The sequence below is a fragment of the Pleurodeles waltl genome, chromosome 11 (assembly GCF_031143425.1).
Source record: "Pleurodeles waltl isolate 20211129_DDA chromosome 11, aPleWal1.hap1.20221129, whole genome shotgun sequence".
Lineage (NCBI taxonomy): Eukaryota > Metazoa > Chordata > Amphibia > Caudata > Salamandridae > Pleurodeles > Pleurodeles waltl.
In genome coordinates, this window is record NC_090450.1 from 578,374,519 (window position 1) to 578,446,607 (window position 72,089).

Genomic DNA, 72,089 nt, shown 5'->3' on the forward strand with positions numbered 1-72,089 from the left:
CTCAGACACTTCTGGACCTGAACCTACAACCTGTCAAGAGGAACTGCCTGGCTGCCCAAAGAACTCACTTGAACTGCTTTGCTGTGAAGGACTGCTGCCTTGCTGGCCTCTGACTTTGTTGAGAAGTGCTCTCGAAGGGCTTGGATTGAGCTTTCCTCCTGTTTTCTGAAGTCTTAGGGCCAAAAAGACTTAGGCGGTCATTACAACATTGGTGGTAAAAGCCGCTTACCGCCGTGCAGAAGACTGCCAACACACCGCCGCGGCCGCGGAAAACCGCCACAGCTATTATGACCCACAGCACGGAATCCGCTAAAATTCAGACACCCACACAAGTCCGCCACACCAAAAGTCAGTAATAAACTGGCGAAAACAAAACCTCCACCATCACGCCAACAGAAATATGCTCACACTATCACGACACACAAATCCACGCAGCGGTTTTTCAACCGCGGTATTCCATTGGCGGTACACACCGCTGCGCTCAAAATACACACACATTTACAAAGCACAGCCACATTGGACAATTCAAAATACACACACCTGATACACATACACTAACCACTCCCACACACCCAATACAATATATAACACACACCCACAAACCCCTACGACCAAAATTCACAAACGAAGGCCAGAGAGAGACACCACCATCAACAATACTAGCATCCACAGGCACACAACCCCACACATCACCGACACCACCCCATGGCACGGCAAAGACACCCCAGGTTCTTGGAGGAGGAGCTCAGGGTCATAGTGGAGGAAATCGTCCTGGTAGAGCCACAGCTATTCGGATCACAGGTGCAGCACACCTCAATTGCAAGGAAGATGGTGCTATGGCGAAGAATACTGGACAGGGTCAACGCAGTGGGACAGCACCCAAGAAATCGGGAGGACATCAGGAAGAGGTGGAACAACCTACGGGGGAGGGGCTTTCCATGGTCTCAAGACTCCACCTGGCGGTTCAGCGGACTGGCGGCGGACCCCTACCTCCTCCCCCACAACTAGCAACATGGGAGGAGCAGGTCTTGGCGATTCTGCATCCTGAGGGCCTCGCAGGAGTAGGTGGAGGAATGGACTCTGGCAAGTCAAATCTTAACTATTACATCCCCCACCCTACCTGCATGCCAGCACATACCCCCACCCTCACCCTCGCCACCATCACTCCTACTCCTCACAAATGTCCCACTATCACAACCCACCCATCCCAACACCAAGCCCTGCATACAACAACAACGCATGGACACACATCACTAAAGCATGGGCACTGCACATACCCATACACCCCCCTAAACCATCATCACACAAGGTCCCACACAGGAATGCAAGCACTGGGGTACACGGTCACCCACCCATTGCACATCATGCCACATACAGATGTAATAAGCATCCTATTATACCCCTGCAGGACCCCTACCTAACGTCACCGGACAGGAGGGTCCACACATGTCCACACCACCAACAGAAGAGGCCCACAGTGATGACAGCACCTCTGTCCAACTGGATCTAGATGACCAGCCCGGACCATCGGGGACCTCGGGACACTCGGTTCACCACACCCAGTCACAGGCCACCACAGAGCTTCCCCCCTCTGGAAACACCAGCACAGCACCCACCCAGCGGGCCCATACCTCCGTCCCCAGGACACGTCAAGCAGCAGTGTGTCCACCACTACAGGGAATCCAGGCTAACCCACCACCCCAACAACAGGGACCTGGGGCAGTGGTAGTGGGCACACGGTCCAGGGGACGGAGGCCCAGGAACATAGGGGAACTGGGAGGGCTGCTGTGCGACAGGGGGCGGACAGGCCCAGGGAACCCACTCTCCACGAGGCCCTCTCCTCCATCATGGGAGCCTACCACCACTCCCAGGAGACGATGGCAACGGTACTGGCCAAGTTTCAGGAGACCCAGCGCCTGCAGGAGGAACAGTATATGGGCTTCAGGGAGGAATTCAGAACCATCAATTCCACCCTGGGCACCATCGTAGGGGTGCTGAAGGAAGTACTCAACACCAGGAGGGACACTGTGGCACTACAAGGGGCCCCTGACACTAGCTTGGACAATGAACTGCCCACCACCTCCGCCGGCGCTAGGGGACAGGAGGCACCGCCACAGGACCACCACACCAGCACCCCACCCCCTGCAGAGGGAGAACCACCTCGCAAACTGTCCCTGATATCCAGGAACAAGACAGAAAATGATGCCAAGAACCCCACCAAGAAATGAGACCACCCTGATTGTCATCCTACTGTCCCACTTTGTCACGCTGTCCATCCTTAAACTGCTCCAGCTCCACTTCCTATGCCCATTTGGGCAATGCACCTGTGAGACTAATGGACTGGGCTCTGCCATGGACATTCCTCCGCCATAACCCCTCACCATTTTGCTAACCCCTCCAATTTTGAGCACTAAAATAAACACCCTTAAAGCACAAAACAATCTGGAGTCAGTCTGTGATTTCGGAATACTGTATTAGCAATTACTGTGGCAAAAAGCTCTTTCACTTGTAATGTCAACATACCTACGTCACACAGCTCTAGTCCATGAGGAATCAGAGCAGATGTCACACTGTGGGACCCAGATCTGTGAAATTGTAAAGGAAAGTGACAACTCAGTGACCATGCACTGGGTGAAAACGACAGACAGTAGAGAGGTAGTAGTGTTTAAGTACATGTAGTAGGCAGGTTTGGATTCTTACCTGTGTTTCACTGGAAATATTGCTGGATCACTGAGTCCCTGTTGTCCATGTCTTCTTCCTCTGCTTCCTCGTCTTCACTGTCCACAGGCTCCACAGCTGCAACACCGCCGCCATCTGGACCATCTTCCTGCAGAAAAGGCACCTGTTGTCGCAAAGCCAAGTTGTGAAGCATACAGCAGGCCACGATGATCTGGCACACCTTCTTTAGTGAGTAGAATAGGGATCCACCTGTCATATGGAGGCACCTGAACCTGGCCTTCAGGAGGCCAAAGGTCCGCTCGATCACCCTCCTAGTTCGCCCATTGGCCTCATTGTAGCATTCCTCTGCCCTTGTCCTGGGATTCCTCACTGGGGTCAGTAGCCATGACAGGTTGGGGGTAACCAGAGTCACCTGCAAATGGCGAGGGACAACTGTTAGACACACACTAACCTGGAGGGATATCCCCAGATCCAGGCAACCATTCCCACTGACAAGCTTCCAGGTGCTCACCTAATAGTCACACACGGTGCCTCTGGAGTTGACCCATCACATAAGGGTTGCTGCTATTCCGCAGGATGTAGGCGTCATGCACTGAGCCAGGGAACTTGGCATTCACATGGGAGATGTACTGGTCTCCCAAACATACCATCTGTACATTCATCGAATGATAACTCTTCCAGTTTCTGTACACCTGTTCACTCCTGTGGGGGGGTACCAAAGCCACATGTGTCCCATTAATGGCACCTATGATGTTGGGGATATGTCTCAGGGCATAGAAATCACCTTTCACTGTAGGCAAATCCTCCACATGAGGGAAAACGATGTAGCTCCGCATGTGTTTCAGCAGGGCAGACAACACTCTGGACAGCACGTTGGAAAACATGGGCTGGGACATCCCTGATGCTATGGCCACTGTTGTTTGAAATGATCCACTTGCAAGGGAATGGAGTACTGACAGCACCTGCACATGAGGGGGGATTCCTGTGGGATGGCGGATAGCTGACATCAGGTCTAGCTCCAACTGGGTACACAGTTCCTGGATTGTGGCACAGTCAAGCCTGTATGTGATTATCACAAGTCTTTCCTTCATTGTCGACAGGTCCACCAACGGTCGGTACACCGGAGGATGCCACCATCTCCTCACATGTCCCAGCGGACGGTGCCTATGAAGGACAACAGCGAGCACAGAGTCAAACAACTCAGAGGTACGTACCCACAGCTTACACAGAACACCATTCATAATCAAAAAGTGGCCTGTATGTGTGTTGAGTCTAGGCCTAGGTATGTGTGACGCAGTTGAAAATAAAGCCATGTGGGCCCCTGAAATGGCGGCTGTCTGACCTGTAAAGTGGGACAATGGAATGTGAGGTAACTGCGCTGGCATTGTACATCGTCGCGGTTGGCGGTCGAAGACTGCGGCGCAATGCTGCATTGGTTTACATTGGACCCTATGGGTCCCAGGAGCCAATGACGATGTACGCCGGCGGTGACGGTACCCATTTTCTATCTGTTCAATCACTCGATACCTGATCTTCGACAGGAGAGGACCTACACTGCAAGTGCTGCTGTGACCTCGGTCTGGAAGAGACAATGGCTCGAGTGTCTGGGGAAAGGGCCCTTGCCTTCACATCGGAGGAGTTGGAGAAACTCGTGGATGGGGTCCTCCCCCAGTACACGCTACTCTACGGTCCTTCAGACAAACAGGTAAGTACACTGGCAGCATGCTGTATGGGCTATGCCTGTGTGGAGAGGGGTGGATGTAAGAAGGAAGGGGAGAGAGTGCGGCGTGCATGAAACAACGGTGAGTGCATGTGCCAAATGGCAAGGGTAGGGATGGGGGCCAATCACTTTGACAGTGCAGTTTGTAATAAGTTTCTCTTCACCCTGTACAACTTATGTAGGTCAGCACCCACCAGAAAAAATATATTTGGCGTGCCATCGCCAAGGACGTCCGGACCCTGGGGGCCTACCACAGACAGAGCACCGACTGCTGGAAAAGATGGGAGGACATTCGCCGCTGGAGCAAGAAGACAGCGGAGGCTCAGCTGGGGAGGGCCTCCCAACGTGGCCCCCCTGATGTTCAGGATCCTGGCGGTGGCGTACCCGGAGTTGGATGGGCGCTTGAGGGCATCACAACAGCCACAAGGGGGAGAGTACACTCTCATTCTGCTGATTTTGAGCGCAGTGGAGGGGTCTGGGTGGGGGAGGTGGGCTGTGGGTTTCCCTAGGCCAGAGCGAGTTCCGTAGGCAAGGTCCCTTCGTAAGGCAGGCCATGTGGCAACCCACCGCACCTCTGTAGAGTGACTACACCTAGTCATGCCCCTGTGTCATCCATGTGTGCAGATGTCGTCCATAGCCTAGTAGGCCATTTCCCAGGAATTGAACAGTGGAGCCCAAGAGCGTGGCGTAGTGCAGGGGGCTTCTGTGTCTGTCGTGTCCACCAACGGTAGCGGTAATGCATGCACTCAACATGTCTTTCTTCTGTCGTTCCCCCCCTTTTTGTGGTCTCCCTGTTCTTGTGTGCATTAGCATTATCAGGCGGAGGAGCAGTGGCACCGGAGCACGAGGGAGCTGCATCCCACATGGCCATGGAGGGCCACACTACAGATTCAGACTTCACCAGTGGGACGTAGGGCGAGGGGAGCTCCACGGCGGGGACAGGAGCTGAGACCAGTGACACAGACTCGTCCTCTGATGGGAGCTCCCTTGTGGTGGCAGCAACATCTGTACCCCCCCATCTACAGGTACAGCCGCCACCCCCCCTTCCAGCACCACCCTCCCAGCAGCCCCTCAGCCTTTGCCCCGTTCCTGCTGACCCGGGTGGGTGGGCATCACCTCAGACCTGCCCCAATCACCCCTGCTGCCCTCAGTGAGGAGGCCATTGACCACCTCAGGTCCCTCACTGTTGGGCAGTCTACCATTTTGAATGCCATCCAGGGTGTAGAAAGGCAGTTGCAACAAACCAGTGCATTCCTGGAGGGCATTCATTCTGGTCAGGCGGCCCTTCAGCGAGCTTTTCAGACTCTGTCCTCAGCACTGATGGCAGCCATTGTCCCTGTGTCTAGCCTCCCCCCTCCAACTTCCTCCATCCAGTCCCAATCCCCTGTACCCCAGCCTATCCCAAGCACACCTCTAAACCAGCATGTACACACGTCAACACAAGGGAAGCTCAGGCAAACATAAGCACCACACATCCCACAGGCACTCACGCAAGCATCAGACACATGCCGACACACCAACATCCACTGCCTCCACTGTGTCCCCCTCCTCCTCGTCTCCCTCCTCCCTCCCAGTCTCGTCTACACTCACACCTGCATGCACTACCTCTACAGCCACTACGTCCATCACCAGCACACCCACCACCACACCCCGCTCAGGTGCAGTCACCACCCCCACTACCATTCACTACGTCCCGTGTGTCCTCTCCCAATGTGTCTGTGATGCCCCCTCCCAAGATACACAAATGCAGGCACACACCCTCCCAAATAGCCATCCACCTCACGACAGCCTTCAGCGAATGCACCTTCACCCAAAGTCAGCAAACGAACACCTCCTACAACCACAACCTCTTCCACCAATCCCAAACTCCCTCCAGCTACCCGTCCCAATGTCTCCCAAAAACTTTTCCTGTCCAACATTGACCTCTTTCCCACACCTCCCCCACCCCGTCCGTCTCCTAGGTCGCGAACTAGCACCTCAGCCACAACATCTCCGGGACCAGTGGTGCCTGTAGTCACCGGAATCTGGAGTGCACTGGCCACCAGGGCAGCCAGTGTGGCACAGAGCCACAGCACAGACAGTCCCCCACCTGTCAAGCATCAGAAGTTGGCCAGTGCCCGGCGGGAGAGGGGGAAGACTCCAGCCACCAAAGCCGCTCCCAGGGGTACAGGTGGGAGTGTGGAGTCAGCTGCGACACCTTTCAAGGTGGGGAAGGGGCACAAGAAACTCAGCAAGTCTGGGAAGAGCAGCACGGCGGAGAAGACCGCCATCATCCCCGCTGCCCAGGAGCCCACCGCCAGCACCAGCCCAGCTGCCCAGTAGGCCACCGCCAGCACCAGCCCAGCTGCCCAGAAGGCCACCACCAGCACCAGCCCTGCTGCCCAGGAGGCCACCAGCCCAGCTGCCCAGGAGGCCACCGCCAGTCCCAGCCCTGCTGCCCAGGAGGCCATCATCCCCGCTGGGCCAGAGAGGACCGCCAGCACAAGCCCCGCTGGGCCAGAGAGGACCACCAGCACAAGCACCGCTGGGCCATGAAGGACCGCCAGCACAAGCCCTGCTGGGCCAGAGAGGACCGCCAGCACAAGCCCCGCTGGGCCAGAGAGGACCACCAGCATAAGCCCCGCTGGGCCATGAAGGACCGCCAGCAGGTGAGTCACTGCAAAGGAACCCGCCGCTCCAAGCACCGCTGAACAGGGCACCGCCGTCTCAAGCACCGCAGAACAGGGCACCGCCGTCTCAAGCAACGCTGGCCCATGAGCGCAAAGGGCACTGACGCTACTGAGCATGTCACGGGCAAGATGAAGCACTCTGGGCACCATGCCCCCTCCAGAACCAGTGGAGAGATCCATCCACTACCTCTGTCCTTAGCAGGATGAAGCACTCTGGGCACCATGCCCCCTCCAGAACCAGTGGAGAGATCCATCCACTACCTCTGTCCTTAGCAGGATGAAGCACTATGGGCACCATGCCCCCTCAAGAACCAGTGGAGACTGTTATCCACTTGAGAGACTGTGGCTTTGCACTCCCCAAAATGGAACAGTGGGCAACCCACCCACTGTAGAGACTTGAGACTGTGGTTTGCACTCCCCAGGATTGAACAGTGGTCAACTAACCCACTGTATAGACTTGAGAGACTGTGGCTTTGCACTCCACAGGATTCCAGGATTGAACAGTGGGCAACCCACCCACTGTAGAGACTTGAGAGACTGTGGCTTTGCACTCCCCAGGATGGAACAGTGGGCAACCCACCCACTGTATAGACTTGAGACTGTGGCTTTGCACTCCCCAGGATTGAACAGTGGGCAACCCACCCACTGTAGAGACTTGAGAGACTGTGGCTTTGCACTCCCCAGGATGGAACAGTGGGCAACCCACCCTCTGTATAGACTTGAGAGACTGTGGCTTTGCACTCCCCAGGATTGAACAGTGGGCATGTGGCCCCCCGTGGATTTGGCATTGTGCACTCAACCGGCTGAGGTGCTCCCCCTTTCCCTCCCCATGAGGTGCCTGTTTTGTTGCTCTCTGATGCCCCTGCAGTGTTCTCTCCGTCATGGTCGGGGATCTTGTGTGGGCCTCGCGCATACCGTGTGGGCCCAGTGTTCCACGGACTTAATTGGAGCACTACCTGGATTACTATGCTTGGTGAATATTTTGTTAATGATGTATATATATATATATATATATATATATATATATTTTTGCCTACTTGCTTATAATATATTACAATGGTTACACTCATTTTCTTTGGTCTTTGCATTCTTCCGGGGGGTGGTTGGGGGGTGTAACTGTGATGTATCAATATGTATTAGTGTGTGTGTTGTAGTGTGTGAGGGTGGGGGTGTTGCATGTTGCATGTGTGTGTCCCTGTTTTTTCTCTCCCCCCTCCTGTGTCGTAGGTGCAGTACTCACTGTGGTCTTCACCGCTGGTGTTCGTGCTCCTGGTAGAGGAGCAGGAAGACTATCGCAGGGAGAATTTGGAGTTCCGGATCCATGGTGTCCTCATTCCTCGTGGGGTGTGTAGAGGTGAGCGTTTTCCCTTTGGAATCCTATTTCCGCCGTGTTTTTATCCACGGTGAATCCGCCCCGGAAAAAGTGGTGGATTGGTAGGTTGTGATACTGTGGGCGGTACTTTGTCTCCCGCCTGTCTGTTGGTGGTGACCGCCGCGCTGTTTGTTTGTACCGCCGTGGCGGTCGGAGTATTAAAGTGGCTGTCTTTGTTGGCGGTTTCCGCCACAGTCGTAATTGCAAAATGTTTACCGCCGGCCTGTTGGCAGTCTTACCGCCGCTTTAAAACCGACCGCCAGGGTTGTAATGACCACCTTAATCTCTTCAAGGAAATTCCTTGTGCGCCGGTAATCAGCACACGTCCTGCCAGAAATTATGCACAGCCTGCCCTGCGACGCGAAAATCGCTGCACAGCTGAACCGGAATGATGCAGCCCGAATTCCCGAGTGAAGATTGACGCAGTGCCTGCGTTGTGACTGGAAACTCGACGCACAGCCACATCGGCTCGGCGTACAGCCGACTCGGGAATGACGTAGCCTGACTTCCTGAGTGAAGAATCGATGCAGCGCCTGCCGTGCAACAGAAAATTAAACGCATCACCTACCAGGTCGAAACAATGTCTGTGACTTCGTCCCACATACCCAGGATTTCCACGCATCGTCCGAGTGTCACAAGACTCCCGCATAGCACTGAGGAACCAAGCCTGCATGCTGGAAATCGACACAAAGCCCCTTGCAGTGTGGAAAGAAACGACGCATCATCTGTGTTGCGCCGTAAAATCCAACGCACACCCTTTTTTTCCACGCATCTCCTCCTCTGCGGTCTTTGTGCGTGATCATTTTGACGAGACAACTATTGATTTCTAAGATTTAAGTCTCTTTTTACTCTTGCAAAAGTGGTATTTCAATTTGTGCTTATTCAATCTTTATCGTTTTGACCTTAATTTACCCAGATAAATATGATATATTTTTCTAAAACTGTGTGGTGTATTTTGTGCTGTTTTCACTGTGTTATTGTATGATTTATTGCACAAATACTATACACATTGCCTTCTAAGTTAAGCCTGACTGCTCAGTGCCAAGCTACCAGAGGGTGGGCACAGGATAATTTGGATTGTGTGCGACTTACCCCGACTAGGATTGTGGTCCCTATTTGGACAAAGGTGAATGAATACCTCTCCCAACTAGAGACCCCATTTATAAAAGTGGATTTATGATATTTTTACATGAATACAGAGCCTATTACTTTTAGGGCAAGATGGTTTTTGTAATCTCTAGAGCTGGATGAGCACAAAATATTGGCACAGGTACACAAAGCCTGCTCCTCTAAAAAGAATATCAGAATGACACAGAGTATATCAGCTCTAAACCTGAATATGCTTTAGGAGATTAGCAAAGGCATATGAAGCACAACTATAAAGGACTGGTTAGACCAGGATAGCTGCATGGTCTAAGGGGACCACCTGTCACCTCTATATATGCTTTGCCTAAGGGAATTTCCAAAGCGATCCCGAGATGGTCACCACTACAGAGGAATGGATAGGGGTTTTTGGGACAGGGAAAAAAATCTATCAATCAGGTATTTGTAAAGCACGACCCATGAGGGTCTTAAGGAGCTGGGGAGGTTGGAGGAGGGGAGGTTGCTGAGGATCAGTCGAAGAGCCAAGTCTTGAGGTCCTTCCTAAACTGTGGCATGGTGTGGGATTGCCTGAGGTGGATGGGGAAGGGTGTTCCAGGTCTTGGCGGCGAAGTGGGAGAAGGATCTTCCTCCGGCTGTGGTTTTCCGGATGCAGGGGACGTTGGTGAGGACCTGGTCGGCGGAGCGGAGTTGTCTGGTGTGAGTGTAGGAGGAGAGTCTGTGGTTGAGGTAGGCTGGTCCGACATCGTGTAGGGCCTTGTAGGCGTGGGGCAGGAGCTTGAAAGTGATTCTCCTGTCAATAGGCAGCCAGTGTAGGTCTCAGAAGGGCGGAGGTGTAGCTGTGTCATGGGGCATTCTTGATGAGACGGGCAGAGGCGTTCTGGATGCATTGTAGTCTTTTTCGGGTCTTGGTGGTGGTTCCGGCTTAGAGTGCATTGCCATAGTAGAGGCGGCTGCTGACGCGGGCCTGGGTGAGTGTCCTTCTGGCTTCGGTAGGGATACACTTGTAGATTTTTTTAAGCATGTGCAGGGAGTGGAAGCAACCCAATGAGACGGTGCTCACCTGTCAGTCCATTGAGAGCGATGAGTATAAGATGACGCTGAGGTTGTGTGCGCTGTCGGTGGGGGTGTTTCCGAGGGCAGAGGGTCACCAGGAATCGTTCCAGGTGGAGGGTGTGGAGCCGAGGATGAGGATTTCTATCTTGTCCGAGTTCAGTTTGAGGCAACTGTCTTTCATCCAGGCGGCAACTGCTCTCATTCCTTTGTGGAGATTGTTCTTGGCGGTGGTCGGGTTATTGGTGAGGAAGACTATTAGATGGGTGTTGTCGGCGTAGAAGGTGATGTCGAGTGCGTGGCTTATGACGATGGTGGCCAGTGGGGTCATGTAAAGGTTGAATAGGGTGGGACTCAGCAAGGATCCTTGGGGGACGCCGCAGCTGAACTTGGTGACTTCTGAGAGACAGGGGGAGTCGGACCCTCTGTGTTCTGCCAGTGAGGAACGAGGAGAGCCATTGCAGAGCTGAGTCTCGGATGCTGGCGTCGTGGAGACGGGTGCGTAGCATGTCATGTGAGACTGTGTCGAAGGTGGCAGACAGGTCAAGGAGGATGAGGGTGAAGGTTTCACCTCGGTCAAGGAGGGTGCGGATGTCATCTGTGGCAGCAAGGAGGGCGGTCTCGGTGCTATGGTTGCCTCTGAATTCTGACTGAGAGGGGTCTAGGATGTTGTTGGCTTCCAGTAAGGCAGTGAGTCGACTGCCTTCTCAATTACTTTGTCCGGAAAGGGAGGCAGGGAGATGGGGCAGTAGTTTTTGAGGTCTGTCGGGTCAGCAGTGGGTTTCTTCAGAAGAGATTTCATCTCGGTGTGTTTCCAACTCTCTGGGGAGGTGGCAGTTTCGAAGGAACGGTTGATGGTATGCCGGAGTTTAGGTGCAATGATGTTGCTGGCTTTGTTGAAGATGTGGTGAGGGCGGGGGTCGGTGGGTGCTCCTGAGTGGTTGGTTCCCATGATGTTGGGGGTTTCATTGTCGGTGATGTTGTTCCAGCGGAGGAGGGCGGGGGGCGTCGTGAGGGTCGTGGGGGGCGGCCCTAGGTGGTGAAGCTGTCATAAATGTCTGCAATCTTGCAGTGGAAGTAGTTGGCGAGGTTTTTGCAGATTTCTTGCGACGGGGGATGTCGGCGGAGTTGGGATTGGTGAACTCTTTGATGACGAAAAGTTCCTTGCTGTTGTGGGCGTTTTTATTGATGCGTTGTTGCAGGGTGAGTTTTTTGGTGTGTCGCGTAGGCTCTCATTATTCTAATGAGAGCACTGGATTTTCAGCGGCAGAATCGCCCACGGTGTGAGAGACTAAGGCCCTCATTACAACCCTGGCGGTCGGTGTAAAAGTGGCGGTAATACCGCCAACAGGCCAGCAGAAAGAAAATTGAACAACAACCATGGAAGTTACCGCCATGCAAAACCGCAACTTTTACACTTCGACCGCCAGGGTGGTAACGACCGCTGGGCTGGAGACTTCAGTTTCCAGCCCAGTGTCTGTCACTAGACCGCCGGCGGTATCAGGACCCCGCATACCGCCACCGATTTCGTGGGGGTTTGTACCGCCACAAAATCCATGGCGGTAGGCACTAACAATGGCAGGGAATTCGTTCCCTGGCACTGATTGGGGTCTCCCCCTCCCCTGAGGCCTCCCCCAACACCCACTCACCCCTACCACCCCTCAAAGGTGGTAGGACCCCTGCCCCCCCAAAAAGACACACACACCCCACACCCCCCTACACGCATGCTCACACCACTCATACACAAACATGCACAGACACATGCACACAGACATATATGTCACATTTCCCATACACACAATACACCCCTGCATGCATTCACGCACTCATACTACCCCTCTACACACTCACACGCACACCCCCATGCACACACACAACACTCAACACCCACCCCCCTCCCCTTATGGACGATCACCTTAACGGTTCTGGTGATCCTCCGTGAGGGAACGAGCTCCATGGGGGCTGCTCCGCCACCAGCACCCCGTCACCAGAACACCGCCACGCCGAATACTGGGATGTAATTCGGTGGGCGGTGTTCTGATGACGTGGCGGTGGAGCAGTCTCCACTTCACCGCCGACCGCCAGTATGGCTGCTGGCGGCTCTCCATCTGAAAAAGGGCAGAGGGTTGCCAGCAGTCATGATACGGTTGGAAGAAGACCGCCACCACTGGCGGTCTTCGGCCTGGCGGTAACCTAAGACCGCTGAGGTTAAAATGAGGGCTATGTCTAACCCACTGTGGGTGACATCTGTTGCTCCAATCCAGCTTTTGCTCCGGCCAACTAGCAGTGCCTCATCTCTACCCGAGGATAGGGATGACTGGGCAGCCGAGCACATGACATACTTGGCTTCTCAGGGAAGTCGTGGTCACTCAGGTCTCATCTGTTTCTCTCATTTACAATTCAGTCTCATATATAAATGACAGACAGAGGCAGTATATGTTTCAATGATGAGTTTAATAAAATGACTGCATCTTAGATAGCAAAGCTTGAGCTGCAATAACCAGGACGGCACAACATGACAGTATTAAAATTGTGACGAGAAGGGTGAAGCATAAAAACAACACTATCATATTGTCACTATAATCAATGGACTAGCTCCTACCTAGGCTATGATAGAGCACAGCATGTTAAGCTCTAATTCTGCCCTTCAGGTTCCCCTGGGAAGACATCAACCCCCATACCTGAACAAAGGCCTGCGGTCTGCGTTAGCATCTGTAGCGAAACATTCAGCAACCAGCATACAGTTGTGGTTCCTTGGCTGGAATCTCCCTCTAACATGTAAGGGATAAGGAAGTGTTTCTTATAATAACACAACTGATGTTCTGAGAAAATGTCCCTACGTAAGGATGTGTGTTTTTCTACGAGTGTTTGAGACTAAACTTCTACCGCGTTCACTGGCAATGTACTGTGCTGTAGCCTTGGAAGAAGCACGGAGTGATTAAGAACGTCTTGTTTGAGAACAGAGTGCTGGCCTAGGCAAAAACTGTTAGATAAAAGGAAAATAAAACAAGACCGTAAAAATGGTTATTGTAACAATAATAAGACGAAGCTGAATAAAATATATCTAGGATAAAGTGCACAGCGGCCTAGTGTGTTAAAATAACGTGCATGGAGCCACAACTAAAATGGCTAGACAACACCCTCCCCTTGGCGGTTGAAGGTGGTTCAAAGCCTAAAGGCATATAAAATTGTTACTAAAAAGCTCAACCTAAGACATATATATAAAAGCAATATCAATGATGACAAGTCGAAGGGACACGTGAGCATGTAAAGGGACAATTTAAAAAATGAGCATGTGCCATAAAACGAAATTTCAAAAGGCAAAGTCAATTTTGAAAAGTTCCAATCGATAATGGGACCATAGAGGGCAGGAGATCTTCCACTTCGGCCGATGTTAAAGTCAGAAAGTCATCGCCAAGAAGGATCAAGGAGCAGTTGTGTTCCGTAGCCTCAGCCAAGGCGGCATTCCGTGGTGTGCCCAGTGATAAGTCATGAGCTACATCCTCCAGGAAGGGTAACTCATAAGTAGTTTCTCGTAGCAAACGCAACCTCAATGCGCATGTCTGGTAATAAACCCTCAGTGAGAACATCAACAGATAGCGTCCAATGTAGGCAAGCGCTGCATCGAAAGACAGACTTCAAGTGCGTGTTCCAAAGAGCACCAGAGGCACCGAAACACGGGCTGCACACAATGCAAAACCGGTCTGAATGACAAAGACCAGCCACACTCCAATTGCTCCAGTAGTGTTGCTCCAAAATACTGCATCATGCGTTCACGACAAAGCTGCGCTGATGGGAGCGCCTTCATCCCTCCTCGTTCCAATGGGACAGCCATTGCGCATAAAAAATAGCAACAGTAAGATGCCAGCTAATAAAGCCAAAGTTATCTGAAATCCCCCAAAAATACTAGAGAAAATTTAGTGGAATATAGAAGAAGAAGGAGGTGGATGAATAGCCACATGCTTTTGAAACGATAAAGCCATGAGTCTGCTCAACTTGTCAAAATTCACACTTGAAGCAGCAATGTGAGGCCAAATGTCAGTTACCTCTTTAATTTTAGTGGGGGAAAAAGTACGTTCTGGCAGCATGTAACGACCTTAGAGACCGAAACAACGTAAACTATTGTGGCTCGCATACCACAACAGTCTTCACCATTGAGGAGGACATAGCTGCCATTTGAAAGCACCTGGAATGTAGGTGTAATCAAGGGGACTGGAACTCCCTTCAGATAACAAGCTAGGTTTGCTGCAGACGCGTTACACACCCCATGCCAGGACAGCTGTTTACAAACCATCGAATGGCTGACTGAAGTCTCGCATTCACTACCGCTAAGAAAGACTTCTTTCATGCCACTGAACCATTTGTATAAGAAGGGTAGCTCCCACACCTCATGGATGTATCTATCTCCCAGCCATTCATATCTGCCTACCGGAATGTGTTTTAAATGGGAGGTGAACTGAAGTGTAGAAATAGGCAGATTGATGACCCCATGTATTAGCCATTCAGCAGATGGTATTTCAGCCACAGTAAAAGGCAACTTTTCTAATTTCTCAGTATTAAGCAGGACATAAGCAGCTTCTTTCTTAGCCATTAGTTGTTGTTGTCACATTAGATTAAAGGAGTCAAATATCTCCCTCGCACTGACATGCTGCCAGGGAACGTGACCCGCCTTCAGTGTTTGAAGTGTTCAACTTAACTGCATAATGGACCTTAGCTGACTTTGTCCATGATATAAGGAAAACATATCTGTTTGTATGATGTCTATAGCAGAAGAAACAATGTTATTTAAAGCGTACATCCGGTCGGACAAGGTATTAATCCCATTATCCACAACAGCTATTTCCCTTTTCAGATTTTCCTACGGTGTTTGCTGGGGCCTAACAGTCCTGTAAGTCAGTGTTATTAGACAGGAGACTGAGGTGTTCTCTAACCACATCTAGTGAGGAAGTTCTTAACCATTGCTGGCATAATTTCCCTTCACTATATGTCGTAACTATACCCGCATGTTCGGATGATATATAAAGAGCGTCCGGCCTACTAGTTCTAAAACCCCACGAGGAGTTGATAAAACGGTAATGACACCCATTAGTATCTACTGGTCACAATAACCACTCGTCAGGACGTGTTAGTGAAACATTAAATGTACCATTCTGGACCCATTCGTCGTGCTGATCTTCAGTTGCATTTATATATTTTTGCCATTTATAAAACTTTGCAGGGGCAGGTACGCTGGGCATATTTAATTCCTCAATTTTAGATAAGCCTAAACAACTTGTTTGTTGTACTGTTTCATTTAAGAATATCATCTGTACAGGTATGAGGCATGCTCTAAATAAACTTCCTTTCTCCTAATTTGCCAATGTCTAGTTCCCCATACACTTTTCAGATCAATCGATTTCAGCCAATATTCATAGCCTTCTATAGACAACCGGGAAACAAAGGATTCCGAATATATAAATTTAGTATTCGTCAATAGCATATGTATATCTTTAGTAAGTGTTACTTTAAAATAATATGACTCAGCATGTTTCACATTGTGCCCAGAAAAAAATTTAAACTTTTCAGAATATGTTTTGGGACTCACTTGTGGTGGAGTCGGACAATGTTCCAATTGTATATAATTAAAAACAGTTTTGGGGCTGCTTGCTCTATGTATGAAATGGTACCCTTAATAATTATAGCAAAACATATCACCATAATTCTCTTTAGATGGATAAACATCTTCGTTTTCAAATACAGTATAATACTGCAATTCAGTCACATTAAAATCAACTGTTTTCACATCCCAATCATTAGACACAATGCCTAGTATTATTATATCGTTCATTGATAGTTTGAACACATATGGTATTTGAATGACTTCCGTTGTACCGTATATATCAAATATAACTTTGTCCCAAACAATCCCATCAGGAATTGTGTAAGGAAATGCCTCCTTGGCATGGTTAACCCCTGACTTTTTGCCTTTGCTGATGCCAAGTTATGATTTGAAAGTGTGATGAGGCCTGCTAACCAGTGCTCTTTCCCTAACCTGTACCTTTGTTTCCACAATTGGCACACCCTGGCATCCAGGTAAGTCCCTTGTAACTGGTACCCCTGGTACCAAGGGCCCTGATGCCAAGGAAGGTCTCTAAGGGCTGAAGCATGTCTTATGCCACCCTGGAGACCCCTCACTCAGCACAGACACACTGCTTGCCAGCTTGTGTGTGCTGGTGGGGAGAAAATGACTAAGTCGACATGGCACTCCCCTCAGGGTGCCATGCCAACCTCACACTGCCTATGGCATAGATAAGTCACCACTCTAGCAGGCCTTACAGCCCTAAGGCAGGGTGCTCTATACCATAGGTGAGGGCATAGGTGCATAAGCACTATGCCCCTACAGTGTCTAAACAAAACCTTAGACATTGTAAGTGCAGGGTAGCCATAAGAGTATATGGTCTGGGAGTCTGTCAGACACGAACTCCACAGCACCATAATGGCTACACTGAAAACTGGGAAGTTTGGTATCAAACTTCTCAGCACAATAAATGCACACTGATGCCAGTGTACATTTTATTGTGAAATACACCCCAGAGGGCATCTTAGAGATGCCCCCTGAAAACATACCCGACGTCCAGTGTGGGCTGACTAGTTTTACCAGCCTGCCACACACCAGACATTTTGCTGCCCACATGGGGAGAGTGCCTTTGTCACTCTGTGGCTAGTAACAAAGCCTGTACTGAGTGGAGGTGATTCTCACCTCCCCCTGCAGTAACTGTAACACCTGGCGGTGAGCCTCAAAGGCTCACCCCCTTTGTTACAGTGCCCCAGGGCACTCCAGCTAGTGGAGATGCCCACCCCCTCCGGCCACGGGCGCACTTTTGGCAGCAAGGCCGGAGGAGATAATGAGAAAAACAAGGAGGAGTCACTGGCCAGTTAGGACAACCCCTAAGGTGTCCTGAGCTGAGGTGACTCTGACTTTTAGAAATCCTCAATCTTGCAGATGGAGGATTCCCCCAATAGGATTAGGGATGTGCCCCCCTCCCCTCAGGGAGGAGGCACAAAGAGGGTGTAGCCACCCTCAGGTCTAGTAGCCATTGGCTACTAACCCCCAGACCAAAACACACCCCTAAATTGAGTATTTAGGGGCTCCCAGAACCTAGCAAGATAGATTCCTGCAACCTGAAGACGAAGAAGGACTGCTGACCTGAAGCCCTGCAGAGAAGACGGAGACACCAACTGCTTTGGCCCCAGCCCTACCGGCCTGTCTCCCCACTTCGAGAAAAACTGCAACAGCGATGCGTTCCACAGGGTCCAGCGACCTCTGAAGCCTCAGAGGACTACCCTGCATCTAAAAGGACTAAGAACTCCAGAGGACAGCGGCTCTGCTCCAAAGAAGAAACATCTGTGCAACAAAGAAGCAACTTTTAAAGACAACACGTTTCCCGTCGGAAGCGTGAGACTTTGCACTCTGCACCCGACGCCCCCGGCTCGACCTGTGGAGAAACAACACTACAGGGAGGACTCCCCGGCGACTGCGACCCTGTGAGTAGCCAGAGTTGACCCCCCCTGAACCCCCCCCAGCGACGCCTGCAGAGGGAATCTAGAGGCTCCCCCTGACCGCGACTTCCTGCTTCTAAGAACTCGACGCCTGGCACTCTGCACCTGGCCGCTGAGGGTGTACTTTTTGTGCTGACTTGTGTCCCCCCCCGGTGCCCTACAAAACCCCCCTGGTCTGCCCTCCGAAGACGTGGGTACCTACCTGCTGGCAGACTGGAACTGGGGCACCCCCTTCTTCATTGAAGCCTATGCGTTTTGGGCACCACTTTGACCTCTGCACCTGGCCGGCCCTGAGCTGCTGGTGTGGTAACTTTGGGGTTGCCCTGTCTAGTTTTAAAATAGCTTATTGCCATTTTTGTGAAAACTTTACATGCTATTTTGCTGATTCAAAGTTCCTAAGTTACCTAAGTGAAATACCTTTCATTTGAAGTATTACTTGTAAACCTTGAACCTGTGGTTCTTAAAATAAACTAAGAAAATATATTTTTCTATACAAAAACCTATTGGCCTGGAATTGTCTTTGAGTGTGTGTTCCTCATTTATTGCCTGTGTGTATACAACAAATTCTTAACACTACCCTCTGATAAGCCTACTGCTCGACCACACTACCACAAAATAGAGCATTAGAATTATCTCTTTTTGCCACTATGTTACCTCTAAGAGGAACCCTTGGACTCTGTGCATGTTATTTCTCACTTTGAAATAGTACATACAGAGCCAACTTCCTACAAATTGGTACTGTGGAAATATTCACAAATGATCAGTCTCTTCGGACCTTGTGTGATGAAAAATGTAGTTTTAAGACCTCCTCCACCAATTCAACTGTAGATTTTTCAGGGAGAAAATGACCATGTATTAAGAAAAAAACCAATCCAAAGTAGGAAAGCTAGGACAGTCAAAGAAAGCCATAGACATTTTCATGGAAAAGTAAAATATGTTTTTTAATCCAGTTCGTTAGCATACGTGCTTTTGACAATTCAGGTGTCGAAGAGGTGAATGAGTCTGAGACGTCATCATTGAAGTCGGTAAAATATCCAGAAGTAGTACATGCAAAGGCTGGAGCCGTGGTCATTGGTGGCATTGGTGTTTCCCGTGGTGGCACACAATAGATAGCACCATCCGTTTGTGTTGGAGTTGAGTCAAATCGGTCAATTATTTCTATATTGTTCGATGTTAGTGGAGCCAATGCAAGATCATCTTCCACCCTCCCCAAGCTCGGAGAGGTGTCAGTGTTGCTGTTAACAACTTGTAGAGGGACTTCTTGACCAGTAGTGAGAGAGATTTGGGAACTACTGGATGTTCCTCTTGGTCTGCTGTGCAGGATCGGCCACATGGTGTAATTTGAGTATGTTGATGAAGACAAAATTATTTTCTTTGGCACCTGCCAACGACGATAGAATTACAATTCTGGCACTGTGTATCCCCAATAGTGGGACTGGTGCTCGATAGGAAGGGCCAAATTCCTTTTTCACAGCGACTTTTTCACGTACAAGATCCCCAACTCTAGGAATCCAGCAGGTAGGTGTTACAGGCACATCCTTGATTCCTGTGGAGACAGCACTGATAGAAGAATTATTGTCACGGACTGTTGCAATTCCTGTAAGACAGTGACACGTTCATAGTGTTTCTGCTGCCTCCACGCCAGGACCATCAAGATACGAACATACATTCGGGTTCCGAACAGGCACTCATATGAAGTACGACCCCCCAGGGACCTTCTAGGCAGATTATTAAGGGCTCTCTGGACTCAATATAGGTGATTAAGCCAACTGCGACCCGTACCTAAGACTCTAGCTGTTAAGGAAGGCTTTAAATCACGGTTTAATTGCTCCACGACACTACTTCCCTCGGGATGAAATGGAGACGCGTACTGGAGTTGGACCCCTAATGAAGCCATGGCATCCCTGAGTACCCTTGAGGCGAAAGCAGGGCCTAGTCCGAATGGAAAGCCGCAAACGCATATGTACCGATAAAGACTCGCAAATCTTTAATAACAGTCCGAGCATCAGCCAGCGTTATGGCCACACCCATAAAAATCTGGAGCATGAATCAACAGAGACTAATATATACTTGTAAGCACTATCCGGTGTTAGGGGACCGCAATGGTCCAAGTACACACATTGTAATGGTTTGTTTGAAATCAAGAGGGGTGTCTGCGGGCGTTTGACAGTGGAAACTTTAATTTGTTGGCAGATGTCACAGCAAAGGACGTACTGCTTGGTCTCTTTATAGAGGCCTGGCCACCAATAACAGGCTTGCAATATCGAAATTGTAGTCGCCACACCAGCACGGGCAGATGCCACCCCCTCATGCGCTGCTTTAATCAATTGTGATCTTACATCTCTATTGGGAATGTCTCGTACCCCTAAGCCTGATATCTTAACCTCAGCGTTCAGCATACCTCCCATTCGGTAGGAATATTTTTCAGGAAATCCTTATGGATAGGGCGTATCATCAACCATAGCTGTCACAGAAGCCCATGTGTCTGCGTCCGGTTTTGAACTCAAACGAGTCACTGCAGCTACAGCAGCCACAGCCACTGCTGACTTTGCAGCTTCATCAGCCAAGGTATTTCCAGCTACGCGTATCCCAACGCGCTGGTGTCCAAGTGTATGCACAACATGGACATTTGGTAGCGTCTCTTGCAGATCTGCTACTTTCCCTCACAGGAGTCTGTGTTTAATGGTGTTGCCTTTGGAATCTCTGTAACCATTCTGGCACCAGTAATGCAGATATTCATTGAAGGACTGGACACAATAATATGAATCACAAACAGTCAGCGTAGACTGTGCAGGATCCGTAGGTTCCAGTGCCATCAACAGCGCTTTTAGCTCTGCCAACTGTTCTGTGCAATCCCCTAGGGTTTGCGTAAATGTATGTAGGGGACAAAATGTATCATCCTCTATGTAGCCTCTTACGACAGCGCAAGCAGCAGAATATTGGTGTTTTGTGCCAATTGCAGGTTGTGCTGAGCCTTCGGTGTACATAACTCTATGATATTGTTCGATAGGCAATGTATTTGCTGGAACTGGGTATTCTAGTTCATACTGCAAAAAATTCTTGAGTTTGTAACTTTGGGTGAAAAATATAGTCTACATCAGTGGCTGTCAAAGACGTAGCCCATTGTTTCCAATGTGGATGCAATTCTTTTGCGTTTGGAACGCTGGCTTTTGTAAAAGCCTCCACGGCTGGGAACGGAGAAACAAAAATAATGTGTTTTCCTTGGGAAAGAGGTTGTTCTTTAATGACAGCTATCTGTACAGCAGTGAGAATTTTCTCAGTGGGGTTTTCTGCCGCTTAATATAAGTGTGATTTGTACCCAATCTGGACTGTCTCACCTTCATTAAATTTCACATAGGTGAAACCTATGGCACCAGCTATGACTCTGATGACAAAATGTGCTTTGTTGTCCCTTGTGTGTAAGTGTTGTGCTGCAAGCATTTCTGTTTTCAGTTCTCTAAGAATGCGTGTATGGTCAATTGTATAGAATTTGCTTGAAAAATCAGGACGTATTAGATCATATAAAGGTTTTATGCGTGTAGCATAATCTGGAATGTAAGTTCTGCCAAAATTTAGGAAACCCAATAGAGATTGGAATGTTTTTTAATTGTATTTGGGGGTTGTAACTGTGCGCATTTTTCTAAGAATTGTGGTGCTAGGCTCTTTCCTTCACTTGACAGCTCATATCCTAGAAACAAGACGCTGAGGAAGGCGATTTTTGTTTTTTTTAAATTGAATTTGTGGCCAAATTCAGCAAATCCTACAACAATGCGGGCTACCCATCTTAAATGTTGTAGCAGTTCATCATCCGTAAGATAGATATCATCTACATAGGACAATGCTTCAGGATCAATCTCGTGCTAAATTGCTGTCACACGAGCTGCGAACAGTCCTGGTCTGTTCTTACACCCCTGAGGTAAACGACAGAATTTTTTCTGGGAGCCTAGTGCACTGAAACTTGTTAAGTCTCTACTCTCAGGCGCTATATTCTGGCAGAAAAAAACATTGGAAATATCCAGTGTTGTTTTGTATTATTTACGCACTATATTGTTCATTAGTGCTGTGCTATGTGAATATTGAATAGCATAAGTGTGTGTATGACTGTTTAAATATCTGTAGTCTAAGACTATTCTATATGAATGGTCTGGTTTAGCTACTGGGAACAATGGATTTTTCATTGGGGAGACACAGGGTTCAATTATACCCTAGTACTCTAATTGTGTGAGTATTTCTCTCGCAGGTGCTTTTGCTTTGTGTTTTATTGGATACTGAGGTTGCGATAGAGGTTAATTTCTAATTGGAATTACATGGTAGGGGGATTCTTTATCCCATCCTACGTGATTTTGGTATAGCGCAGGTGCCTGTGCCAAAGCCCAATCAATGGCATAGGATTCAGCGAGTTCCTCTGGAACAAGGGGCGAGAAGGAAGGCTTAATGACGTCTTCTCCATATGGGCAGGTACGGACAAATTCAGGTGGCCAATCTTGTTCGGCCAACAAAACATCATATATGTTTACTACGCGATCCCAAAAGATTGAGTCTATTATGCGCTCAATGTCTACTTCTAACTGTAGCGTTACTTTATACACGCTATCAGGCTTGGAGACACGCATGTCCGCAGTTTCTACTTGTATAAGGTCATCAGTTGCTTTCACCTCCAGGTGCTCTAGAAGACTCAGGCAAACTATTGTGACCTCTGCTGCGCTGTCTAGCAGTGCTAGTGCCCACTTCTTGTTCTTCAAGAGGACCCTCTTCCTGAGTGGCATGTGGGACTGTGACTGCTGCCACTTTTTTCTTTTTGAATTGGGGTTTTTATTGGGCGGGTTTCTCTTCCTTTTTAACAGAAACCTCCGATGAGCTTTGTGATTCCTGTCTCGGTTTCACGTACTCTGTCCTTCGCTCTGATCGCCCACCTCTCTCAGTTAGTTTTTCCGATGAGTCCTGAAAGGAACGAGATTGGCGGGTATCAGTATATTGATATCTATCAGGTGTTTTTATATTATTTCTATTTCTGAGATAATATCTATTTTGTGGGGTCTCCATCCGTGGAGATTCTCCCCTCTCTTTTTTAGGAGTTTTTTTTTTTTTTTTATCCCAGCGTTTCTTATTACTCTCAGGAGCCTGCTTGGGAAAATGTTTATTAGATTTGCCCTGAAATTGTGGTTTAGATGGTCTGGCCCCTAAACTGTCCCGACCAATACTAGAAAAGGGCTGTGCGATAATCTTAGGCAGCTCGCGTTCCTGATCCTGTTGCGGAACGTCACGGAGCCGCATGTGCACTGCCAGTGCGACTGCTTACCCTTTAAGGTTACTTAAAATGATTGAGGATAATGTGGCAAAATTGCCACAAGTGTCGGTGTACCATGTGCGGTTGTAAAGAGCGCAGCAAATACCGTGCCCCAGGTATTATGGTTATCCACTGTAGGGACCATCCCAAATGCCAAGCACATCATTAATATTCTATGTTTATCCTGACGTCCCGTATGGGCCTCCAGCGCATTTATTTTTTGTGCTAACCAAAACTGAGTTTTCTCTCGTTTGGCGGGTACTTTACCCATAGTTGAATATTCAGTCCCAGGGTTTATACCTGGTGTTACTGCATGTGGATGTACTGGAGCAGCACATGCTGGGTTTGTATTTAATGTTTGCATTACGAATTGTACTAATCGTCTATATATGGGTGTTAATTCTGTATATAAGCGACAAACCTCAGCTACCGCTAAATTTGCAACTGCAGGATGTGGTGTATAGGTGGCCAATAAAGGCCAGGTAGGACCATCGTTGCTTAGAGGACCTAACCTTTCTGGTAAAATTCTGTGGGGTACGGCCCCATCGAGCCAATTATTATGTTCTTGATAAGATAACGGTATTTCTAAATATGCGTATGCTCTGTATTGTCCAGGTGCATTTGCAAGTGTATAATGATGAAATGTATTTGTGTTCCCATCAACTGCTGGAAATGTGACCCAAGAATAAAACAGTTCTGTTCTATAAGCTGCATGGGCATCCACCATAAATGTGACTGGACCCCCCTGGACCGTTAGGCCATTTTCTAATAAAGGTGCAGTCAGAGGTTGTCTCATATTAACTGCTATTTGTATCTGCTGTGGATTCGCCATCATAGACAGATTATATGTTCAGAGAAGGCACACCAAATGAGGTTTTTCCTTTGAAAGTTCAAGCTTGAACAACTTCCAGCCTAAGATAGGATATCCTATGTAGCTGGGGTGGAAATCCTCAGTACCACGGACGTCTCCGTATACCGTAATGAGGCGTCATTGTATATAATGAGACAGAGATACTCCGGAGGACCCGAAAATTAGAGCCTGACCAAACGTTGGCGGTGCCATGTCGCGTAGGCTCTCATTCTTCTAATGAGACTACTGGATTTTCAGCGGCAGAATCGCCCGTGGTGTGGGACACTAGGTCTAACCCACTGCGGGTGACACCTGTCGCTCCAATCCGGGTTTTGCTCCGGCAAACTAGCAGTGCCTCATCTCTACCAGAGGATAGGGATAACTGGGCAGCCGAGCACATGATATATTTGGCTTCTCAGGGAAGTCGTGGTCACTCAAGTTTCATCCATTTCTCTCATTTACAATTCAGTCTCATATATAAATGACAAACAGAGGCAGTATATGTTTCAATAATGATTTTAATAAAACGACTGCACCTTAGATAGCAAAGTGTGAGCTGCAATAACCAGGATGACACAACATGACAGTATTAAAATTGTGACGAGAAGGGTGAAGCATAAAAACAACGCTATCATATTGTCACTATAATCAATGGACTAGCACCTACCTAGGCTATGATAGACCATAGCATGTTTAGCTCTAATTCTGCCCTTCGGTTCCCCTGGGAAGACATCAACACTCATACCTGAGCAAAGGCTGCGGTCTGCGTTAGCATCTGTAGCGAAGCATTCAGCAATCAACATACAGTTGTGGTTCCCTGGCTGGATTCTCCCTCTATCGTGTAAGGGACAAGGAAGTGTTTTTATAATAACACAACTGATGTTCTGAGAAATGTCCCTACGTAAGGATGTGTGTTTTTCTACAAATGTCGGAGACTAAACTTCTACCGCGTTCACCGGCAATGCATCGTACTGTAGCCTTTGAAGAAGCACAGAGTGATCAAGAATGTCTTGTTTGAGAACAGAGTGCTGGCTTAGGCAAAAACAGTTAGATAAACGGAAAATAAAACAAGACCGTAAAAATGGTTATTGTAACAATAATATGACGAAGCTGAATAAAATATATTTAGGTTAAGGTGCACAGCGGCCTAGTGTGTTAAAATAACATGCATGGAGCTATAACTAAAATGGCTACACAACAGATGGTCCTAATGAGCTGGTGGTGATGTTGGATGGCGCTTTTGAAGGTTTTGTGATTTGCGGGGGTCTTGTCTGTGCACCATTTCCTCTCTAGATGTCTGCAGGTCTGCTTTGATTTTTTGAGTGCAGGGGTGAACCAGTTTGCTTTCTTAGCTGTGCCTCTGTAGTGGGCTGTCTTGAGGGGGGCGAGGGTGTTGGCGCAGTCGGTCATCCATTTGTGGAGGTTGTGTGCAGCAGTGTAGATGTCGTCGTTGGCTTAGAGGGGTGTTGCATTGAGGCTGGTGATGCGCTGGGCCTCAGTGACCTTGTTCCAATTTCTGCAAAGAAGTTGAGGAGCGCGGTGGCGACTGATGGGAATAAAAGGCCTTTACTTCAACCCCAACCCAGCAGACATGGAAATAACCACTGGTATGCACAGCATTCTCTGGAGATGTGCGAGATGAGCAGTTTCTCCTGGATCCCTCAGAGTTTAATTCACTGACATAACACAGCTGTTCTAACACTCCTGGATCCCTCAGACGTCTGAGGGATCCAGGAGTGTTAGGACAGATGTGTTATGTCAGTGAATTTAAAGACTGCTGCAGGTAACGGGGTATGTCTGAGATGTTGAGGAGTATTAGTATGGGCACAGTGTGATGCATACATCTAGTAGTATTAGGGCATTTAGATTATGTCAACAAGTTGAAGGATTATTAGGGAAGCTGAATTACCTCAGAAAGATAAAGAAATAATAGGAAACTAGTATGTCAGAGTTCAAGGAGCATCAGAATGTAAGGGGTAAATTGGAAAGTTCTAGGAATTATATGATAGATGAGATATGGCAGGGAATTCCAGGACTGATTCTGATTTTCGAGAAGTCCGTAAGTGTTAGGATAGCTTAGGTACATCAGAGTTCAAGGAATGGTAGGAAAGAAAGGCTATGTTAGAGAGATCAAGAAGCAACTAAGGAATCTTGTGCATCTCTCAAAGACTGACGTATACTGTGCTGATGAAGTAAGCTGGTGAAATGTAGGAATATTAAATGAGTGGGATATGTAGATGTTGAAGAGTCATGTAGATTATTGCTTATTACAGCAGCTGAGATATGTCGACAAGGTCCAGGCGTAAGATGAAAGACATATTTATGAGTACTAGGCTGGCAGGCATATTTCAGGCAGGATAGGGAGTATTAATGTGGCATAGCAGAGAGGTTCGAGAGATACCTTATTGTGAAGGGTACATCTCATAGGTGCACTAGGGCAGTGCCTGCTATTTAAGAGGTCTAGCAGTACTAGTGAAGCAAAAGTATACAACAGAGGTACGAGTCCCAGGGCAGCCAGGGAATGAATGGGAGATGCAGCTGTGTAGGTGTGCAGCTGGGTGATGTCAGATGCGCCAATAGTAGGGCCAAGGCACATCTGGAAACTTAAATGCTGCTCGAAAAACTAAGGTATGTCAGGAGATGCTGGGGAGCATTAAGGCCCCTGATGTATGCTGGAGAGTTTGAGGAGAATTAGAGTATCATGTGCTTGTCAGAAACATATGGGAATATTTGAGCGGCTGCAGTATGTAGACTGGGAGCTTTAGAGTGGCCACCTTATAATGTGGGTGCCTGACAGTGTAAGAGTGCTTGGTCTATGTTGAAAAGGCCTAGAGGTATTAATGCATCTGAAGTATGCCAAAGAGCTTGAGGAGTATTGGAGGGGCTGGAATATAGGGAAGAGACCTAAAAGCATTAGGAAGGTTTATGCATAACAGTGGTTGGGGAGTAAAAGGGCAAGTGAAGCATGTGACAGACTGGGGGAGCATTCAGTTTACATCGAAATGTCAGAGTCTGGGGAGCATGACTGCAGATAGGGTACGTTAGAGAAGTGAGTGAGAGCAGGAGTATGTGGATAAGAAGTCAGAGAAGTCGAGGAGTATTAGGTCAGCGAGGGTATGCCAGAGAAGTGAGAAGGTGTTAGAGTGACTGAGGTATGCTAGAGAGGCAGAGGAATATTGGGAGGCAGGAGTATGTCAGAGTACAGTGGGTGGCAGTGGTGTAGTGGAGAGATATATGGGTTCTAAACCTGTATGGTTTGTCTGAGTCAACAAGTATTGGGGCAGTTGGGTTATAACTGAGAGGCACAGTAGTATGAGGGCATACTAGATATGTCAATGAGTTCTAAAAGTACTTGGGAGGTTGGCGGGTGTTGGAGAGGTCTAGGTAAGTTATGATGGCAGAGGTACATCAGATGAATCCAATAGTACTAGAAAGGCTTTAGAATATCAGAGAGATCCAGGAATATTAGGAGGTCGAAGATGTCTGGGGCTTGGGGAGAAACAGAGTGGTCCAGGTTATGTCAAAGAGGCATAGAGAATATTTTGGAAGTCTGGTTGATGCCAGACAGCGTTGAGTATTATTATGGATGGAGTACATTGAAGATAACTTGGGGTGTTCGGATGCCTGCCATATATGAAAGTATGGGAAGGACTATGGCAGTTGAGGTATGAGAGATACGTTTATGAATATTAAAGTGCATGTAGTATGTTCAACAGTTTAAGAAATATTTGATTAACGAGGAGAAATCAAAGGAGTTTGGGGGAATAAGAGCATCAGGGGCGTGTCAGCCAGAGATGGGTATGTTAAGATAACTGGTGTATGTCAGGGAGGTGAGAGGATATTAGGGAGGAGGGATAAGTCAGAAAGGCAGTGCATGTATTGTAAACACTTGGTGTATGTTAGAGATGTCTAGGTGTTGTGGGGCAGTTGGGGGTTTGTCTAAAAGTATAGCATTACGACAGCCATTCTATGTCAGAGGTCACGAGACTACTAAGGTATATGTAAGAGGTGTAGTAGTATTATGGTGGTTGGGCATATTTTATAGGGATATACTGGGTGCCAGGCTATGCCTAAGGGGTGGTATTTTGGGCAGCAGCAGTATGCCATAGCCCTATTAGTGTAAGGGTAGACAGTTTATATCAAAGGGTTGCCTGACAAAATATTGGTGTCAAAAATATTTTGTGGACAGAATGTCATGTTAAAAATATTGAGGACCAAAATATTGAAAACATAAGTAAAAAAAAAGATTAGTTATTATTCTTATTCTTAACTTCACATCTACGTACCTTGATGTGATATATATATATATATATATATATATATATATATATATATCCTCACAGGACAGATATGTGGAGTTATGTATGGTAAAACTTTGCTTACCCATACAAACTTATCTGTGCAATATTTGTGTACTCGATATTCTTGGCACAATATTTTGTCTACACAATATTTTTTCTTCAACATTTTTTCCGAACACCATATCAGAGAGATCAAGAAGTATTAGAGCAACCAGAGATTGTCAAAACATCCAATGGTATCTGTGTAGTTGGTGGCTGTTGAACAGGAGTGATGCAGCAGTGGGGTGGATAAGTCAGAGAAGTCAAGAAGCATTAGTGCAGCTGAGGTGTTTCAAAGAGATCTAGGAGTATTATGGTGGCAGGTTAATATATTGTTGAGATGTGGAGGATTATTAGGCGGTTCGAGGTAGGTCGAAAAGACTGCAGAGAATTAGTGGGGCTAAAGAATTTCTGAGTGGTAAAGGGATATTAGCGCAGCCACAGTATGCTAAGGGGCTGGGGAACAATAAAGCTGCTGTGGCATGTTGGGAAGATCAAGGAGAGCTATGGTGGCCAAGTTTTGTTGGAGAGTGTGAACAGGTCAAGGATGGCAATGACAGGCCATATGGGTCAAGGTGTACCAAGGTGATCATGATGGTATACGGAAGAACCTGGGGGCCCCTGGGGTATGTTTGAGAGCTCAACAATTATTAGCCCGGCAGGTCTGGGGAACCACTAAACAGGAGAGCAGTCGAGGTATGTCAGAGAATTACTTTAACAGCTGGGGAAGGCCAGAGACGGTGAGTAATGTTAATACAGCAACGATATATCAATGCGGACAAGAAGCAGAAGGGTGACCACGGTGTTGGGAAAGTCGAGAAGATCAGAGTATATCACAGTGCTTGAGAAATATTAGGCTGGTGCAGGCAGATTAATGTAGTCAATGAGCAGCAAAGCTGCACTAAGTTAGATAAATCGAGGAAGCTAAAGTGTATCAACCATCTGGAGGAATACTACCTGACCGGGTAGTTCTGAGTGGTAATGTAGCTGTACGGACGCAAGAGTATGTCAGATAACTGTAACAGTACGGATGGGGAAGGTCCAAGAGATAGTAAAGTAGTAGGGTAGCCAGGGCACATGATTGAGGCCGGTGTTATTTTCAACTAGCTCCTCCAAGGGTTACTCTCCATCATCTAAGCTCGGTTGTCCTTCCTGGTGTTTAGTTCGCTTTCTGGAAGCACATGTATTTGTGGTGTTCCCCTTCCTTTTGATTATCTTACCAATGACCTACAGATTTAAACTATCTGATAATACAGCATAGCAATCTATAGAGAGATGCAAAGTAATATAGACGAAAGATCAGAAAAAGACACCGAGGAGAGAAGGAGAAAGAAAGAGGAGAAAGGAAGAGAAAGAGTAAACTGGAAAACTGAATAAAATGGATAAAAGGTGAGATGGACGAATTGGGACAGAGAAGACAGGTTACAGGAAATAAACGGAAGATTTCAATAGGAAGAGTGAGAAAGAAAAAAGTGAAAGAGGATTATGAGGTGACCGAAAGAAAGAGGTACAGAGAAGACGAAGGTAAGAAAAAGGAAGAAAAGGGAAAGAAGATGGAGAGAACACAATGTAAAATTTAAACTGGTAGACGAGTGAAAACATTGAAAGAAAAGAAAGAAACAAAGCAAGAACGAGGCAGGGGCGGATAAAAGACTGCCGAAAGAAGAAGAGACGGGAATAAAAAGATAAGCCGAGAAAATGGAGATCTGGTGAAAAGGGAAAAGTACAAGAAAAGTGAAGGATGGAGCGAAAATTTCGAGGAAAAGAGAAGAGGCGACAAGATTATTTACAAGGGGGGGATGAAGGGTTGTTGAGACGAATAGCTACTCCATTCACATATATATTTGAAGAAGACCCCCGACCATGGGATCTTCTGTTATGAATGAATTGCGTTTTGCTTTTGGTAAAGCGAAACGGAAGTTTGATTAAAAACTAATAGGGACTGGAGGACTGGTGCGAGGCGGAAGTGTGACCGCAGGACGGATCTCCTTCATCCTCCCACTAGTCTCCGCGGCTCGCTTGTAAATGCCACGAGCCGCCCCCTCTCCTCTCTGACAAGCTGGGAGACCTGCGGAAATCCCCGATTCTAGTGCCGCTCCCACCACCCACGGCCCGGCCCTAGCGAGAGGAGGGAGTATGCCTGATTCCGGAAGGCACGAGCGTGGAGGGGTGGTAGGGAGAGCGCATGAAGGTGGAGGGCAGCGACATAAAAATCACAATATAGTACAGTTCGATACAGTGCAGTCGGAAGGAGTCTTTCGAGAGGAAGGTATTGGGCACCGAAGTACCAGAGAGGGAACATAACGAGAGAGAGGGAAAGGCGAGAGAGCCGGGTCATCGTCGCTTCACGGCTAGGAAAGAGGGAGCATGAGAGGAAGACAGGGTAAAGAAGAGGGTAATTATAACATATAAATCATCTCAGCCCATCCTTCTCAGAAAACTACATAAGTGACTCAGCAACAATATTAGAGGAATGCGGAATCCCACGCTCCAGTTCGGATGCCTAGTGTCTCAGAAACAAAGTACATGTTAGAAAAGAACCGCCACAAATAACAAGAAGACACCTACCAAACTAAACCAGAGTACTGCAAGAATTTGGCACTGGAGTTAAATTAATGACTACTGAAATCAAATCGAGTTAACAAAGCCACACTCGCATGGGTTTTGAAACAAGATAAGCAGACCTGGAAGTTTCAAACTGGAAACGAAGCACTTTCGTGAAAATTGCTCAGTGCTAGCCAACACGCCTTGCCATAATGGTATGACGCACCAGCAGACTTTTATTTATTTTCACGTCTGTCAAATACAAAGTCTCAAAGCGGGGTTTGAGTTTGAAACATACATTAATATCCCTAATGTGCAGGGAGTTTTCTCCCAGTCAGTGGAGACAGTAATATTCTTTTTATTTCCGTCTCCACATAAAGTATGTGTGTGTGGGGGTGGGAGGGAGGACAGAACATCTGGCGAATATCGGCAGATGTTTTGTTACCTCCTGGAAGTAAGTACATGAGGCCCAAGCGAGGCTTTCGTAGCGTTCTGCTTGCTTACCAAGATGGGGACGCTTATGCTTTCATATTCTGTGGGAGAAAAAATTTCCTAATAAAAAATTGCTCTTGCATGGAGGTTCCAGAAACAGCGAAGAGAGCAGTAAAATGTGTCTTTAAATGTCAACGGAAGAAACAAAGAAAAACACTAATTGATCAGGAAAAAGCCAAGAATGACAAACTGGGAATTTATGTATCGGCATATTGACTCCATTTAACTTCTGACTCCTAAAATATAGAATATACTACCTATTCCGATGAGTGAGTAAAATACATTATTGTGTAAAGTTAATTTCATTGCAATAAACAAGTAAAAGATAGAAAAAAACACGATAAAAGTGAACTATCTTGTGCCAGCAATGCAATGGGGATTGCAAACATCATGGATAATTTTTACAGAATATTTAAAAGCTCTGATTTGACATTGCAGTGGACTTCTAGCTGAGGCTATCTGTATTTCTAATTCTGTGGCGCGATGTGTTCAGTTATTTCATACGTTTCCCAATCAGGCCTACAGACTGCAGCATGAAGCATGCTTTGTTTGCTTCTCTTATTGCTCAACGTGAAGACTTTCTAAAAGTGGGTAATACTTGCTTAGAATTTCACTCAAACCAGAGTAGATACATAAAATGTGCTCTAAAGTTTCATCATAATTGCAGCCCTAACCTGCAGGAAGGGCTGGGGTGGTAGATATTCCAAGAGCTCTCAAATTGCTTCAGAGGGATATGGAGAAGTTTAAACCATAGGAATTTATGTTTTATTGCGGCCTCCAAATTGGAATCAACGTAGTACTGCCTGGGAGAAAAGTACGATTTGATCGAGTACTCTGTCAGTAACTTGACACCCCAAGCAGGTTGTTTTTCCGGAGTGACTCCTAAAGTACCTTTTCCATAATATTTTTACGAGTTCGTTTTTAGCATACTCAGCAGGTCTTTGATAGAGGGCAGGGTGTGTTTGCATAGCAGAGCAGTAATGGTTTTCTACAAGAGTAATGTGTCTGACAGAGTGTTACACCTCAGTTCTTGATAAATCAGACCCTTCATGGAGCTATTGCTGGAATTAGCACAATCACAAAAGTTTGTTGATTTGCTTCTCCTTGAGAACTATTGCACCATAAGACAGGACAGCATTAAGTTTAGTACTTAGAGCTTTAACAGTTGGGCCACGCACCCTACTCCCATACAACTTGGCAAACATTTTCAAAGATTTGGTCACCTTTAGAGGATTTAGGTTTTCTTTTCTCCAGGTTTTGCATGGACGACAGTTTAGTATCCATCGTGGAGCCCAAGTATTCATAGGTGGCTGCTGTTTCAACAAGCTCTTGGCCAAGTTTCCAGTTAAACTTGCTGATCTGCTTCCAAAAGGACACAGTTTTTGTCTTGGTGATGTTGACTAAAAGGCCATTTGCCTGTTGAATTTGTGAAGTGCAGGATGTTGTCTCTAGAAGTGTACTGGGTTTAGGTAGAATACCGCACAGTCATCAATGTATGCTAAGTAGCTGATCAAGCTGTCTCCCAGTGTTGGAGGAAGAAACTCATGATTATGGATGTAGGAACCTATATCTGATATATAAAGGAAGAAAATTAGAGGGGCTAAGATAAGGCTGCCATCATCTATGCCTCTTTTCAAGCAAGTGCTTACTGAAAGATCACTTCCTAATCAAATATCTTACTTAGCTTGAAAATACATTAACTTTTCTACCTCTGAGGGCCCCATTACGAGTTGACTTGAGCAGTATATTTTTTTGGGGGGGAGGGAGACCATTCTAGGCAACAGTGAATTCTCCAGTGTCTCCAGGCCCAGAATTATCAAGTCTGCAAACTCTGGACCCAATAATTCAAGGCCAGAGTCACTGAACCTGGAACTGCAGGTAGAGCTGAGGCGGCTGTGAGCACCTGCTGTGCCCAGTCTCTGCTCACCCACATTCTTCCATATGAAGGCAGCAGAAAAAGCTGCCCTAGCTAAAATAAAATGTGTTCTGTCCTCTTACTGCTCCCCCCACCATGGCTGGGGATAGTTCGTGGCCACATATTTACTGCCTTCTGCAAGCAGATGGAGGAACAGATGGTAGGTGTGTGCTGATTTAAGTGAATTTTTGCACCAAAATGATTAAAATAAAAAAATAAAAAAAACAGAATTGGACTAGGCATTAAGGCTCCGGTATTATTTCCCATTCCAGTGTAATGTCCAAATATAGATGCACGGATACAAGAAAGAATCAGAGATTCTGGCTGTTTGGTACCCCCTCAACAATATCCATGAAACTCGAAATAGGGCCTAAGAACATACCTTAACTATACAGCTATATTATTTCTGATTAAATAATTACTTCAGGGAATTTCCTCTGTCAGTTTTTTTCTTGTTGAACCTTATTATTGGTTTTCTCCAATGTGGCAAAACCAAAGTGGAGAAAACCATTACTGAAGAAATATTGCTTTCTTCATTTTTGCCATTGTATAGAGGTGGTTTCATCCCTTTTTATTTTTAATTTATTTTTTTTAAAGGGGTTTTCCCCTTAACCACCTCACCTTCCATTCTTCTTCTTTAATATCCATACATCTTGCACCCTCCCACTTTACTCTATATTTACTTTCACTACTTCCCCTCCCCATTTACATTTTCTACCCTATATACCCTCCCAAGTGAACTTACTCCATTTACATTTTACCCCATCCTATACACCGTTCCTCTGTTACTTTCTCCGTTTTTCCTTGTATTCCTTTATCCTCCCTTCTTTTAATACCCATATGTTTCCTACATTCCAGCTGTACTCCTTTTATAATTTTATTTTTACTATTCTCCCTACTCCTTCTGTTTCCCCATCCTAAAACCTCGCCCTCTGCCACTGTCCCCTTTTAGTAATACCAAATGTTTTTACCCTCCCACTTTACTTTTTATTTTTTTAGTTGTACGACTTTCCCAACTCCAGTTAACTTTCCCAAATCCTATAACCCTCCGCTGTTACCTTTTCCACGTTTAGCCTAGTCTATTCTTTTACCTCCCATTCCCTGTATTTAATGTGCAGACGTCGTCTACCATCCCGCCTCACACTTTTTATTAGTTCCCCTTCTCCATCTACGATCCCCCTTCCTATACACCTTCCTCTTTTACCTTTCTCTTGAGACCTATGGCTTTTCCATGTGGAAACGTTATTTCATCAATTTTTGCATTTCTCTAACGCAGTTTCGTCAGACTGATTTTGTCAAGATAACTTTCCACATGTTAGAAAAAGGTATGAAATGACGGTACACCAACTCTACTACATGTTGCCCTCACTTTTAAAAAGCCTAAGTGAGGGCATACTACGTGACTACTGTATGAGAGGTATCTAGAACCTTGAACCTATTCTCTTTTCTGTTGCTGGATGTGTATTTTTACATACGAAGCATATTACCCAACACCTAATTATCAGACTCTTTTATTTTCCTCAGCATGCCTTAAATTGTTCATATGACCTCCCTAGTGGGAAGATTGCTTCGCTTTTCGCTTGGTACCCTAAACATTGAAGCATTGTGCTTTTCTGGTTATAATCTACTCTACAGAAAACTTTTGTCAATTGCTCTCCAACACCTCATTGCAAGTCAGAGTTTTGTATTTACTGTAGGTTCTCAGGAGTTTAGGACGATTGTGCCATCACATCCCCTAAATCCTACCCTTGGGCTGACCCGATACACCCCTATGTCCCCAACAATAAAGGCATGAATGTATCAAATGACAATATATTCCACCTCCTTTGAACTTACTAACTTGTTCTCCACCCGCTGGTCTCCCCCTCTGCTTTCTGTCATCATCTCTTCTCACTTTTTTGCAACAAAAATTCCCATTTGATTCTTAGACCCCTTTCACTTTCCTCTCCCTCGCTTAATGCATATTGTCAGCATCAGACAGTTTGAATGTGACTTTATTAGGTTTTGCTGTCACTGTGAAGCGCTCTCACACAGCTGTCATAGGTCCTTTGGAGTATGTCCATGCAGCAGAAAAAAACGATATTAACAAACTAATGAATAAGACCCGAGAGATGAATGCAGTGCATAGCAAGGGTGTCATGGGCTCCAATTCAAACAAAGAATGTGTATCCTCCCCTCTCCCCCCCTCCCAGGACTGGATTAATGGTAAAGAACAAAAACAGAGACACGCTGGGCCCTCGCATGCCCCAACTTTCGGTGCCACTGCAACTCATGCTTTATTGAAAGGTAAGCCCTTGCTGGATGCACCACGGGGTATTGTAGCTCGTCAACAACCGATGTGGCTGTTGTGAGCAGGACAGTGGAACGAGATCAGCCTGCCATCAAAAGATACGCCTGATAGTTGCATTTTGTATTAGCAAACACTGCCATCTAAGACGATGACAAGGTTCTTGAAGGCAAGTATCATTCGCTGGGCACAAGTCGGGCGTGCATGCGGGTGTACGAAGCCCCCCATCCCCAATAATTATTGCAGAGGTACTTCGTTCCCTTATCTAAAGCCGAATGCGGCTGTGATCTGTCACTCTATGCTGGGAGTGCGTTGAAACCCCCTTACCACTGACAGTATCACATTTATCTGTGATGAGCCATAGGAGGGGTTATCCTTGATCTGAGAAGTAACAACTTCGCACCATTACCCTTCTTTTGCCTAATGAGCTGCAAACGTACCAATTTTGTGCTTGGAGGCTAAATAACGAAAACGAGCAGGAAGAAATGCATTAAAAGCAATTGCGTTTTCCTGTTCTAAAACACCCAGTACATTTAATTTACTTTCTAAACTCAGCTTAAAAATGTAATACCAAGCCCCAAACGTCTTTTTAAAAATAGCGTCACTTTCAGCTATTTATGATCTTAACACACACAGATATGTAGAAAACACATGTGATTTATAAGAAAGTAAAATTAACCAAAATGTTCTTTTCATATTTTTGCTTGATTATTTTAAGCTATTTTTGTAAAATCGGTATGTTCAAATGTGTGAAATGCCATTACCTATTGTGATTGGATTGTGAACTTTAGTAAACATGCTATTTCTTTTAGAACATGTGTCCTATTTATGACACAACGTTGGAAACAAGCGGCATGCGAAGCTATGCTGCCATCTTGTGGCAGAATAGACTCAGGTGAACATGGTGATGCAGACATCTTGAGACACTGAGGCTGCTGCAGTGATGCTGTTATTGAGTGTCCCTTGAGGCACCCGTGAGTAGAATTGCCTACGGGGCGATTCGGTTCTCTGGTGACCTTAGAATACTTTAGCCCTGATTATGAGAGAACCACTAAAATCCCTATCATCTCTCCTTCCTGGCTTTACCATTTCTGGCGTATACAGTAATTCTGCGGTGAAGGTGGGTTGATAGGGGAGGGCTAGGACCGGGGTGGTAGGGAAACAACATCACATAATGTGTTCCAATATCTTTGGGTCAGGTTCGCACTATATACAATCGCATAAAAGAAAAAAAAAAAGAGGAGTTGTTAGCTCTTTTAGCTGAAACATTTTACTTCTTTTCAAAATGCAGATCATAATTCCAAAGAAAAGTTCCTTGTCTGTTACACTGTTCTCTACCATTGCAATCTGCATCAAATTCATAAACACCGAATATTTCCACACTCCTGAGGCATTCTGGAACACTTTTAAAATAAATAGAGCAGTGGTTAATTTGTAAACAAAAACGTGACGGACCCATTTAAATGTGTGGGCGTATAATACTGAGGCAGGATGGGATGCCTTAAACAACACACTAACGGCCATAACCAACGCAACGATCTTCAATACAGACAAGTTAGACATCCGAATCGAGATTCTGCAATGTTTGGCAACCACCACTATGGCAATAGACAATAAGCTGGACAAGTTAAACGCACTCATTCGAAGAGCGCAATCCCACATGGAGGCCGACAAGGGCCTGGTTAATCAGACATACCAGTGTCACTGCAGCCCAATTTTGGATAAACTTCAAGAACTGCCATCAGTCATGTCCATAATAGTGACAGATCTAAAACAGGAATTGCTCCAGCTGGGAAATGTCAAGCAGCTTCCACAGTGCCCACAAGGCGCAAACAGTCAACAAAAAAGAGCATCTATCCATACCGCCCAGGATGCAGCAAGTCCAGTACAGGCTTTAGGATCTTCAGTTAATGGTCCAAACCAGGAACACACAATAACGAAAGGCCCCTTCATTCCTGTCCTGTCCAGGAAAAACAAAAAACACCTCAGGAAAATGCACAATAAAACAGTGATGGATCCGGAAATTAAATACTCACACCCCTCCAGCCACGGCAATCACAGCTCACCGAGAGGAAACCCCAGGGCAAAACAAAAGCAATTCACAGGAAAAAAAGAGTGTGCAGCTGCTGCCCAACTGGGAGATTCAAAGTCGCCCACCACAACAGGCCAGCAGCTGTCCCTACTGCCCAGGAGCAATCCTCCAAGGCAGCAAGAAGAAGAAAGAACAGGACAAATTGGACATAGGATCATGGGGACATTCGGCCCGACAATCAGAATAGAAGACTCAAACGGATTACAATCAAACTGCTCAGGACCCAAAACCCAGACACAATCCGCAACCCCAGAAGTAACCACTCAGCTTCCATCTATGGAGAAGTCGGATGGTTCAGGATTAAATCATAGATCCATCCCCAGTTCAAAGACACACCTGAAAAGAACAAGTGAACAAGAGCACATTAAGAACCAGCTCCACCCAGATCAATTTGAGGCTCTCGCATAGGTATCCTTCCTCGAAAGGGCCTCTGAGGGCACAAGCAAGTGGACCGGTGATCCCACCCACAAGGGGTCTACACTGTGGACTCCAAAACCAATGATGTCCTACCCAAACCCTCCAAATCATCAGCATTGTACAAATACCATGAATCAAGTGATCGCCGCATCAGAAGAAAAGACAACCATAGACGCTGCAGTTACATCAGCCCTGAACACCACAAACCGTGATAAATCAACAATTAAGCTCACACCCCCAAAAGTCGGGGACGCTCATACCCTTATGTTTTGCCCAACATACAAATCTCAGGGCCCTTGGGACATCCTTAATCAAGGAAACCTTATGAGAATCTGCAGCGCAATCCAAGGATTAGAAACAATAAGTAGTAAAGATCTACATACAATATGTGGCCTTCTTAACACCAAAAATGGGCGACATAAGTGAAAGTACAGAAGTCTGCTTCAACAGCACAGAGATAGCACAGTTAGTTAGGTCCAAATTGGAGATATTCGAAGACTGGGGCATAGAGCTAAAGGAAGCATGTAAAGCAAAATACCCCTCCTTTCTAATCCTGCAAGATGAGACCAATAAAAGGGACAACCTCTGGACAGCCATCTCCCGAGCAGCTAACCTGCAATCTTTCCTGCAACACGCTAAAGGGGCATCCCCCACTTTCACTATAAGCCCAGGGCATCTCACAGATAAGGCATTGTCAGGAAGGTGGACTGCAAGATGAGGGAGTCAGCTGGTACAGATCCACTTCTCGATCCAGACGGAACCTTGCAGCATAATGTCAGATCTGGAGCCCACCCTGCCAAAACAATCCCAAACGGACTAATGCTGTCTAAAAGCAAGTTGAGGGTCACAAACATAATATCTTGGAATACTGCAGGGGCCTGCAAAATCATGCAAGATCAAAATTTGGACGCCTATTTGAACAACTTTAAAATCATCTGCCTACAGGAATCCTGTAAAGTAGCTGGAAATCCATTAGCTGAATTTGAAGAATTCCTAAGCCCGGCTACAAGACCTAAGCCCAAAGGGTACCCATAAGGTGGTCTCTCAATCTACATAACCACATGCAAATCTTTCAATGCCAAGATCATAGACCTGAAGTAAGCTCACACGTTCGCTATCATTATTGAAAATTGGATTCCTGAACAAATACCCATGTCCATCATAATAATAAATATTTACAGCAACCCTAACATGACGCGTAATCAGCACCTGCTAGACACAACTGAAAAAGAGTTGCTGTCTCTAAAAATGGCATTCGGAAACGCACCCTGGATCATCACAGGTGATTTTAACCTTAACATGGCCAGCCATGGCAAAAGAAGCTCCAGAGAAGACGCCCTGGACCAGCATCTGGGCATTCTACCACAAGAATCGACTTTTAAGGACAAGGACAAATGTGATCACCGCCTGGTCAGACCCCTAAAGACATCCCAATGAACCTGAGTCACACCCTAGACTACACTTTTGTTACAACGGACATCTTCAAGTACTTCCAAGATTTCAGCATAGAGGTGGGACGCAAAAGTGACCACCACCCACAAACAAAGGAAATAGCAAACAATAACGTTCTTGCTGCTCCAATACAGAGGATAGACTAATAGGACCCAGGAAGCCACCTTCATTGCATAAGATGGTCCAACAAGTGCATGGAGAAATACGAAGTATGGAAAGACAACTCAACGTTGGATCAAATGGAACAGGTGGGCATAATTTCAAAATGGGAGGCCACATTAACGTCATTAAGGAACCAGCTAGAGCCTAAGCAACCATCCAAGGTAGGCCCACTGCTGAGCAGAAAAAGATGGTTCATGCAGACATTAAGGCAACAATGACAACAGCTTAACAAAACCGCCAGACTCCTAAAGAATCAATCACCAGGTTACAGCTACCAGTGCACCTTTCATGAACTAAAAAAGGAATACAAGAAGGCAATATGGCAAGCAAAGCAGGCTCACATAGCTCAAGAATGGATCAGAATTGTGGAAGCCACTAACGAAAAGAACAGCCAGCCGCTGTGGTCTGGTGTCAATCAAATGGAGCGCAGGACAACTGGGATCCAAAGTAACAAGGTTCCAGAGAAAAAAAGGATTGAACACATCTCCAACCTCTATGGCAGCCCTAACACAGAGAAACCATCTCCCACCTCAAACTGCGAGTCAAAGCCATTATCCTTTGAAGTACAAAACGTTGAGGAACAACTACAACGCTGCAGACAGAGTGGGGCTCCTGGCCCAAATGGTCTACCCGGCAGGAATAGTAAAACACGACCCCGCCCCCTGGACTGACCTGCTCTACAACCTTATTAATGTCAGCAGCACGGAAAACAAAATTCCGGATTCCTGGAAAGTGGCAATTTTCCAACCAATCTACAAGAAGGGTCTCTAGGGGAACCCAGACAGCTATCGACTAATATCACTGCTTGACATCAACGCAAAACTATTTGCAGGTCTCCTGCTTGAGGAACTAAAAAGAATGGGCTAGCAAATTCAATTTAATACCCCTGAATCAAACCGGCTTCCAGCCCTCTGCGAGCACTTCTGACATCTCTAGCCATGCTTGCTGAAAAATATACAAACAAAAAAATGTCCCTATACACCTGCTTCCTGGACTTGTCCAAAGCCTTTGACTCAGTGGACCGGAACAAGTTGTGGGGGAAACTAGCAAACCTCAAAATCCCGCCAGAACTGCTAAAAGGAATACAGCTTCTGTACTCAGAAAACTGGCCAAGGGTGAAAGTAAGAAATAATGGAAGAGTGTCTGCCAGAATTCAGATAGACAGAGGTGTAAAGCAGGGCTGTGTTCTGGCTCCAATGCTTTCTAACCTTTACTTGGCAGATCTGTGCAAACAACTGAACACCACTAGCTCCCATCACCCCAAACTGAGCAACCACCTCCTAACAGCATTACTATATGTAGATGACATCGTCCTTCTGAATCTCACAGGTACAGGACTCCAAAAAGTGCTAAACACCTTCAATCATTATTGCACGACTAATGAGCTGGTGATAAACACAGAGAAAACCAAAGTAATCATCTTTGGCACACGGATAATTAAGAAAAATAAATGGTTCTTGCGGGAATCAATCTGTGGAAACAAACAGAAGCTATAAATACCTTGGCATCTGACTACAGGAGCACTGGTCACATCACCAGCACCTAGACACCCTGAAAGCGAGACTGGCGTCTCTACTTGCATCAGTCCTATCTCTTGCTTCAAAACTACAAAGCCCAATCTAGGGTCCACTCCTTAAGTGATCAAAGCAAAATTCCTACCAACCATGACATACGGTTCGGTAATATTTACAGGTAAACTTTACAACTTCATGAACATTGCACAAAGCAAAGTTTTTCGCCTTCTCTTCCGCCTTCCACACAGCTCCTCATTAGCGCAGAATAGGTTGGAATTCGGATTACAAGGCCAAGCATTAGTACAACACAGGGCATTGCTCAAATATGCCTCTATGTTAAGACAGGCCCAACCAAACACACTAAAGGGACTGATTTGGGAAGAAATCAACACAAACTAGGCAGAAGTCTCAAATCCATGGCTAAAGAGAATCGCTTCAGCCATAAAGCCTCTGCAGGCAGAGGAGCTATGGCAAAAGTCTTTACCCCATAAAAATGTCAAGCAATTACTAAACAAACAAATCAAGATGCTCTCCTGGAGCAAGGATCAAGATAAGTTTAGAAATCGAACACACTCTTGGATGACAATTAACACATTGAAGGCTCTAACAGCACAGCCTTACATGGCAGAAATATCAAAAACATCACTAAAAATAAAGGTGCTACACGCCAGACTCGGATTACTACCTTCATTGGAGGCCGAACCAAAATGGCTTAGACCCACAAACAACAGAAGATGCAGATTTTGCGCTCATCGCCGGGAAGACTCCATATACATCCTTTGTATTTGCCCTGCTCTAGTACCCTGGAGAAAGCTGTATCAGAAAAACATTTTCAACCCCAATGGTATCAGAACAGGCAGGCAGGCTATCCTATTTAGTCTGAAAGGATTGACTACAACACGTGGCACGTTTGCAAAATTTATTTTAAAAACAGAACACTCCCTAAAACGTGCCACAAAAAACCAAGATAAGAAAACAAGCCCTCAGCTGGCACAGGAAATGAACACTGTCAGCTCCAGGCTTACGGGCAATGGCTGTAGCATTCCCGCCAACTGCAGTCTGCATACCCAACTTGTGGACTGGACTAGTTATATTTTATTAGTCAAAAAAAAAAAAAAAGTAAGCTCTCTGAGTTTTTCACCTAGATTCCCCTCTAGAAAGGTATAATTTACCAGTCAGTAACTCAGTGTTGATCCAGTATGTATGACTATACATCTCAAGACGATCAACACATGAATAGGGCTTATCTGGCCTAAACAACCACAAGGAAAGCAAGAATGTATTATTTTTTTATGGTGTTTTCAACGTTTTCTTTTGTACCATTGAAATGATCTTAAATTACGCAATAAAGCAAAAAATTCAATAATAGGCAGCATAATCCTAAAACCTCTACAGGCCTCTTTAATCCATTTACAGCCACTCCCTGCCTCTCAGGTCACTCTTGCAGTTTTCTGCTTTCTCCTTTTGATCAACATTGTGGTAATATCTATATTTGGAAAAGAGGAGCATTATTCCATGACTTCTGTTTATGAAGAATACTCGAGTTGCTGGATGTCCCCGAGTATTGCCTTAGCTCAGACTCCATCAACAGGTCATCCAAGGAAAATGTAAAGCAGTTATTCTGGGACCACAGTAATAATGTTAGATTTACGGGGGAATCGAGTAAGATCTGTGTCAGAATGCATGCTATTTCTCTCGATTACAGTATATGTGAAACAGTATCCCCTTTTTGTGCGAAATCCACGGCAAAGATTCTATTCGACTCATTTTAGACTGAACTTTGTGCAGTTTTTAGTGCATTTTCTCGCTGCGGTTTCTTTTATCCGGACACTTGATGTTGACTTTGTGAAATGCAATCAATTCAAAACACGTTGCACTTTACATTGTGTTGTTAATTTTAACTATCACCCAGGAAATGTTACTTGCTGCCTGTATTGGGCTCTTCAAACACGAGGCAATGCAGACCGGCACCTGTTTGCAAATGCTTGATTCTGCTGCTGCTTGCACAGCCGTAGTACATTTTATTCAGAACAAACATAAAATCAGGAAATGTTTGCAGCAATTAAATGCACTATATTCAGTCTGTAAACTATGTTGTATGCATTTTTAGAGAAACTGTATGTACTATTTTGAGGCACAGGAAGCTGTATGTATTGGTATGAGGAAATATTCTCCTTGTAAATATTTTATGACTCTTTGATGGCTTTGTGCGGTCAATAAGTTTAATGTGACGGCAATGATGACAATTTTAAACCAACTACATAATAATCTTACACAATTTTCACCCGAACAAAACACATGAAAGTGGGCAGCGCATAACTATTTTCTAAGCTACATTTAATATCTCAAATGTCATCACATAGCTTTTACTGCCCAAGAGAGAAGATGAAATGTGACAGAACCCTATTAACATACTGCATTAACTATTTACTAAGGCTAAAGAGTCGGATGCCATTCACGCATTTATCTGCATGTGCATTCTTGCTAGATTCCAAACGTAAACAAATTAAGGCCTGACTGAAATGAATAACTAACCTTTTGAATAAGAGTGGTATGTGTAAAATTATGAAAGGCCCGCAAATGTAACTTCACTACATTTGCTTCCCATCCAGAATTATTTTAATACAATTACAGCACTGTTAACTACCTATTCCCTGCATTTTATTGCAAAAAACGTAAACGTATTGAAAAGCATGGGCATCTTTATTTATGCTACTACCATTTATATTCCAAGTCTCAGTGATTAGGAATACTAAACTAGTTTTCAAGAGGTATTCTTATAAAATGCTGAATTAGGTTTGCACGTAATCAATGCTTTAACATTGTTTAAAAAATACCCATTGGATTCAGCACATATTAAATGTGTGACAATTGTTACACCTCAACAGCATGATCTGAAAATATGACTGGCAGACAGGACAATATCACAGCATTGAAATGCAACTTTATGCCGACTCTTATGTGGCCATTTACTCTCGTGTTTCCCACTTTAGATAAAAATGTGGTTCATTAGAGCTTCTTCTATTGTAGCAAACTTATCCTAACTTCTTAAATGTATGCACTTATTCGAGTCAGAGTAGTGTTCACGCTAACTTTGGTTAGCATATGTTTAACAGGGGTATGCTGCATTTTCCCAGAAGAAGAAATGGTTACTTCACAGCTGCTTTGCTTCAGTATGACTTCAGAAAGCAGGAGTCAGAGAAAAAGTGTAATGCAATGTCTTTAACAAGTGCTTGAAAAGGTTATTGCTCAACAAGCCTGGCTGCAGTAGTCTGGGTGCGAAGTCTTGGCATTTTTTTGCTTAGTGATGTTGTGAAGAGATTAATATTTAGAAAGCCATACACTTGTGAACACTTGATGTAGAACCTCATTGTTTAAATTCGTCAGTGCTAAGAACGTAGTTGACACTTCCTCAGCACAATCTCTGATATGCTAAGGAGTTGTCCAGCATTTCCTTGCACTCATCCTCAGGAAGCGTTCTCCCTAACCCCTCAGTCCTCCTCCGCTCCCCTTAAAAGTCCCCCATCATGGATGTCGGGCAAAATGCTTGCACTGTTAGCCTGAACCTTCCCTTGATAAAATCATGTCAGCGGACACATGGCGCATTATGAAACTACTCGAGGACATGCTGGAAGCTACTTTGCATACAGCGCTTCTGCGAGAAAGATCTGTGAGGTGAAATCTGCTTGTCTTTGTTTTTTAAATCTTTTTATTGAGCAGGACAAACCATGAAAAAAAACGCACAGTAAGCATAAAAATTAAGACACTGTGAAAAACATTGAAGTGCTTTAGTGCAGCGGAAACTTCAACAATGTCAGTTCCAGGGTTCCTCTACTAGAGGCTTAACGCCTCTAGATTTTTAGATTTAACCATACATAGGTAATAAAAAGGGACCACATTTCCCTATACAATTCATAATAATAATGAACATTTTCCATTTGTATCAATAATCAACTAATAAATGAGTATTAAGTCCAAGCTTAATCAATTCAGTTCAGCAATCATTCAATGATAAGCAGAATCAAAAACGTTTTTTTTTTTTACAAAAGAGCAAAGAAAGCAAGAGTAAATCTAGTATCTAAAGTGCCACTTTGCTAATAGTTCGAATCAAGCTTTGATCTTCTCAATAGCAGCAAAAAATGGATCAATAATATCTTAATCAATTCAATTCAACATCAAAAATCAATTCAATTGATGAGAGTCAAAACTACTTTACTACAGTGCAAGAAGAATCAGGGTGAAATCTAGTAGCTAAAGTGACCCAGTGCTGATTGCAAAATTAAACTTTCATTCTCTCAATAGCAGCAAAAAAGTGAATCAAAGCTCCACCGAATCAATTTTTCAAGTCCCTCAAAATTCTGTACCTTAAATGGAAGCCCGATACAAGTCACCCTAAAGTGTAATGGTTCTAAACCAAATCTAATGCCTCAAGTAACTCAGTGCTAAAAAGGTGTAACCCAACTTTAAATTTTCTGAAAAAAAAAGAAACAACCACTCTCAAGGGGATCCTCCAGCGCTTCCCAACTCGCTAAAAACCGGGGGAGGGCCCCTACTAGCCTTCCATATGCCTCCTCAAAAGTTCTGGTCCTGTTCATTTTATCTTACCATTGTTGAAATGTAGGGATAGTAGCTGTTTTTCAACATTGGGAAATCAACAAGTGGGCCACCACTACTGCTATTGAGATAAAATATTGAGAATACTTGTTAAGCCTGCTCACCATACACGATGAGCCAAATAAAACAAACATAGGCTCTAGTAGACTTGTATACTGAATATCCCTGCTAACTGCAAAAAATACCTTACTCTAAAATTGATGTAATCTGGGACACGTAAAAAAAGATTTAGCCAGTCCCTTTTATCACTTGCATTGCATTGAAAACATTGATTGGGGTGAGATGGAAACACCATGTGAAGCCTTTGAGGTGGGTAATATGCTAACCACCTCGATGAAAACAACATTCTTTTGAAGCTTGCTGCTCTAAACGATTAATATCCCAATTCACAAAGATGTTGCCACTCTCCGATGGTTAACCAGATCCCATCTCTCGAAAGTTTATTTTCACTAAATAAATGAACTAATAAATGGGGTTCTTTCCTCATTACCTGATAATTTGCTTGTATAAATCCCAATATTGCATAAAACTGAACTGTAATATCAAACTCTCATTCCTGAATTGGTGGATTACCTTATCCCATAAAATCAGGCTCTAAACATTTTAAAAATTACCCAATTTATTAAATCCTGTGACCTTCCAAGATCATAAGTTTTCTTTTGATAGAACATAAACCCAGCTTTCAGAATCTTGCAAAAGAGTAAATGTGTAACACACTTGGACATTCCAGATTCTAAATAGCACCTGCATGTGCAAATTGTGAAATTCTAACACATTTAGCACCTTATAACTTGATTTTTTAGGAAGTTTTGCAGTCTTCAAAAAGGCTGACAATTCAATTGCGCTCTCTTTAATAATTTGATTTAATAAAAAGGTGTTGAAAACCATTGATGCTGCTAAAAGCTGAACCACATTATCCAAAAGAGCAGCCTGATAATATGTGGATAATTGTGGTAGTGCCAACCCACACTGAGCTTTATCTAGTTTGTGAAATCCTCATCTTTACTCTTGGCTGTTAATTATTCCACATACATTTTCGAAAGACAGTATCTAGTTCCTTAAAATAAGAACTGGGGATTTTAAGAGGGAGATGTGAAAAAAGAAATGGAAAGAATGGCAAGATGGACATTTCAATTAAAGCTACCCTTCCAATCAGTGATTATGGTAAAAGGGTCCCAAGTGGTGCTTTTACCTTGCTAAGCACCATGCCACAATTCAACTGCAAAAGTTGTGGAAAAGGGTTAGTTACATGAAATCCTAAATAGCAAATAGGGTGCTGCAGGACCAGTTCAAGACTATGTGGAAGATCCGTGCGTGATGTATTGAATAGTATAAGCTCTGTCTTTGCTTGATTTATTTTGTAGCCCCCTATACGCGTAAAATCTGTAATTATTTTTCTTAAATATAACATAAAATCATCAGTAAACAATTTAATTTTCGGCATCCCATCTAAAGGTGGCAGAATTGTTTCAGTATTACGAATCCCAATCAGCAGGGGTTCTATAAAAAAAAGTAAAAAGAATCAGAGACAGAGGGCACCCCTGGCGGGTATCTCAATTAATTTTCACTAAGCTACCTCCCTGGGGTTAACAATCATCTTAGCCTCTGCATTATAATACATCTTCTTTAGCATCCTTAAAAATTGATAGAGGGAATCCGAATTTCGCTAAAATAAAATAATAACGCTTGCCAATTTACAAAATCAAACACCTTTTCTGATCCATCATTAAAAAACGGTCACTATTAACTAAAAATAATCAATTGCTTGCATCAGAAAATTAGTGTTTGCAGTCATAGATCTTTTGGGAAGGAACCCGTTATGATCTTTATGTGTCATCAACTGGGCCCTAGAAGCAATCCGCTCTGCCCTAATTTTTGTAAACCCAGATTAAACCCAGATCTGTGTTTGGGGGTGAATGTTTGATTTGTTCTGCATTCCGTCCATCATCTGTTGTTTTTGCATTTGTCGCCCCAAATGGGAAGGGTACGCCGAGACGTGGGTCCCATGCTTGCTATGTCACCAGACTCAAGCTAGCCTGGCTGATGAAGGGTGATACCCTGAAACCGGTCCCAGAATTCTTGTTTCTGATCCACAAAAGACTTGGCCTGGCAGTTCGGGCTGGACTGTTCCCCTGGGGAACAGGGTCAAGACTGATTTGCATATGGCTGGGTCCAAACTGGAATGGCATGGTAAGCATAAAAACGGATGGAATAAACCCAGATCTGTGACTGGGGGTGAATGTTTGATTTGTTCTGCATTCCATCCATCATCTGTTGTTTTAATATTTGTCGCCCCAAGTGGGAAGGGTATGCCCAGACGTGGGTCCCCTGCTTGGTATGCCACCAGACTCAAGCTACCCTGCCTGATGAAGAGTGATACCCTGAAACGGGTCCCAGGATGCTTGTTTCTGGTCCGGGGAAGCCCTGGCCTGGCAGTTCGGGCTGGACTGTTCCCCTGGGGAACAGGGTCAAGACTGATTTGCATATGGCTGGGTCCAAACTGGAATGGCATGGCAAGCAAAAAAACTGATGGATTAAACCCAGATCTGTGACTAGGAGTGAAAGTTTGATTTGTTCTGCATTCCGTCCATTATCTGTTGTTTTTCCAATTTTTGTAATAAGCATACAGTACGAGTTTAGCAAGCTCACTGGGTGGTAAGAACTAACATTAGTTGCAATTTTATCTTTTTTTTAAGAAAGCAGACAATAATCAACTCTAAAAGACTTGGGGATCTCTACTCAGTCCTTAATTTGGTTGAATACAACTGTTAAAAAAGGGAGCAGCGCCTCTGCAAAGTTCTTATGAACTTCTGTAGGAATGCATCACTTCTGCTAGCTTTAGCATTTGCCATGTTTGTGAGTACGTTAGCCACTTCAGAAAGCTCTATTTTCTCAACCAAGGAGTCCTTTTGGGAACTAGGGAGTTGCAGTAGATGGAGTGCTAAAATGTTGTTCATGTTTTGTTAGAGGAACTATGTAAATTATTTCATGTATGTTCCTGTAGTGTTGAAGAAAAACCTCAGCTATCTCCTCTCCCTTGATTACTCGGGTAGCCGGATTCTCTATTTTAGAGATTGCCTGCTTATTCTTTTTGTTTTTTGTTGTTGACCTGGCCGGATATTTCCCTATTTGCTAGCTTTCATTGTATAATTTCTGCTGAAAAGCTCTATCACTAGTAATTTCTTCCACTAAAAGAAATCCCTATGCTCCTGTTTTGCCCTTTCCAGCAGCCCCTGTTTTTGTCAGTTTACTGAGGATACCAGCCGACCGTCTGGTCCCATAAACTCTCTCATACCCATTATCTACTGCTGCATGCAAGGCCCGAATTTTACGCATACATGCTCTGTTTAACTTATCACCAGCCCTCTAAAAGTGGCTTTAAACACCTCTAATACCATAAAATCAGAGGCGGATTTACAGTTGTCTCAAAACTTCTTTTATAAAACATCCTGTATCATCTAACCAGATCTGATAGCCGCGATTAATCAAATCACCATCTTGGTCTCTCTTTTGGCAAAGGGTCAACTATTAACTGGAGAGAGACTATCAAATGGTCGGAACATGAATTTGCCAGGATCTCAATAGCACCCCTGTTAATCGTATATAAAAAAAAAAATCTAATCAAGAGGCTGAACAGAATCGATGTGGATAGCAGGTATATTGGCTGGATTTAGGACAGTCTACCTACCAGGGGTCACCTAAGACAAAGTCCTATTTTGTCGTTCTCAATTCTTTGGCTGTTTTTGGCTTCAACTGTCTTTTAGCCTTATTTGAGGTATCCTTCCTTAAGTCCTGTAAAAGATTAAAATCCCCGCCACCATTAGCGACTCCTTTGCCTTCAGAGCAAGATCATAAAGTTGTTCCAATGGCTGGGGCTCTTCTGAAATTGGACCCTAACAGTTCACAAAATTTAGAACCCTATCTGTGGCTAAATCCTTCACCCAAATCCACCTACTATTAGTGTCCCTTGTTATTTCTCTTATCTGCCAATCTACCTAGTTTGAAAATAAAATTGCAACACCCCTCACTGCAACACCTGCTGATGCAAAATATGCAAATGGGTACTTTACAGAGATCTGTTGTTTAGGGGTATTACTTTTAAGATGTGTTTCCTGCAAAAATATTACCTCACGACTAAATGAGGACAGTCATTTTAACGGTGCACCGCATTTACGTTTGTTCATCAGCCCATTCCAAGTAATACTTTTAATATTTTGCATCATTAAAACATTTGACCTGGCTATACCGTACTTTGATAAAGCTTTCTTTTTATGCGGCTCAGAAAAAGCAAAGTTGTTGAATCTTTCAAAAGGGTTTCGTCCTCTCCACATAATACAGTAAGGCCAGTTTAACATCAAGGGTATGAAGGGCCCATTCTGCAACCGAGTCAGAATGAGGGAAGAAAAATTCGGAGTTCAATAGACTGATCAAGGTGGAAAGGAGAGACCACCTAAGGAAAAAATGTAGGGTTAGTGTGAAGGTCAATCCTATCTCTATGAACCTGGAAGAAGGGCTCTTCCAGTGTTAATGCTTGGAGCTCACTGACACATTTGAGTGAGATGATAGCCACAATAAACGTAACCAAGAGAGAAATTGAAGATGGCATGACTGGCGGGCTCCAGTGGAGGACCCATGAGTCTTGTAAGGAGAATACTGAGATGCCATACCGGGGCCAGGAGAATCCATGAAGGAATGACTCTCTTGAGCCCCTCCATGAAACTCTTAAGGACTGGGATCCTAAAGAGGGACATGTGATGCCTATTTTAGTTATAAGTAGTCACCGCAGCCAAGTCTAGCTGGTTGAAGGTAAAGGCTAGTCCACAGGTTTGTAAGTGTAGTAGATAGCAGACAGTGTTCTGGATGCTAGCTGCTTAAGGGTCAATGTGATTTGAGAGGCAGTAGAAGACAAACCTTTTCCATTTGGCAGCATAACAAGCATTTGTAGTGGGCCTGCATGCCTCCATGAGTATTTGTATTCAAGGGATAGATTAAGGTAGCCAGTCTTTAAGACTTTGGGAGCCAGATCGCAAGGTTGAGACTCTTGGGAATCAGGTGCCTGATTTCTCCATGCTTCTGCGTGAAAAGGTCCAGCCTTTTGGGGAGCTACTCATACAGAACCTTCAAAAGCCTGATGAGTGGTGAACCAGAGCAGTCTGGCCCAGGTAGGAGCCACCATAATGAGATTGAGAGAGTTTTGTTGAAGCCTCCGAATTACAAAACAGAAGGAGGGGATGAGGCCGGAAGGGGTAGGTAAACATCTCTAACTAGTTCATCCATAGTGCACTGCGGGTGTGGGAATCAGGAAATGAAGTTTAGGAATACTGTGTTTTCTGCCGTGGAGAAGAGATCCCCATTGTGAAAGCCCCATTAGCAAAAGTAGTGGAGGAGGACTGTCAGTTGGAGTTCCCATTTGTCGACTTGTTTTGCACCAGGCTGAGGAGGTTGGCAATGTTGCTGTCTACCCCCTGGAAGGTTCTCTTACAGCAGGTGGATCCTGTGGTGGAGAGCTCATCACCAGATGGACTGGGAAGCAGCAGAGAGCGAGTGCCTCCCTGCTTCTGTAGGTAATACATGGCTACCATTGTCTATCACGAGGACTACCTTGTCCACTATGTAAGGAAAGAAGGTCTGGAATGTTGGATGGATAGCTAAGAGATCCAGGCAGTTGATGTGGAGGCTCCTGAGACTGGTATTTCGCCAATCCTGGACAATTAGGTTTTGTGGATGGGCACCTTACCTGGTGAGAGATGCGTCCATTGCAATGATCACCTGAGGAACTGGGTTAAGAAAAGCCTGCCCCCTTGAAACAGATATTGGTGTTCCACCACTGTAGAAGGCGATGAGTGCAGTGGCTGATCAACAGTAGATCTTCTCAATGACCCTCCCCCTGAGACCACTGATGCACCAAGCACTCCTGAAACAGGCGCATGTGTAACCTTGCGTGGGGAACAATGCCCATCATGCTAAGGAGGCACATGATAGTCCAGTCTGTGACCTGTTGATCTGGCTGAAAAAGAGGGAGTAATGCATTGATGGACTGAGCTCTTGGTGGAATGATATAGATCCTGCCAACCTCCAAATTGAGAATGATCCCTAAATAAGGTTGGATTTGAAGAGGTTGGAAGTGGGACTTTACAGTGTTGATGGTAAAGCCAGTTCATGAAGCAGGTTTATAGTGGTTTGGGTGCCTTACATGACACTGCTGTTATATTGTGCTCTTTATCAGCCAATAGTCCAGGTATGAAAATGTATGAATGCCCTGTCTTTGCAGGTGTGCGGCCACTACTTCAAGGCACTTTGTAAAACCTCAATGTGCAGCGGTGACAACCAAGGGCAGTACTTTTAACTGATTGTGTTTAATACTTAAAACATACCTGAGGTAGTCCCCATGCACTGGATGAATCAGGATGTAGAAGTAGGTGTCTTTGAGGTCAAGTAAAGCCATGAAATCAGCTTCCTGTAGAAGCGGAATGACATCTTGGAGAGTGACCATGTGGAAAAGTTCTGACAGGATTTACTGGTTGGGGGTTCTGAGGTTCAGAACGGGCCTGAGGGGCCCAGACATTCTGGGAATGAGAACATAGAGGGAATACAACCCTGAGCCCTGTAGCTGCTATAGTACAAGCTCTACAGCCCTATGGGAAGGAACGCTTGAACCTCTTCATGAAACAGGCATTTGTGTTCTTGGTAGAGGATGTGTTTGTGGGCAGTATGATGGGTGTTGTGGAAGTTAGCTCTGGACAGTAACCATGTTGAATGATGTCTACTACCCACTGGTCCGAGGTGATGTGTTGTCAGGTGGGGAAGAACATCTGCAGTCATTCCCTGACAGGTGTTATGTGGTCATGGGGGCTGGGAGGGGGAGTACTAGCAAGTCATTGCTTCTCTGAGGCTGCTCCTTTGGCGGAGCCACCTTTGCTTTATCTTTGGCGCTGTTACCACGATAGGCACCTCTGAAGTAGATCTTGTGGTGGTTTGGTGGGCTTGCTGATGCTGAAAATCCAGGCAGGCCATTCAAAGGTGTTTCCAGTCAATGGACAGCTTGAGGAGATGATGTTGAACATCCGCCTTGAAGCTGGAGACACAGAGCAGGCCATATCTGCAGAGGAGCAAGCTGGAGTTGATGTTCCGAGCAACCATGGCAGCATCATCTAAAGCACAGCGAATAGTGGCGGGTGAGATAAGCTTGCCTCTGAGATTAGTTTATGCCCTCTCCTATGGTGCTGCTATGGGAGATTTTGGAGGAGCTCCTCCATTGCATCCCAGTGGTCCTGATTGTACATGGAAAGCAGTACAACGGAGTTGGCTACGCACCAATGATTGGCAGATAGCACTGCAACATGCTTACCAGCAGCATCTATACGCTTGCTTTTTTTATCCGGCATGGGGGAATCACCGGTACCATATATATTGGCCTGTTTGAGGGCAATATGCACAATACTAGAGAATAAAGAGGAAGCTGCCCCCCTAATGTAGAGGAGATCTGAAGGTGAAGCCTTGTTCTTCTTATTGACTCAAGGGGTGATTATTGAAGCTTTAACCAGCTCCTTGAAAATGTCAGGAGCGGGTTTGAGCATTCCCATTAGTCAGTGGAGGCATTGAATGGAATGGTGTGCAGAGGAGAGAGTTTCGAAGATGAAGTGCTCTTCAACAGGTACCTTGTGCATGTATACCCTATGGTATGATGCAGCCCTACCTAGCATCTCATGGTAGGTAGCAGTGTTGTCTGGAGGGGAGGGTCGGCCAGGGTAGAGGTAAGGATCTTTATCCCCGGGGATCCACATGGTAAGAATCTCATGGGTCTCCTTGTGGGGGCATGTTGTATGATTCCCTCCTGCCATGCTCGCCCAGGTCAGAACGTGTTGACCACTGTAGTGTATAGGAAAGTGGGTCAGGTAGGGATGATGATGCTGGATGCCTAGGTGGTGTGGTTGAGGGAATAGACGGCATGGGCACAGGAAGGGGACAGTTGGCCTTGTCTTGCTTCTTCCGCTGTTTGGCCAGTGATGGGAAATCCAGAAATTACTCAAAGCTAAGCTGCCCTTTGAAAGCTGAGTCCCTGATGCCAGAGACTATAAGAATTCAGACTGTCTGGGGGTGGATGACAATATGCCTCTGGCAAGCGTCAAGTTCATCCTGCAGTTTTTGGAGGACTGGCTCGAAGGGCCCGACAACCAATTTTCCTGTTGGCACTGAATGCTTCAGTGCAGGCACCAATTTGGGTTTCAACGCTGATCACTTTTGGTTGTTGCTCAGCCAGGTGGTGTGGTGGAGGGAATAAACAGTATGGGCGCAGGAAGGGGACAGTTGGCCTTGTCTTGCTTCTTCCGCTGTTTGGCCAGTGATGGGAAATCCAGAAATTACTCAAAGCTAAGCTGCCCTTTGAAAGCTGAGTCCCTGATGCCAGAGACTTTAAGAATTCAGACTGTCTGGGGGTGGATGACAATATGCCTCTGGCAAGCGTCAAGTTCATCCTGCAGTTTTTGGAGGACTGGCTCGAAGGGCCCGACAACCAATTTTCCTGTTGGCACCGAATGCTTGAGTGCAGGCACCAATTTGGGTTTCAACGCTGATCACTTTTGGTCGTTGCTGAGCCAGGATTGGGAGGCACTGAAGGGGCCAGCTTTAGAATTTCCTCGGAGCTGAAGCTGGTCATGGGTTCTGAAGTGAACAGTCTGTGCCCAGAAGCCTGTCTCTGTTGGTCCAGAGCAGCAGAACGCTCGTTATGGGGTGGAAGCTAGGACTGCAACTGGTGTCGAGGGGGAAGAGGGGTGGGAACCGCATTAATGACCTGTTAACCATGTGAGAAATCTTAAATTTGAAGATTGGAGCCGGAGCTGGTATTGCAAAGCCTCCTCATAGGCATCCTGAGTGCTGAAGAGATCTGACATGTATTTGCTGTTCCTGTATGACATCCCAGGTCAATAGGCCCAGAGGCCTCGAGCAATTGCCAGTGGTTGAGAATAATTCAAGCATTCCATCCATCACCTTGTTGTTTTTGCAGTTGCTGCCCTAAGCGCGCTGGGTTTGCCCAGATGTGGGTCCCGGGCTCTTTGGGCCACTGGATTCAAGGTAGACTGGTTGATCATGAGTGACACCCCATAACCGGTCACTGGAGGCTTGTTTCTGGTCCAGGAAGGTCCTGGCCTGGCAGTTCGGGCTGGACTGTTCCCTAAGGGGGCAGGGTAAAGACTGATTTGCATATGTCTGGGTCGAAACTGGGGTGGCATGGTGGGCAAAAAAGTGATGGATTGGGATGCGGCTCGAGTGACTGCCAGTTGCAGAAATGAATTCAAGCATTCCATCTATCACCTTATGGTTTTTGCAGTTGCTGCCCTAAGTGCTCCCTGTATGCCCAGACGTGGGTCCTGGGCTCAATGTGCCACTGGTTTCAAGCTAGTCTGGCTGGTGGGGAGTGATACCCCAAAACTGATTTCAGGATGCTTGTTTTCCGTCCATGGAGGACCTCGTCTGGCACTTCTGCTGGAATATTCCCATGGGGAGCAGGGACAAGACTGATTTGTATATGGCTGGGTCCAAACTGGGTTGGCATGGTTGGCAAAAAAATTATGGATTGGCATGCGACCCGAGCAATTGCCAGTGGCTGAGATTAATTCAAGCATTCCATCCATCACCTTGTTTGCATTTACTGCTCTAACTGCGCAGGGTATGCCCAAACATGGGTCCTGTGCTCCCTGTTCCACAGGATTCAGCTAGCCTGGTTGATGAGCGGTGGTACCCTGAAACCAGTCCCAGATGCTCGTTTCTGGTCCAGGGAGGACCTGGTCTGGCAGTTCGGGTTGGACTGTTCCCATAGGGGGCAGGGTCTGGACTGATTTGCATATGGCTGGGTCCCAACTGGGGTGCATGGTGGGCAACAAATGATGGATTGGGATGCAGCTCCGAGTGATTGCCAGTGTTAAAATTAAATAGAGTATTCCATCCATCACCTAGTTGCTTTTGCATTTTCTGCCCTAAGTGCACCGGCTATGCCAAGACAAGGGTCCCGGGCTCACTGTGCTACTGGATTCAAGCTTGTCTGGCTTATGAGTGGTGATACCCTGAAACCAGCCTCAAAATGCTTGTTTCCGGTCGAGGGAGGACCTGGCCTGCAGTTCGGCTGGACTGATCGCATGGGAAGCAGGGTCAAAACGGATTTGCATATGGCTGGTTCCAAACTGGGGTGGCATGATAGGCAAAAAAAATGATGGATTGGGATGCGGCCCCAAGCAATTGCCAGCGCAGAGATTAATTCATGCATTCTATCCAACACCTTTCTGTTTTTGCTTATCAGCCAGCTGCCATAGGCTTCCTTCCACTTTGTGTATTTGCCTCTCCCCTTGAGCATGGATGCACTACTTGCATACTTCCACTGCTCACTTTTTTGGCCTTAATTTTTTGTCTTTACGAACTCTACCAGCGTGCATCTTTTTCAGCCGGCTCCCTTACGTACTTTCACCCCTTGTGTATTTGTCCCTCTTGTCCTCCTTCCCTTCCATTGTCCAAGATGCTGCCCTCAGGCACCCACCCACCCCTCCTTCCCTTCCTCCTTACATTCTGTTGCCCGTGTTGTTGCTTCCTGACACCCACCCTCCTTCCTTCCCTTCCGCCGACTGTGGTGTTGACCCCTTATAACAACCACCCTTCCTCCCTCTTTCCCTGATACTGACTGTGGTGTTGCTCCCTATTTCTCACCCACCCACCTTCTCTGCTGCTGTCTGTTCCATTGCCACCATCCTTCTGACACTCCATCTGTCCCTTCAGTTGTCTGGGTTGTTGTCCCCTCCTACCTGACCTCCTTCCCTTCCATTGCCTGTGGTGTTGCCCCTCCCACTTGCCCTTTGTCTCTTCCATTGCCCTCCCGCTATACCCCCCAAAAAAGCGAGACGTGGCCATTGTTGTGTCAAAGCGATTTATTTCCCACACTGTCTGTTGTCCCTCACTTTCTTCGGTGGTGTCTCCTGCCCTGTCCTCCCAACCACAGTAAACAAAAAACAGTGCTATGACACAGCGAGTGCTGGCTGTATCTCAAGCTTTTTCGCCCACATGCTCCTTTGACGTTTTGTCTTCCATACACCCTTCCATGTACTGTGTTGCCACCAGCAACGGCAAAAATCAACAAACCAAAAACAAAACAACAATAGCACTATGAGGCAGCCAGTGCAAGCCAAGTCTAACACTTTTTTTACCTTTCAGCCATGCTGCTGCACAACACAGCTAAAACATTGGCAAAGCCAATACCCTGCAAAGACAAGACCCTTTGGCTTTACCAATGCTTGGGGTTTTATTTCTAGTGGGATTACTCTGGTAATTGCAGTGTGTGTTCTGAGTAGATACTAAGTAGAAGCTTCTGGCAATGATTTTCTGTCCAAGAGGAATTTTCACATGATGATTGGACTACTAATGTAGATGAAGTGGCTCATTTACAGCAGGAAACATCAAGGCTGGTTGTGCAGCATGAGCAAGCTGGAATTAACAAGGGGCCGAAGGGCTTCTCAGTCCTAAGTGCTAAACCCTGCGTTCCCACTAACACAGTGAAGCCCGTTTTGCCTCTCTTCAGCAGTGTTGCAGGATGCAGAGAAGACACCAAACACTTTATTTGCCAATCAGTTTCTTCCAACTCTTTTTTGAAAGATAATATTAAGTAGACACACTTAAATGCTGAACAGTCTTTTGAGGGCCCACAGTGCTACACTTAAGTGCAGGCTAAAACTGCCCGGTGGACTTCCACCAATCATGAAGAGACAAAACAGTTTTGGGGTTTAGCTTTTTGATGGTATTAATAAAGACACCAATGTAGTCTTCTTATTCCTCTGCTAATTCCTTGGTGGGTGCTGCTATTTTTCTAATGGTCAAAAGCAAAGACTTATTTTGTTTTTGTATAAATGATGCATTTTATGCACAATGCAGCACCATTTCGACATGATCACCATGACTGACAGTCTCTTCAAGATTCGGCCTGTACTTGACCTTTTAGTATATAGTTTCAAAGAGCCCATGTTACCCGACAAAATGGTGCTGTGGACGAGTTTCTGGTTATCTTCAAGGGCTAGTGATTTATAAAAAGTACATATCCAGCAAGAGAGCATGATATGGAATACAGCTGTATATGCTGTGTGAAGAAAATGCCATGGGACATGAGTACATTTTTAGGGACTACACTGGTAGGGATTCTTCAACTTTATGAGTAGCTGGTGTTGTGTGTGGAGTGGTTGGCTGCCCATGTGTGTGGGGCACTTGGATGACTGTTGACTCGGAATTTGTGTGTTTTGTAGCTGGCAGTGTGTGTGCAGTAGTTGTGTGGCTGGCCTACATTATGAGAGTGGTGAAATCTCCCCGCTGTGGAGATTTCATCAACTGTGTGACCGAGTCCAAACAATACCCGACGGTGGAGACCGACGAACAGCTGGATTGTTTGGACCGATGAGAGAAGGTGCCAAAGGCCTAGCGAGAACGCCTGGCATTGAACTGGAGCATCCAGATACATGTCTGAACCCAACGGCAGAGAAGAACTTTCTAGCTACGAAGCCTGTCCATGCACATTATGAGAGTGGTGGTTTGCTAGAGGAGTGTTTGTATCGAAGTTGTCTGATGAATGGGTGATTGGTGTTTCAGAAGGAAATCATCTTCCTCAGGCTGAACATGCAGCTAACCCTTGTGAAGGCTGTGGTTCTGTGTAGTAGCTCATGGTATGAGGTTCTGCCATCGGGGGAGATGGTTCGGCCAGGAACAAATCTGAGTCAAGTGTCTTCTGGAGTGATCTACTTGTTAGTTATCCCAAGGTTCCAGAGCCTGGTGATCATGATGGATCATTAGGGTCGCAGGCAGATCCTGGACTGTCCCCATCACAGGAAAGTGAAGATTCCTGTGGTGAATATGGGTAAGGGGGCAGGTAGGAATAGGAGGGGACAGTGGAGGAGGAGGAAGAGGAGCGCAGAGGAGGAGGCCTGGAAGGACCAAGCAGTAACTGAGAGGTGCCTCTGTCTTGGCGCCAAGATTTTTTGGTTGTGGGCTCCAGAGGAGGGTTGAAGGCCTCCTTGAAAGTCAGCTTCCTCTTGTGAGGGAATGAGCACTTGGGTAGCTGGACAGGCTTTGCCAGAATCCAACCCATGCCCGGCTGAATGTGGATCCTCTGAAGACCGGGGTGTAGACGTTCCTGGAGGCATTTAAGGATGGGCTGGTTAAGCTCCTTCGATGATGGCCTGGATGGAGCCGAAGAAGGTCAGCGCCTAGAATGCCCAGAGGTGGATTTCGACACCAACGTTTTCAGCTCAGTGTGGCTGAGAGGGCGTCTTTGGATCTAGCGCTGTATCAGAGCTCAACATTGAGGTGCTAAGCTTCGAAGTACACTTTGGTGCCCAAGGGTAACACAGGTGTTGGGCCTGGCTTGATAGTTCAGAGCCGACCATGGCCATGAAGCAGTGGAAGCCAAGACATCAGATGAAGCACAAGAGCTTGAGGATGGTGACTCTGGGGCATGGAGATAGCAGTACTCACTACGGTCCTCAGTAATGGGTGCTATCAGCAGGGGCCATTCAACTTCGACAGCTGACTCAGAGTCGGCATCCTCTAATGAGAACATTCCATCGTGCTCTGCACCAGACTCATCTGGCTTCTGCAGAGCTTTCCCCTTGCCTTCCCCAGACATGTCTGTAGTGTCCTCCTCTCCCTGCATCATTGAACCGCTTGGTTCTGAAGCTTCTTTTTGTTGAAGAATGCAAGGCATGCCACACAGGATGATTCCTCTTGATGGTTCAGGGACAACCACAAGTTATAGACTTCATACAAGTATGTTCTGAGGTACTTGGCGCTGCAAGGTGGGCAGAATCGAAAAGGAGTCCTGTCCATTACATAGGCTTTCTCTGCTGTCGAAGCGATGGGAGTCACGAGGGGGAGTGCCCCGCTGTGGAGATTTCATCAACCGTGTGACCGAGTCCAAACAATACCCGACGGTGGAGACCGATGAACAGCTGGATAGTTTTGACCGATGAGAGAAGGTGCCAAAGGCCTGGCGAGAATGCCTGGCATTAAACTGGAGCATCCAGATACATATCTGAACCCAACGGCAGAGAAGAACTATCCAGCTACAGAGCCTGTCCATGCACAATACCCACAATAGGTAGAGTCACCACATCTTGTGGCTCAAAAAGACTTCTTTGAATGTAAACAAGCTGCACAAGTCCGAGCCAAACACTAGATTGTAGGAGTATGCACAGCATATGTATCTACAGCTACACATGCCACAAACATATTTTCAGCCTGTTCTCCACTGAAACCTACCATCAGAGATTATCAAACAAGTGTAGATCAGACCAGCATTTGTATTCAGTGGGAGGAAAACAATATAAATGGGTTTAAAAAGGGCAGAGCAGGTTTTGAATATTACTAGTGTAAACATGTGAAAAGCTTGAGCTGACCACTCAGAATGCAGGGTCTTTACTATAAAGGAGAGACTGTTGTACATTGTAGGTGGGGGAAAATCTCAGTAGGTTGTTCTACCCCTGCTCCACTAAGAGCTATCTGTTGGTGTTTTAATGAGAAGCCTGGGATTAGATTAGAGTGGAGAAAGGTGTGCTGCTGCAGCTTATAGTTTGCTAGAGGACCTCCAAAACACACTTTCTGAAGTGGATGGGGGAGGGGGAAAATTGTTTGGAACCAAATAGCTACTGAGACCAGACTGTAACACAGCTGAAAGGCTGATGAAACAAGCAGACCCACACCGATGTGTGTGGTGCAGGAATTGGGAGCAGATTGAATCTGGTACTATTGTAGGTGAAAGTGGGACCCACCAGGTCCAGGATTTGAGTGGCTTATTCTCCAGAAGATTTGTGTAAAGACTGACCATTAAAGATCACGCAAGCACTCTCCTGTTGAATCGGACCAATCAACCATTGTAACTGATCTGGCACTACATTTGATTGAGATTCATTTTTGAAACTGGAAACTGAGTGACAAAACTACATTACTCTCACTGTGAAATGGCATCCAGAAAGAGGTCTCACCAGAGAACTTTGGAATCAACACCAAGGGCTGAGCTGTGCGCTGAGGAGATGTTGAGGGGGTAATGTCTACTGGCTTATGCAGAGTTGGAAAGAAAAAAGAGACTGTCTTGGAGACCCAAGCCAGGGACACCCCTTTGGGTGTTGGTCAAGAGGGATGGATGCCCCGCTCAGGCAACTACAACAACCCTTGTCAGGCAACAGGGTCAAGTTAGCCGTGCTAAAGAGTTACCTTCTGAGTCCGGCGCAAAGAGTTCAGTTTGTGGTGGAGGAGGCCATGAGGAGCAGGCAGAGCATCGCAGATGTTCATAGTAGTCATGAAGAGCCAGTTAAGCATCGTGGATGGTCGTTGATGTTGCTTTGCAATGACGGTCATTGCGGCCTGTTGCTTCTGTAGTGTGAAGTGTGGCTCTCACATTGCTGGCCGTCGCTGGTGGTTGCTGTGGCATGAAGAGCAGGTCTCACTGGAGTTCGCATTGGCAATCATCGCGGGTGGCAGTCTTGGCTCATATGGTTGCAAAACTTGAGGATTTTCACCTTTTCTTGCAAGGAGTGCACTCTGATGGCAGACATTGGTCCAGGGCCTGGGAAGGCACTTCTTGGGGAATCAGGGATTTACTCTAGGAGAGGCCAGCAGGCTCAGGCAGGTCCGTGCAGGTCCAGTTGCAGCAGATCAGCTGAGCAGTTGCAGGGAGGCCTCTGAAGTTTTTTGTGAGCCTGTACCTCATACAGAAGGTCAGCCAATTGACCCTTGGAGTCACTCTGGGTTATTGTGGGATGAAGGCAAGTAGGTTCAGTCTTTCTTCTCATATAGCAAGGCAGTCCTTTTTCAGTAGCTTCCACAGATCCGGGTGTGCTCTAAAGAGTGGCTCAGGAGATCCAACATTTATACCCGGTGCTAGCCTTTGTGTGGGGGGCGACTCCCTGTTCTACCCTCACTTCTGGTTCTGCAAAGCTGTCAAGGGTACAGGCTGTTTAAGGTGAGAAAAGGCATGCAGGCCTGGTGGTAGAGGAAGGTAGGGAGGGTGTGTGTGTGTGCGCGTGCGTGCACTTGTGTGTTTGTTTGTTTGTTCCTCCCCAGTCATCCTGCCAGAATGGGCAATCTTGGCCACACCCATGAGTCCCCTTTGTTACTGTCTGGGAGGAATTCACAAACTCCAAAAGTAGAGCCAATCATAGTCATGTGATCAGGATACTGGCAGAAGTCACAAACGATTGGGATAAGAAAATGCCAACTTTCTAAAAGTGGCATTTTCATAATTTGTGACTTAAAATCCAACTTTACCATTAAAGATGGTTCATTTTACAATACATTTGAGTGTAAACAGTATATCTCTCTCTCTGCTCCCAATCCAGTTATCTCTTATGAGATGTAATAAGATAACCCAGTGTTAGTCAATGGGTGAGCTAGGTCTTACAACAGTGAAAAAGTACTATAGGAGTTTCTCACTGTTAGGACAGTTAAGATTTAAGCACAAATGTCCTACTTTTTAAATACAATGCACCCTGCCCTATGAGCCTTTAGGGCCTACTTTAGGGGTGACTTATAAGTATTAAAAAGGAAGGATTGAGACTGGCAAAATAAAATTATATTGCCAGGTCGAAATGGCAGCTCAAAACTGCACTACAGGCTGAAGTGGCAAGACTGAGACATGTGTCCAATTGGTTCCGCACCCTGGGTTTGGGAGATTATTGGGAGAATCCTCATAAATTAGAGAAATCCCATAAAACTGTTTCGAAATCTGTATACTTGTCTAATGTAAGGAATGATTATATTTGTTGTAAATCTCAAGGTCGATTAACTAATCTTTTTATTGATTTTAAGTGGTACCCGCAGTATGAACCTTATTTAGATACTATACCCGACTTACTGGGCAAATGCTTATATGCTAGATTTCGTTTTGGGACCTTACCGCTGATGTCGCTAACAAGTAGTTGGGGGTCAACTGTTACTCCTGACATATGCCCAGTATGTGGTGGCGCCCCGGAAACAGTCTAACATTTTATGTTCTTCTGTCCTGGTTATTCTTCTCCTCGGTCAAAATGGTTTTGTAAAATTTGTCGAGAAATGGGTCTGAGTAAATGTAGTACAGCAATAAGGGTTTTAAAAAGTCATAGCTATAATGTGTTAATTCTTGCAGTTAGTAAGTTTTTAGTGGCAGCATGGCATATACGCAATTGTTCTGTAAATAAGGTCTCATGAAGATTGATTTGGTGGGATTTTAGATGAGTAACCTGAGATTTGTAAGTATTTATTATTTATCTGTTTTTATTTAATGATTGTATAGGTTATAAAATGAGTTTTAATGTATTGTGATGCTTTGATGGTTAATTGACCGAATAAAGCTTGTGTTGATTGATTGACTGAGACAGGTTTTAAAAGGCTACTTTAGTGGGTTCAGGCCCGTTAGTAACATTCAATTTGCAAGCCCTGGGTACATGGAGTACTGTTTACTAGAGACATACAAGTAAATTAAATGTACCAGTTAAGTGTAGTTCACACACATTCCCTGAAGTTGCCTTCATTCTCAGTCCTGCGCTACTAGACAAGGCTGTCTTAGACAAATAATGTTTGCCTTACTGGGAGCAAAATTAGAATGGTAGTGGTGGATTTTTCCCACTGGACAACTCAGCTTCCTGCACAGGGCACTCTGGGTAAGAAAAGGTAGCGGGATCCATGCAAGATACACCACCCTTGATTCCCCTGTGTGTCCAGTTTATAGAAATTTAAGTTAATTTGTTTATTTCCCTGGGTGCCACCTAAGCCCTTGCTCAAACACCACAGTTACCCACATCACCTCAATGAGTAAATCCGAAAGACAAAATCTTGATGTTTCCCTGATGGGTTTCGGGGTCTTTCCTATTGTGAGTGATAGGTCCACCCAAACAAGTGGGATAATGTTTTATCAGAAGTGTGGGGAGAAGTGTGGAAACAAATACTGCTAGAATAGTTTTTTATTAACAACTAATTTTAGCTCCATTTCTTCCAAATATAAGCCACTGTGCAAGAAAGAATACATTTTGTATAATGTCCTCTAAATCACATGGGCCCTCAATTTCAACCTTGGTGGGCGGAAGTTGAAACCGCCAGGCGGCTGCCAATGCAGCCGCACTCCCGCAGGGTCTATTTGGAGATCCCCTCTGGCCCATGTTTCCACCCACCGGCCCAGCGGGGATCTCGGCTGCAACACGGGAGCCGGCTCCAAATGGAGCCGGCGGTGTTGCAGCTGTACGAAAGGTGCAGTTGCACCCGTTGTGCTTTTCACGGTCTGCTAGGCAGACCGTGAAAAGCTGCATGGTGCTGTGGCAGGGGGCCCCGCAACTCCCCTTTCCGCCAGCATTTTCATGGCGGTTCAAACCAGCATGAAAAGGCTGACAGGAGGTGGACTTGTAATCCTCCCAGGGAAGCACCGCCAGCCTGTTGGCGGTGCTTCTGACAAAACAGCCCTGGCGGTCAAAGACCGCCAGGGTTGTAATGAGGGCCATGGTATTATGGGTAGTCATAAGCATTTTTCATTCACTATAGTTTACCATATGAATTCCTACACAGCCTGTAAATAATAAAATATTATAAACCACAGGATGGGTATTCCTAACAGTATAACTTTCCGTTTACAGCGGCTACATGAGAACACATATGCCCAGGTGAGATGGGGCTGTCTGGGAGAACTAACAGATCACATCCCTATTCAGAGGGGGGTTCGTCAAGAATGTGTTCTGGCTCCAACCCTATTTACCTTGTTTATAAATTAGGTGCTACAAGTTTTGTCTTCTTGTCAGAAAGATGGCCCCTCTCTAAATGCGCAGAAAATTCCTATTTTGCTGTTTGCTGATGACTCCCTACTTATCTCTAAGACCCCTAGAGGTCTTCAAATTCTTGTTGATAGGTTTAAATTATATTGTGCAGATTTTGGCCTGGAAATGAATGTTAGTAAAACTAAACTAATGGTGTTTAGTCCAGGAAAAACTAGGAAATACACTATTATTTTAGATGGGACCCCTTTACGTAAGGTTAGTTCAATTAATTATCTGGGGTAGAGGATTTCAAATAATCGTGTTGCTGATTTGATAGCCCTGACACCCCTGCTTTTCCGGGTAAGGATTTGGACTACTCCTGGACTTACTGTATACAGGGACTCCCTTCTTGATCTTTTGAGAAGACCTAAGGTATTATCCATTTCATGGTTCAGGCATGTGTCAAAATGGTTTGTATTTTGGGGCTTGGATCCTATTGGGAAAATCCACAGAACCTAGGGAGAAACCATAAATACATTCTGAAAGCGGCCTACTGGTCCTATGTAAAAAACAAATCTCTCTCCTGTAGATCACATGGTCGGTTGACTGATCAATTTCTTGCTTTTAAGTGGTATCCCCAATTTGAACCGTATGTAGATCTCATACCTGATATTCTGGGGAAGAGTTTGTATGCTCGATTCCGTTTTGGATGTCTGCCATTGTTGTCCTTAACAAGGAGATGAGGATTGCCCGCAACATCTGACCAATGCCCTATGTGTTGCAATTGCACTGAATCTATTGAACATTTTATGTTCTTTTGCCCGGCTCATCCATTCCTAGGCGTAAGTGGATTTGCATAATTTGCCGAAATTTGGGCATAAGACAATGTCATATTGCTTTAAGGATTTTTAGAAGTGATACCTCAACTATTTTAATCTCTGTTGTCAGCAAGTTCCTTGTGGCTGCTTGGTATATATGTATTCGTTTTTATCAAGAATTCTAAATCTTTGTGAATAAGTATGCTATGTACATGAAGTGGGAATGTTTATATTTTTCTACTGTAATTGTTGGATGATTTTTTAATTTTTTTCTGTGTTTTTTTAATTATTTATGTTCTTAAATTGTGTTTTCTTATGATAGCTTTGATGGTTATGTTGACCAAATAAAGCTTTTGTGTTTACTTACTTACTATAAACCACAGCTTTGTTGATTAATCTGTGTATTGTGTATTTTGGACAACCAAAACACGATATATCATTGTAACTGCAATTTTCTTGAAGAAATTACTTTTGTAATTTGCCCATAAGGGAAATATAGTAGTTGAAAACACCAGTCAGTACCAAAGGAAATATAAATGGCCATTAATTAATACTACTAACCACCAGTTTCACAGAATAAACTTCATAATATGTGTCTGAATAGCAAGTTAGAAAGTTAAGAGTCAAAACCAGGGTCTGAGATTGCGTTGCTGCAGCTCTTACCATATGAAAACAATACACATAGAAAAATGTGCATATTACACATTTATATGTATAACTAGATGTATATGCATGCACATTCACACAAATCATACATATTATACAACTACATGGTTTAGTGTATCTATTGTGCAAACATCCCAGGTATGCAAAAATACACCATATGCACATCTTATTCCGATAAAGACGCTGCAATGCGCCAGATATACATGGCTTCACACCTCTAACAACTGTACTGTTCCACATGGCACCAGTATTAATCCTGAGCAATCTCTTAAACTGATCTGACCTCCAGGATTTATAAGCATCATATAGGCAGTCATCTTGTTTACGTTACCATGCAGGCTACTGAGGCTAACCGAGGTTCTGGTCGACTTCCAAGATAATTTTGTAGTAGTATAGTATTGTCATCTGTACAGCACTAGTAGTGCTTTGTATCTCTAATGAGATGCTATAGCACTTATTGCAACAGTGCCTAGGGTTGGAAGTGTTCCAAAACCACTGCCCACAAACTGTAGCAGATCCTCTATTCTAGAAGTTAACTTAAGTAAATGTTTCCAATCTTTGCCATTGAAGTTTAAAGGCTCAACTCTAGCCAGACATGTTGTTACAAATCCTCCTCCATGCCCACTTGCCTTGCCATGGAGGGCAGCCATCCAGGCCAGTCCCATAATTTAACACTCTTGTGTTGTAGAAGTGGAATGGCCAACAGGCAGGAAAACTCTGGGAGACCTGAATGAGGTATCAGAGGAGAGTGCCCCAATGATGTTGGTAGATGAGTACTCATTACACAGTTCTTTTGCTGCCTGGCCCCTGTATTAGTTGGTTAAAACACTCTGAAAGGACTCTGACTCCAGTCCAGCATTTGCTAGACCTTCTATCCACAGAGAGCTTCTGAACAGAGAACACCGCAGCAGGTGTGGTTTCTGTTTTAGGGCACTGGGGATTCGACCGTCTGAAATTCCTATATAATTCCGCAAAAAAAACCATTAACATTACATACATCGACTTATTTTGAGATATGATCTGAGACTCTATTTCTAAATAAATTGATGTATTTAAGTCTGGGCTGCCTGCAGCTCCTCACTCTGGAAGCTGGAAACCAGGCAGTAAATGAACTTACTGCAATGTGAAAGACGACGCTGGGCTTACCTTTCTAAAGCCCTTCAGTGCCATGGGAGCCTTTAGTGAAATCCACTGTAGGCCAGTGATGCTGCCAGCATCACAGTTTCAGGCAGTGAAGACTTCATCCGTGCATGAGGCGAGACGTCATTCACAGACATAGATCCAACCCTTTGCCATTCATGCAGTGCTTCATTGTCCAATTCCAAATCCTCTGCGCTTCTGACAATAGGGGTAACGATCCTGTACCCCCTGCTTGTTTATGTAAAACATTCTTGTTGTGTTGTCTGTATGGAAGAGGGCTGAAGTATTCTTTATTCTTGGCAGAAAGGCTCGATGACTGAGGTAAATCTCCTGAAGTTCCAGGTGGATGATGTGAAGAGCTTTCTGATCTGCAGTCCACTTCCCTTGGACTTGTAACTCTTGCAAGTGTCCTCCTCAACCTTCCATGGATGCATCTATGGTGATAACGTAATCAGGGAGCTGAGGAAGGAATGAGAGACCTTTGCCTAGATTGTACGCAACTGTCTACCAAGTTAATGCCGCTACAATTCGAGGTGTAACCAAAGTTAAATCCTCGAATGATCCTGTTACCTGCAACCACTGTTTGTCGAGCTCTTCCTGCAAGGGTCTCATCTGCAGCCAAGCAAATGGTAGGTGATTTATAGAAGATGACATAATTCCCAAAAGCGGTTAGTAAATGCGTACTGAAATGCACTTTCTTGTTTGAATTTTTACTGCTAGACATAACCTCTCTTGTGTGTCTTGTGTCAGGTATGCTTTGTCTTTTTGGGTATCTAGAATTGTTCCCAGAAATAGGATTCATGTTGTTGGAACAGTGGAGGACTTTAGGTGGTTGACTGTGAAACCCAGGTCTTTGAAGAGTTTCAGGCAGGCTGGGGTGGTTTCCGCTGCCTGAGCTGTTGATGGCGCCTTCATCAACTAATCATCGAGATATGGGAATATTTGATTTCCAGAACTTCTCAGTGTGGCAGCCTCTGGGGCTAGGCACTTTGTGGAAATATGTGATGCCGACTTCAGACCAAATGGAAGAACTTTGAATTAGTAGTGAGTGTTGGCTACCGTGAATCTGAGGGACGTGTGATGTTTGGGGTGAATGGGGATATGAAAGTACACATCTTGCAGATCCAGGGTGGTCAAGATCCATGTGTAGTTCAAGAGTTTGAAGAGTAATCATACAGAAATATTGTCTCTATGAATTTGTTCAGTTTCCCTAAGTCTAGAATAGGTGTCAATTCCCCTGATTTCTTTTTGATTAGGAAAAAACGGGAATAGAAAGCCATTCCCTTCCGGGATGGAGGAACTCTTTCTATTGCTCCTTTCTCTAGCATGATGTGGGCATCCTGACATCATAACTGAAGATAAGGTGGGTGCACACCTGTCAGCTGAGTTGTTGGTGGTCACTGGATGAACTCCAGAGTACGTCCGTGGGCAATAAGGTCTAGTACCCACTTGTCTGATGTTATGCCATGCCAATGGTGATGGTGGTTGGAAATATTTGCATCCAATTTTAATTTCGAAGTGATGGCAGCCGATACTTGATAAGGGAGCCTTTCTGAACTGTAGGGTTCCCAACGACCGGGGTGTTTCCGTGTCTGCCTTTATCGTCTCTAGTGCCTTCCCAGAAAGCGATTGTCCGTCGAAGGCCATGTCTAGAATCTTTGTCTGGAATTCTGATCTAAAAGAGGTACTCTTTAACCATCCTTGCCGTCGTAAGACTACAGCCCCTGCAAGCTGCCAGAATTTGGTTGATGCTATATCCATGTCGCAATCAATGATTTTGGAGGATGTACTCTCTTCATCTTGCAACAATTTCCTTGCTTCTGGTCTTTTTTCTTCTGGAATTAGTTTGAGAAAATCCCCCACATCCGACCATATTTGTGTATCATAATGTGCGAGGATAGCTAGAGCGTTGGCTGCTCTCACTGTAATTGCAGACATTGTGGTGAACCTTTTCCCTATGTTATCTAGGCACCTACATTCCTTATCAGAGGGTGCCAGAATAGGTATTGCTGGATTTTTGAAGTAGCATTGGGCTGCTTGATAAATTACAGAGTCCGCCTTTGGGTGACCTAACAAACAGGCTGGTGCGTCATCAGGGGCCTTGTACATTTTTCTGTTCTTGGCAACACTGCAGCCACTGTAGCTGGATTCTGCATAACGTTTACTCCTTCTTGACATATATAGTCAATTATCAGTATTGCTGTTACTGATTTTCTTTGAGGTTCCTTAAAATTGTACAAGAAGCAGCCTGCCTGCTTCACTGGCAGGGAGATGCAACCTGTCAGCAGCTCCTTCCATGACTGCATTAAACCCGCCAATATCTTCTGGTGGAGAGACAACTGGATAGTAGGGTGGTGGCAATGGTGTTGGTAAAAGGTATTCATCCCACTCATGGTGTGACCTAATGTTTTGGAGTTCGCCTTCCTCATGCTCATCACTAGATGAAGAAGGGTCCTAGGAGGGGCAGCGATGTTAAGACACTAGTGATATTCTTGGTGTAAGCGGAAGAGGAATAGGCTCAGGAGTTGTTTGTGGTTGAGGAGGCGGAGCACATTCCTGATCTGCATCTGGTTGGCGAGGTGCATTGGGGTATCTAGTTTGATAATCCTTCAAAAGTTCCTTAAATCTTCCAGTAACGTTGAAGGTACTTGCACCAAGTCTTGAGACACTTGCAGTTGTTCATGCGACCTATAACACTGGGAAGGGGAAGGTCTAACAGCGTGTCTTGGTTCTTGATAATAGGCACCATAATATTGGTCATCATCATCATCCTCCTTGTCCAAATCTTTGCATTTTACTTGCATTAGGAACGGACTATACGCTGTTCTGAATGGGCCGTCCTCGTTGTCAGAATCATCTATACCCAAATGATGGCTAGGAGGATACAGAGAGACCTTGCTGGGAGAGGTGTTCTCTGATCTAATTATCTTTTTTGTTATTTTAATTGCCGTCAATGGTGTCGCTGACAGCGCAGTCGACTTTGGTTTTAAAATTGCAAGCGGTGGCAGTCTTGCAACTGGTTCCCTTGTCGATGAGGATGTTGTTGGTGCCGTCGACGATGGAGTCTTCGATGATAAGGATGTCGTCAACTGGAGTTGTCGACTGTAGGACCATCGTCAGTTGCGTAGTCGATGGTGATGCTGACAACAGCGGAGACTTCTGGGATGGTACCATTGTCAACAGTAATGTTTGCAATATAGTCTTTATCGTCGTTGACAGGGTCATGGTCGTTGGGATAGGTGTCAGTGCGAAAGTCAGTAGTGTTGTCGTTAATGCCACAATAGATGTTAGTGTACTTGTTCTCGTCACCGTCAATGCTGCCGTCGACAGTGATCCCCTCAACGAGAACTTCAAAGGTGGTTTCACCGTTGACGGTTCTGAAGACGGTTTTGAAGGGGTAACAGACTTTCTGGTTGAAGTAGAAGGATGGCCACATGTCTTTCTTTTCCGTCCTTATGAGATGCACCCTTAATTGTCTCATGATGAGACTTTTTAAGGCCTTAAGTTAGGTTGTTACTCAGAGAATATTTTTCTCTTTGATGGTTTCTTATGAGGAACAGCAGAGGAGTCAGAGTCCTCTTCAGAACTGAGTGTTATAGATGGCTGAGATTTCTGTAGCCATAATAAGAGTCCACCCTCTCGATCTTTAAGAGTTTTTGATGAAAATTTGTGGCAAAGCTTACAGTCCTTCACTTTATGGTGAGGATGAAGGCAGTATATACAATCCTCACAAGGGTCTTCAGCACGTAGCCTTTTTTTCCCCCTACATGTAGTACAGGATAGAAATAATACTTTTTTAAGTGTATCAGCTATATCCAAACTGAATCAGTAGGTGAAATACCTGAAATATGAAAAATAACTGGGCAGAGCCCAGGGAGACTCCCTCTCACACGATATCCAGTAGAAAATCTAAGGGAATCAGTCTCTCTTGGGAGTGTTGTAGAGGGTGCTGTCACCTGATTGGTCATAAGTCAAGTTTGGTCCCTTTTAAAAAAAAGGACATGGATATGTTATTAAATAGACTATTCATTGCCATTAGGTCCTATAGTAATGATATATACTGCTACGTTAAGGTACCATGAATCTCGCACTTTGACGACAGGGGTTGATTCAAGCATGTGACTATGAATGATCTAATACTGGAGAAAAGTCCGCTGCTGCTTTTTACGTCTCTTGGAAGGAGGTGGGGAAGGAACTCCAGGCCTGCAGCAAGCTTTAGTCGGCCATTACGGTAGGAGATAACTTGTTTATGATGCCAGTGAAGTTGCGGGCACGGGCAACCAGTAGAGGCCCCCCACTAGCACGCAAACAAAAGCAACACTGTACAGGGGATGGTAAAGAGGACCCCCAAGAGGGGGTTATTGGCAACTTCACGGCATCCGGCAAGTGGGGAGTCCGGTAACAAGAAAAGGAAAGGGAAGGGGGCTATAAAAACTAAAAAAGGGAGTTTCTCGGCACCTGATACTAAGTCAATAGAGAGGCTCAGTAACAAAGCAGGTAACCTCAGTAAAGTCTCCTGCGCCCAAGATTATTTAACAGAAGAGGGTAGGTTGGTGTCTTCCCTTTCGCCCTTTTTACGAAGAATTACTCGTAGCTCTGAGATGCAGCCCTCACAAATTTCTGAGAATTTTC